The sequence below is a fragment of the Arvicanthis niloticus genome, chromosome 7 (assembly GCF_011762505.2).
Source record: "Arvicanthis niloticus isolate mArvNil1 chromosome 7, mArvNil1.pat.X, whole genome shotgun sequence".
In the NCBI taxonomy this organism is placed as follows: domain Eukaryota; kingdom Metazoa; phylum Chordata; class Mammalia; order Rodentia; family Muridae; genus Arvicanthis; species Arvicanthis niloticus.
Genome location: NC_047664.1, coordinates 6,131,412 through 6,203,500, shown reverse-complemented (window position 1 = coordinate 6,203,500; position 72,089 = coordinate 6,131,412). Strand labels below are relative to the sequence as shown.

The 72,089-nt window shown below is 40.0% G+C and overlaps 1 protein-coding gene across 1 annotated transcript; it reads right to left on the bottom strand.

Annotated features, from left to right (window-relative positions):
• Window positions 1–14,773: 14,773 nt before the first annotated feature.
• Window positions 14,774–70,769, bottom strand: LOC117712543 (uncharacterized). The gene is made up of 4 exons (XM_076937863.1): window positions 70,615–70,769; window positions 26,353–26,479; window positions 26,020–26,080; window positions 14,774–24,568 (listed from the first exon to the last, which is right to left on the bottom strand). Exons 1-4 carry the CDS (start codon window positions 70,642–70,644, stop codon window positions 22,957–22,959), a joined length of 1,830 nt encoding a protein of 609 aa, XP_076793978.1. The 5' UTR covers window positions 70,645–70,769; the 3' UTR covers window positions 14,774–22,956.
• Window positions 70,770–72,089: the final 1,320 nt, after the last annotated feature.

The window sequence follows — 72,089 nt, the reverse complement described above, 5'->3', positions numbered from 1 at the left end:
CTCAGCTTGCAGGGCCTTTTGTCAAAAATTCTGTTCCTGTGTGGACGAGCAGTTTTGACCTTGGATAGCCAACTCTCTCCCCAATAAACCTCTGCTGATTGTATCCAGGTATGGTTTCTTGTGATTTGGGGGTGGCCATGATTTTCCCAAGACTTGAGGAAGGGTCTCTCGAGTTTGGAGGTCTTCAGATGGGTGGGTGGAGGAGTTTCCGCATACATGAAGGGATATGGAGGATAGTATAGTGCATTTTCAGAGGTGAAATAAGATTTGAAATGTAAATAAATAAAACATCCAATTAAAAAAAGACTGAGGAAGAAATGAAAAATAAAATAAAACATTTTTCAGTTAAAAAAGTACAAATTTAAGCAGAGAACTCTCAACAATCTCAAATGGCTGAGAAACATTTAAAAGAAGGTTTGCCATTTAGTCACGATGGAAATGCAAATGAAAACTATTTTGTAATTCCATTAGACATGTCAAAATGCTTAAGATCAATAACATGAGTGACTTTTCATATTAGTGAGACTGTAGAGCATATGTGCTACCCCTCTACTGCTTGTAGAAAATATATATTTCATGTATATGTATATATATGTATATGAATTATATATGTATATAAATAACTGAATAAATAAATAAATAAATAAATAAATAAATAAATAAAGGAAATATATATTGCTTGTAGGCAAACAAATATAGCCAATATGGGAATCAATATCATGATTTTTCAGGAAAATGGGAATCTGTCTACCACAAGACCCAGCTATATCAGATTTGGGCATATATGCCAATGTAATGAAGAGGAACTTTGGGACATTTGTCCCCCTGGATGGGAGAGGCTAATTAATATCCCTTGGTCAGAGGACCCTTGTTGGATTAATAGTCAGAAGAGGAGGGGAGAGGCTGATTAACATTCCTCAGACCACATGGAAGGGAACCCACCTGTGGGTGGGGAAGACCCAGAACACATAGACACATCCCACAGGATGGACCAACCCTTGCCACCTACAAACAAGGGAAGTCCTTGCCACCTCATTCCCTAAAGACCAACCAGTTTAAAAAGTCACATTGTTCTGCTAATCCCATTGTGCCTAATGGCTGATGCCCTAAAGACTGTATAAAAGCTCACTGGATGAGCAGTGTGGGGTTGCCTCTCCTTTTGGGGTACAGGGTGGCCCCAGCATGCTGAAACATTAAAAATTCCTCTTGTATTTTGCAGCGATCTCTTGTGTACACGTGGTTCTCTCAGAAGATCTCTGGTAAACTAAGGCTCTGCTCACTAGAGTCTTACAGTTACACCATCAACAAACCACAAGGACACATTCTCAAATATGTTCATTGAAGATTTTTTTACTACCAGAAGGTAAGAAAAACTTAATGTCCCACTGCTGAAGAATTGATAAACAAAATGTGGTTTGTCTGTACAGCACAGTATCACACAGCTGCTAAAATATGACAATAAATGCAAGACAGGCTGATGATTGGAACTAGAGTAAAATCACTCTACATGAGGTAACCCAGACCTAGAATGATGTGTTACACATTCCCTGTTAAGTGGATCATAGCTCATACAAAAGCTTTATCCAAGCTATCGTCCAGAGACCCAGGCAGGTTATGTAAAGAGGAGGAATATAGAGGGGACACATGTTTCTATATAAAAAGGGCAAATCGATAGACTCTCTGGGTACACTGAGGTGAATGGGAAAAGAAGTGGTAGGTATCATTTGGAGAAGAAATGTAGAAAGAAGGTAAGTTGCAGAGAGAAAGAGCTGGATTTAGAGGGCATTTGCAGAATAGGAAAGGAACTTAAGACACTGGCAACTCTCAAGGAATTCTGAGGGTGACCTTAGGGACCACTGCTATTAATGAGGACTGAGTCAGAAGCAACCACCTCTGTGAACAGCAAAGTTTCAGTACTGGGAACGGGATAAAAGTTTATTATGGCATTAGTCAAGGAGGTCAAACTAACCATGATGATTCCAGGAAAAATATTTTGCTCTCTGTAACCTAACCACAGGGCCACATTGTTTTGGACTATGTCCCCACAACTCACTAAATGTGAAAACCAAAGAGGTGTAGGCTTAGAGCCTTCACCCTATGTTCTAAACTAATTGTGGAGATAAGGTAGTCCACATGCCACGGAAAGATAATCCTGGACTCAACACAAGCTATAACATCCTCCAACTGCCCTATCCTGCCTGGAAAATGTGCAGAGCCAAGATGATAATGAATGTTTTGAGTGGACAACCAGTATTTGGTTTAACCTGAGGAACTGGATATCAGAGGGAACCCAATCCTTACACTGCCTGGGTTTTCAGGAACCTCACAGAGACTTAAATGGCAAAAGGGATGTTTACATGGGTCTCAGACAGGTCCTCAGCTTAAGTGTCATGGCAGTTACCTTGGCGATTTGTGGTAGCCTTAACACTGGGGGGAAGTATAGTTATGATTTCTTTCCTTGATCTTGAAGCTGTTTCTTCCTAGTGGCTTGTCATGTCCAGCCTCAAATGAGGTCTTTCAACATGCCTTTTCTATTTGCTTAGTTCTGCATGGCTTGCCTCTCTCTGCAACCTCCTTTTTTTTTTTTTTTTTTTTTGAAAGAGGAAACAGAGCAGGAGGAAATCTTGGGAAGATGAAGATAGAATAGATGGAGGGCAGGTAACTAGGAGTGTAGGGAGGAAAAACTGGTCCTGATATACTGTATAAGAGAAGAATCAAGTTTCAGTGAAAAAATACTTCAATATTTCTTAAGTGAAAATGCAAGCCCCTCGCCTGGGCCTGCTACCTTCAGCAGACACCCACCTGGTCTGCTCCTGTGTGGACACCAGATCCTGATATATCCTAGAAGGACCTCTGAACCCACAGTGGCAGGTAAGAACACTCATACACTGCCCTATTCCCGTCCCAGACCCATAACTGGGTACAGGCAGCTCAGGTTCCAGCATAAAGATCAAGATCAAGAATTGACAAATGGGACCTCATAAAATTGCAAAGCTTCTGTAAGGCAAAGGACACTGTCAATAAAACAAAACAGCAACCAACAGTTTAGAAAAAGATCTTTACCAATCCTACATCTGATAGAGGGCTAATATCCAATATATACAAAGAACTCAAGAAATTATACTCCAGACAACCAAATAACCCTATTAAAAATGGGGTACAGAGCAAAACAAAGAATTCTCAACTGAAGAAACTTGAATGGCAGAGAAGCACCTTTTTTGTTGTTTTTTTTTCGAGACAGGGTTTTTCTGTGTAGCCCTGGCTGTCCTGGAACTCACTCTGTAGACCAGGCTGGCCTCGAACTCAGAAATCTGCCTGCCTCACCTCCCAAGTGCTGGGATTAAAGGTGTGTGCCACCACCACCCAAGAAGCACCTTAAGCAATGCTCAACATACTTAGTCATCAGGGAAATGCAAATCAAAACAGCCCTGAGATACCACCTCACACCAGTCAGAATAGCTAAGATCAAAAACTCAGGTGATAGTAGATGCTGGCAAGGATGTGGAGAAAGAGGAACACTCCTCCATTGTTGGTGGGATTGCAAGCTGGTATAACCACTCTGGAAATCAGTCTGGCGGTTCTTCAGAAAATTGGACATAGCATTACCTGAGGATCCAGCTATACCACTCCTGGGCATATACCCAGAAAATGTGCCAACATCTAACAAGGACACATGCTCCACTATGTTCATTAGCAGCCTTATTTATAATAGCCAGAAGCTGGAAAGAACCCAGATGTCCTTCAACAGAGGAATGGATAAAAAAATGTGGTATATTTACACAATGGAGAATTACTCAGCTATTACAAATAATGAATTCAAAAAATTCTTAGGTAAATGGATGGAACTAGAAATTATCATCCTGAAGGAGGTAACCCAATCACAAAAGAACACACATGGTATTCATTCACTGATAAGCGGATGTTAGCCCAAAAGCTTGGAATAGCCAAGACTCAACACACAGACCACATAAAGCTCATGAAGAAGAAAGACCTCGTGTGGATGCCTCAGTCCTATGTAGATGGAGTAACAAAAATACTCAAGGGAGCAAATATGGAAACAAATTGTGAGACAGAAACTGAAGGAGGAGCCATCTGGAGACCATTCCACCTGGGTCTCCATCCCAGGTACAGTCACCAAATGTAAACACTGATGTGGATAGCAGGAAATACATGCTGACAAGAGCTTGATATAGATAGCTGTCTCCTTAGAGGTTTGCCAAAGGCTGACACATTCAGAGGCTGATGCTCACAGCTAACCACTTAAGATCAAGGGTTTCCCAATGGAGAAGTTAGAGAGAAGACTGAAGGAGCAGAAAGGGTTTGTGGCCCCATGAGGAGAGCAACAATACCAACCACCCAGAGCTCCCCAAGGTCTAAACCACTAGCCTGGGAGAACATAGGGAGGGACCCATGACTCCATCTGTACACGAAGGGGAGGATGGCCTTGTCTGACATAGGTGGGAGAGGAGATTCTTGGTCCCATGAAGGATGAACACCAATTGGTGGGAAGAATTCGAGGGTGGGGAGGTGGGTGTTGGGGGAGGTAGGTGGGGGCACATCCTCATAGAAGCATGAGGAGGGGGGATGGGATGGAGGTTCCTGGCCGGTGGGGGAAAGGGAAGTTAGGGGATAAAATCTGAAATGTAAATATAATATCCAATAAAAAAAAGAAAAAAAGAAAATGCAAAGAAAAAGGGAAAGAATGATGAACAAAGAAAAGCAAAATAGTGAAGACAAGGAAAGCATGATTTTGACAGACACAGTTCTCATTCTGTTTCTGAAAAGGATGACCATTACACAAGAGTTCATAACAAGCCTATTTATAGGCCCTCTCTAGATGTCTGAAATCAGAGGTTTCACTCTCAGCAATGTGAAATATATGTATATAATACAGGACCATGTTGGTCAACAACTCACATGAATATAACCCATTCCCACCACGGAAGCCCTGCTTATCTACAAGGTCAGCCAATTCAAACTTCATATCTTTCATTATTATGAGTCTCTTCTAGTGTCAAACTAATAAATTCTATGCAGTTGCAAGTGTACTAGGTTTCTACATTAACCCTCAGATTCTCCTTAATTCCAGCAGATTCTCACTGAACTCCTCTTTCCACCTTCAACTGAACCCTCCCATTACTGTCCCCATCAATCCAAGTCCAGCCACAGAATCTATTCTTTTTCCTGTTTTCAGGGATAGCAATGTCATTCCCCCTGCAATGTGCTTTTAAAATTATTTTTTATTTTATTGACTTACATTTTAAGTGGTATCCCTCTTTCTTGTTTCTCCTCTGCAAAACCCCTACCCCATACTCCTCCTACCTGCTTCTATGAAGGGGTTCCCTACCCACCCATCCACTCCCACCTCACCAACCTAGCATTCCCCTATACTGGGGCATCGGGCTCCATAGGACCAAGGTCCTCCACTCCCATTTATTCCAGAAATGTCAGTTCTCTGCTATATATCCAGCTGGAGCCATGGTTCCTTCTATTTGTACTCTTTTGTTTGTGGTTTAGTTCCTGGATGCTCTTAGGAGATCTGGTTGGTTGATATTGTTGTTCTTCCTATGGGGTTGCAAACCTCTTCAGCTCCTTCATTCCTTCCCCTAACTCCTATATTGGGGACCTCATGCTCAGATCATGGTTGACTGTAAACATCTGAATCTGTATTAGTCAAGCTCTGTTAAAACTTCTTAGGATACAGCTGTATCAGGCTCCTGTCAGCAAGCACTTCTTGGCATCTAGAGTAGTGTCTTGGTTTGGTAGTTGCATATGTGCCCCAGCCTGTGAAGGATCAAGGAGGACCTAGGGAGGGTGAAGAAAAATGAAGGGACAAGAGACATGAAGGAGAGCAAATCAAGGGTTCTGATCAAGCTCTCAATTATTAGTTTCAGGCAGCAGGTTATAAAGGCATAGCAAAATGGGAAGCTTAGGCAAGGATCATTGCTTAAGGTCATTGCACTATTGTAACCTCATTGCCTAAGGCCAACCCACTATCATAACCAGTTTCTGGGAAATACCAGATGTTCTTTTAATTCCTGGAACCTGAGATGGCAAACATCCTTTCATAATCTTGTACTTTAACTGACTAGGCTTCCCAGAACAGTGGATAATTTCATCGGTTTGGCTCCCTGCATCTCCTCCCTTTTAACAATTTTTATGAGGCCAGTGAATAGCTAGGGATGATCACATTATGAAGATAAATGGTGGTCATTAACCAGAGTGGGGAAGTATAGACCTGACCCTCCATGTATCTTTTACTGATCACTGGTGTCTTTTTAGGGGGAGAGGTATCTTAATCTTATCAGTTTCTGCAGATCTTTCCGGCAGAACATGATCAAGAGAGGAACCAACACCAACTCCTACGCAATCAGGTTTGCTTCATGGGAGACTCAGAAGCAGACAATTTGGATCCTCCCCCTGCAGTACTTACTCATGCACCCCTTACAGGTACCCATGTCAAGGTAGGCTAGGATAAATCTGAGTTTTATGCAGCTCCTAATGGAGATATATCATCGTAAGGCTCAGCCAGGCTCTATCAGTCTATTAAGTCAGATCAAGTCTATGATAATGAACTTGTAGAGGTTTAGATGCCATGGAGTCAAATTGTTGTTTTATAAAGCCCATGAGTCTATTAAAAAGAAAAAGACCCTAATGATAGCAATACAAACAGACCAACCACTGGTCCAAGAAAAGGGAGAAGATAAGGCAAGATCCCATTCCAAGCGCTCTACATAGGATTGTTAAAAAGCTCTTGAAGCTGCCTCTCTTCCAGTTCCTCCTGATGCTTTCAGATCCGGTCTCAAATGATTCCAGATTTGTTTGTGTAAAAGCTGCACTTTTCCTGTAAATCTAAGCAGATACTTCCTTTATCTGCGGTCAGTAAATCAAGGCCATGTCTGTTTTGGAGGACCACTTCTGCCCGAGAGTCTACCTGATCTTGTAGGTCTCTGACAGACTGACAAGCCATGTTGACATCTTCTATCGATTGTTGGGAACAATTTATTGTAAGTCTCTACAGCCATTCCAATGCCAACCGAGCCGGTGGCAAGTGCCCCAGATATTCCAAGTCCAATTTAGATGGGAGTAAATTGAATGGCTCTTTTATGTCTGAGAGAAAATGTATCAAAACTGGGCAAAGGGATGGGTTGATCCTCAGGAATGATTTCAACATCTGGTGAGAGTACTGCAGGAAAGCAAGACCCAGTCCAATTCACAGAGAGAAAGGATATGCCATATTATTTCTATACACAAAAAACTTTACCTCTGCCCAAACATATAGAATCAGAAATATTAATAAAATAGCTGCAAGAGGCAAATGTTGCCAGACCAAGATCCACATCAAAGGAATTATTTTAAAGGGCTAAAGAAACATGTACACACATTAAAAGTAGCACCTTAAAGGGTCTTAAATAACTTCAATTATCTTGTGAATCGAAAATCATGGAGTCATTGAATAAGGGGACCACCAAGGGCCAGAAGGCTCCCAATGTGAGACACAACCAGCAGTCGCTGGATAGGGAAGGATTGGTAGAATTTAGGGCAGCATGTGTGGCAGCAAGGATTTCAGTGGTTTGGGGGTCTATATCAATGCCTCTAGATTTTGGTAACAAGAGTGGATGATGGTGAGGTGAGGCAGAAGACTATTAATTTGGGCTTGGATTTGTTCTTGTACCTGCAAATCTCTAACTTGGTCATTAGGGCCTCCATCAGACACATGTATAGGGGCAGATTGTGGCCAACAAGCTGGTACACCCAGTGGCACAAAACAAGAGGCTTGTGCATACTTTGGACTTGGACCAAGTACCTGAGTACTGGAGGACCGACCTCCACCAAAAGTGTTTAGCTGAGTTTTATGGGGTCTGGCAGTGAAATAGGACATGCCATATTTAGTGCACTTGGTGAATGAGATATAACAACTGGTGTGCATCTGATCTATAAAGGAGCAAATTCCTGGGACAATGAGCATCTTGTGAAATGAGCAGGGGGTTTTGGTTTGGGCACACAGACCAAACTTTGGTACACTCCTTCCATTTGGGATCTGTGGAGCACCAAAAAGGCAGTCTTATCTCCACAGTCAATGGACTGGGTGTTGTCTGAGGGAAAAAGCCTACTGCCTTCTCTGCAGTCGCAGGGGTTACCATACAGCCCAACCAGAAGTTGATGTCTATCAATCAGCTGATCGAAGCCGCCTTCGGCCGTCATCAACATCAGTAGCAATTTGAAGAGAATAGGTACCTTCATTCTCTTTTGGTGTTTCTGTAAGGGAAAAGGAACAAATCTCAGGGCGACTTTTCCCTGGATTACCAATTATCATCAGCGGTCTTGGTATGGGGATCTATCTTTGAATGAGCATCTATTTGTTTCACTAATCTTTCTGGCAGCCATCTAGCCACACCTTCTTTGGTATCCAACAGACATATCAATCCTCGGCCCCATATGAGAACTGGTTCTGGGCCATTCCATTTAAAGGTAAGAGGTCCTTCCACATAATTGTGGAATAATTTTTATTAGTCTCAGGGTGCCAGAGGCGATCAGCAGCAGATTTGCCATGAAAGTTCAGATTTTAAAAATTGAGAACAAACAAGGCATAATGGAGAATATTTTTAGAGGGCTTTTTCTGGGGGTATAACTCCCCCTTCTTTAACTTATGTAGAATATTTTTGATAGTATGGTGGGCACATTCAACAATGCCTTGTCCCTGGGGATTGTAGAGAATGCCAGTAATATGTCTGATTTGTAACTGGCAGCAAAACTCTTGAATTTTTCCCAGTGTAGTCAGGACCATTATCAGTCTTAATAATTTTAGGCTTACCCATGATGGAGAGACAATTTAAAGCATGGGCTATAACATTTTTGGAAGCCTCTCCAGTGTGTAAAAATAAATACACTAAAGGTGTCTAGGGTCACATGAAGATATTTAAGATTGCCAAAGCCAGGAAGATGTGTGACATCCATTTGCCATATTTCATTTGGAACCAAACCTATGGGATTAACGCCCAGGTGGGGAGTGGGCAAAAGTGTGACACAGGCGGGGAATTACTTAACAATTTGGCATGCCTGTTCACAAGTAATCTTAAAAAGTAGGCAAAGGGTCTGGGCATTTAAATGATGTAGGCCATGACTCTTCTCTGCTACAGAGCCTATCAACACCAGGAATGTCCAGTGGGTGGCAGCATCTGCACAGGCATTTCCTCTAGAAAGGGGTCCAGGCAGATCATAGGCGTGTGGATGTCCAATAAAGAAGGGGTGGCATCTATTTTTGGAGCTGAAGAAAAAGAAGGGTGGTATTTGTGGAGTGTCTAACATTAGGGACCATCTCAAGAATGGGAACAGAATGAGCAATATAGGCACTGTCAGTATACAAATTAAAGAAACGATCTATCAATAATTGAAAAACCTTTATTACTGCAAAAAGTTCTGCAAGTTGGGCCGATTTAAAGGAAGAACAAATAGGAGTAGCCTGTCTATCTCTAACACAAGCCTCCATTCCATTAGAGGAGCCATCATTAAACACCAAGCAAGTGTATGCCTTCAGCATTTAACATTTTAATGTAAGCCCTATTGAAATTTAGTTTGGGGTAGGGACTAAATGGCATCTCTTGTGTAATGTAGAATTATAATATTAAGTTGTAATATAAAAAAGACTAAAACTGATTGTATAAAGTTTTGACTATTCTCAAGGGATAGTGAGTCAAACCAAGCAGAATTAAGTGACTGAACACTGCCTCTATAATACTCCCAAATAAGCAGTATTCCAACAAAACTTATTAGCAGTTAGAGTCCTAGGGCACTCAAGTTTATTCTGCAGGATTGTTTAGAATTTTGATTCCAAACCATGAAAATGAGACAATTCTAATTTGCAACCAGCAACTAGGCCCATTCATCCCCATATCAAAAAGCATGACTCTAAAAATCTGCTGTGTGGGGAATTAAGAGATCACAATCGACATTAATGCCTATTGTGTTATAAAGTCACTTTTCTTCTTGATAATAGTATACGTCTACAATATGGAAAAGTTGACATCAGGTGACACATTTGAAATGAAACTCACTGTTTCGTTATGGTGTGGGCTGATTAAGCAAGGCTTTCACTGATTCCCTTATGTATTGAGAATGAAATAGTCTCATATCAAAAGCAGGATAACGCTTGGCAAGTAACAGTCTGGGGCCTAACCCTTGTGAGCTTTCTCTAAGCACATGAGGTAAACAGAAATAAAACAAAAACAGAAACAACAACTACAACAGAGCCCCTGAGTTCCTTCTTCAAAACCAGGAAAATGGTTGGAATAGTTGGTAATGGTCTAGGACCAGGGTGAGGTGATCGGGGAACTGTTGCTTCAGATCCTGAGACCAAAACACTTCCCACAATGTGGTTCCCATAGTATGGTTCTCAGTCCCAGGTCTACTGTAGGTTTCTTCAGTAATACTCCAGAGTTTCTTGCATTCCACTTGGGCAGCACTGTTTTACTAGACTTCCCCTGAGTTTCTTACATTTTATAATAGTTTCTGATGACTTCATAGGTCTCTCTCATTTCATTCCATTTTTTTTTTTGGACTCAGTTTACAAGATTCTAATTCTCTTTGGAAGCCAAATTTGCATAAGATATAGTTTGTTAAAGACTTCCTCACCTAGCATTCATACTTTCTACATTCAGACTGCAGATCCCTTGCACTTTAGCAGGTTTAAATGATTTGGTGTATTCTGCTTTGACCTCAATGCTGAGTAAGGAGGGAACTGAGGCAAGCTCTGAAGTTGCAACATGATGAAGATATGCTCACTTCCCACAACAGTGAGGAGCACGAGCTGTTGTGATAGGTCCTACTCTGGGCTGGGTGGGAACCAGCATTTTGATGTAGCCACACGTGAGGTTCCTTTTGGTGGTAGCCATTCAGGGACCTAGCTGTAGCATCTGAGTAACTTCAGTCTCTGGGCTGAATATGCACAAAGCATTTGGTGCAGGGCCTTGTGTATAGAAAACGCTGGCAGGGTGCCAATGGCAGACATGCTTCCTTTCTCCAGTACAGTGTACAAGCAATTTTTTTGTATTTAACATTTTGGTTGTGATTCATTTGGAGTTAATTTTGTCTAGGTTGTAAATGGAATCTCATGTGTAGGATGACTGAAACCACATTCTTTCAATATTTCTCTGTATGTCTAACAAACACACAAAAAGCCTGTGCAATAATTTCTGAACCACTGCATGTTTAGCCTTTTGGAAAATTATTTCTGAGACAAACTATGTTGTTACCTGGATCCCAGTCGCACACTCCACAGAGCAATGACCCTGCTTTCCTCTTCATTAAGCTTCCTAAATTCAATTGTTAAAGTATGTTCAAAAAGAACATATTAAAATTACTCTTCTCAGTCATATAATGAAATATCCTTTGCAGTGAAACAAAAGTACTTGCATGTGGAGCATGGCTTCTGCCTTCAGACCAGAACAGAAGGACCAGTTTACTGTGTACACTGTAGGGTGAAACAATGTAGACAAGAGCTAGCTCACAGACTGAAGTGTAAGGGAGTCATCTGCAGGGGCCTCCATTAGGAAGAAGGACCTGATGGGGGAAAATAATTGATTTTGTAATTCTTCAGTATTTATTAATTCATGCATGTGAACAGAAATTATCCAGACTGGTGGGTATACAAGTTTGGGATACACTGTTTAACCAAACTTTGTTTATCTAGTTAAGTCAGCTCAGAAACTTGAATCAGGGGCTATTGGCTATAGCTGTGTCGGGTTACAGATATAGCAGCAGCTAATATTGCACATAATGACAAAATCATATGTTGTCTTTTTCAAGCCATTCCCCTAGCAGCGATGTCCTGCTCTTTTTGAAAGTGACTATAACTATGCATTGTTCCAAATTTATCTATCTTTTAAGAAGTGAGTTGTTAGTAACACCTTTTCAATTTCCTTTTCTTAGGGCAACAGAACTCTGATCAACTACTTGTACGTATTCTCCAATGTCTCTCAGGAATTAAGAATGCTATTTTTTTCTTTGTTTTTTGTTTGTTTGTTTGTTTTTTTCTTTTTTGTTTTTTGAAACAGGGTTTTTTTTTTTCTATATAGCCCCAGAACTCACTCTATAGACCAGGCTGGCCTGGAACTCAGAAATCCTCCTGCCTCTGCCTCCCAAGTGCTGGGATTAAAAGTGTGTGCCACCACTGCTTGGTAAAAATGTTATTTCTTTTTCTCCAGTCTTTGATTACTTTTGTCTTTTTAAGTGAATTTCTTCTGTAGCTCCAGCTTGCCTCTTCTTTGTAGTTTCTTTTTATAACTAATTCTGCCTCTGATGCCAAGTGCCTGAAGTGAGTCTGCAAACCATTCCAGGCTGAGTCCTGAATAGTTATTAAGGGATAAAGAGACAATGGAATGATTATCCTCTGACCTCCCTAACTTTCATAGGGAAAATACAAATAAAGAAGGACTTTAGTAAGAATTGAGTTCACTGACAAACTTTGAAGCTCACAAAGTCACAGCAAAAAAAAGGAAGGGGAAAGGAAGGAGGGAGCTGTCTTCCTTTGAGAGTAGTTTCTGCTGGGCAGTGGTAGATACTTTAAAAACAGACAGGGAAAAGTATAAGAAGACACAGGGAACTCAAAGTGTAGATTAAATGTCATGTCAGCATCATGTACCCATGTCTTTCATGGATGCCATGCAATAAATTCCCAGACAAAATAAAGACATTTTATAATATCTACATTTCCTCAATATTGGGAGATTTAAGCTCAACTCCACAATAACAGCTGTATATTCCAAGTCATTGTACCTAAAAGCTATGAGGAAAGTACCATCAAATTTTATAAAATAGTCTTTGTTTTAAAAAGTGAATGAGAATCTACTGAATTCTTAGTGAAGTTTTCTACTGATGCCAGTGAGAGGTGGAAGGAAATAATAGCAAGCAGGGAACTCTTGACACAGAAGCACTCACTGTAGAGTTTCTGGAATGTGTCTTCTGCTTCCTGCACAGGCTCAATGATAAAAGCTCTCAAGGTCATTACTTCATTTCTTCACTGTGTGGTACTGGATTCTGGAAGTGATTGGAAGCATCAGGACAGCAGAAGGCCACAGAGACAGGACCTGACACACAGTGATCACTTTTGTTTCTTCTGAGTTCATGCTGAGGCTGTTAGGAGGGTCTGTTTCAGAGTTGCTCTCCTGGGGTTTGGTTCTCACACCTGGTCAAGTCATTACCACCCCAAAACAGAGGAGGACAGTTGAGTAGAGAGACAAAACTCAGTAAAGTCTTTGCTGAACATACATGAGCACCTACTCAACACCAGCATGCAGGCAGCCACAACTGTAACTGTAATGCTGGCAAGGTGCAGACTCTTGGAAATCACTGGCCTATTAACCTGGATAATCACTGAGTACAAGAGAGAGACTAGTCTCATAAATAAATACATTTTCTTAGAGTAGGTTTTATAGCTGTGAAGAGGCATTATAACCAAGAACTCTTACAGAGGACAACATTTAATTGGGGCTGGCTTACAAGTTCACAGGTTCAGTCCATTATCAATTAGCAGGAGCATGGTAGTGTCCTTGCAGGTTCTCAGGAGGAGTTGACATTTTTACATCTTGATCTCAAGTGTGTTAGGAGAAATCTACCACTTCTGCACTGATCAGAGAGTCAAAGCCCACCCCAACAGTGATGCACTTCCCTCAACAAGGCCACACCTCCTAATAGTGCTACTCCCTCTGTCAAGCATATGAAACCAAAATAACAATCTTCATAAAATTTCTATATACATAAAATTATTTGAACGTGCAGCCAAATGTAGTGGTATTTTGCTTTAAATCCAGCAGGTGGGATGCAGTCAGAAGAACATGGATTTCAGGCAAGTTTGTCCTGAGGTTATAAGACACTATCCCAGTAAATTAAGAAAAGATAGCTGGGCAGTGGTGGTGCATGCCTTTAATCCCAGCACTTGGGAGGCAGAGACAGGCAAATTTCTGAGTTTGAGGCCAGCATGGTCTACAGAGAGAGTTCCAGGACACCCAGAGCAACACAGAGAAACCATGTCTCAAAACAAACAAACAAACAAACAAACAAAAAAAACCCAAAAACCCCAAAAAAACAAAAACAAGAAAATATAAACTGACTGAGGTGTGGGTGGGTACAAGGCCTGAATAGAGAATATACAGTAGGTGGCAGGCATGAGCTAGGAGTTCTCTGCATCTGTGCCCAAGCCTGAATCCCTAGGGAGTGGAGAATATCAATGGGGTGGGGTGGTTCATGTGAGCAGGAAGCAGCAGAACTGAGGTAAATTGAGACCTAAATGGAAGAGAGGAAGGAGGATGAAGGTTAGCTACCTGAGTACTAGCCTACAGTTCCACCTGTGGGTCTTTGCTGGAGAGATTCTGTGGTCAGCAGAGTCACAGAGGACTGGGAAGGTCTAGAAAAAAAAACTGAAAGGGGAAAACAAGAACACTGAGTCTGTACTAACAGCCAAACTGGATACTTTGTTACATTCTATATCAATGTTTAACATGTTTGAAAACACTCATATTACTGATGACTACTTTTCTTTCATAGAAAAGATTGAAGAAGTTATAACAGTAAATTGTAGAAATGTGGGGACGAATCTCGCGGGCAGGGGGAAGGGAGGGAGTCCGGCGACAGAGTCTCATGGCGGTCCGGCACCGGCGCCGCCAGCGGAGGATCTCACATTCACACAGCTGTCGGTGGGCTGGCCGGCGGCTGCATCGGCAAGGTTCCAGGGTTCCAAAAGCTGGGAATCAGGCAGAGAGACCATGGACACGTGGAGTCCGGTTTTCCAAAGCTTTTATTGTTCATGACATGGTGAATGGATGCAGGTGCTGTGCGCTTCCCCCCTCAAAGGCCAGGGGAGACCAGTCTTATAGGGAAGAGAGAAAGGGGAGGGAATAACTTAATTAGCTACGCCCCTGGCCTTTTGATAATTCATTAATATTTAAATCTCTGGAGGTGGAGACTTGTTAGTCACACACTCTACCTGTCCTACGTGACCAAAGGTAACAGATTAAATGGAGTTACCTCGTCCAAGGCCCAACATAGAAATACAAGAGATAGACCTGTGAAGGTACAGATACAGCAGCTAGTAACAAATAGCCCATAATCTCTAGGACTGCAAAGGATCTTGGGAACTAGTACATCTGGGAGTGGGCAATTATTCCAAGAGGTAGTTTGTACAGATACTAAGCCCAAATATCCTGGAGGTTACATGACTTTTCACATTCAGGGTTTACCTGGAAATGTTACAAGAGCCATTTCATATCACAAGAATCCTGTCTTTTTCATTATAACTATAACCAAAGCCCCCAGTTAAGAGTCCTGACCCATTACATCACCACAGATAAGTATCCATTTGTAGTGGCTAGTTTTATGACAACTTGCCACAAGCTACAGTCACCAGAGGCAGGAAACTCAATTGAGAAAATGCCTCCATAAAATAGATGTAGGACATTTTCTTAACTAGTGGTTGATGGGGGAGGTCCCAGCTCATTGTGGTGGTGTCATCCCTGAGCTGGTGATCCTGGATTCTGTTAGAAAGCAGGGTGAGAAAGCCATGTGAAGCAAGCCAGCATGTAGCACCCTCCATAACCTCTCCATCAGATGCTGCCTCCAGGTTTCTGCCCTGATTTAGATCCTGCCCTGACACCCTTATGTGATAAACAGAGCAATGCTTAAGTGTAATCTCAATAAACGCTTTTCTCCCCAACTTGCTTTTTGGTTACATATTTTTTGTTGAATCAACAAATATTCTGAGACACTCACCATAAATCCTACTTAATGAGCTGATTGAGGATGTTTTTATAGTCACTCTATGTATGGGTTTTCATTTGTGTTTGTTTTGAGGTAGTGTCTTTTGTAGCCCATGTTAGTTTCAAACACATTATACAGCTGAGAATGACTTTGGACCTGGTCTTCCTACCAATAATCAAGAATATATTAGCTATTACTTTTGGAGGATGATAGTTAAAAAATTCTCAATTTAAAGATGAGAAAATTCATACTGATGAATGTAAGATTATCTAGGACAAATTCCCCTTTCACAGGTAAAAAAAATTTGATTAATTATCTTTCATCACTATTATTGATCAGATGATCTAACATGTAATAATTACTAAACTTAGTTTGGGGCTTGGTGTCTATAATTTAGTTTGTTGTTATTTTCTGTTTTTCTTTCTTTTTTTATATCATTGGTTTTACAGGATGAGAGATACCAAATACCAAAATACTTCATTATATACTTTACATAAAAATTTTGTTTCATAATTATAATTTTTATCTTCTAAAAATATACAATTCCATATTTTGATGGTTTATATATGTTTGGCTAAAAAATAGGGACATGTGGTGGAGTTGGAGTACATGTGTCACCGTGGGTGTGGCTTCAACACCCTCATCCTAGATGCATGGAAGCCAGTATTCTGCTAGCAGCCTTCAGATGAAGATGTAGAACTCTTAGCTCCTTCTATATCATGTCTGATGGATGCTGCCATGTTCCTGACTTGATAGTAATGGACTGAACCTCTGATCCTGTAAGGCAGCCCCAATTAAATGTTGGCTTTATAAGAGTAGCCTTGGTCATTATGTCTATTCACAGTAACTAAACCCTGAGTAAGACACATATATACTGCATTTCAGCCATTCCCCCTTTATCCTACCTCTTTCAGCTTCCTTAAAATCCTTTTAAATACAAGTCTCTTTCTCACATTCATATCTTTGGACTTCTCTTGTGACCCACAGAATTTAAACAAAGCTGTCTGTAGGATCCTGGGTTTCAATCTTTCCACTAGAGCCAAGTCAGTTCTAGCCTCTCTCCCATGATCTGCCAGTATCCAGAAGTTCAGTAGAATAAATGATGGGCCCATGGAGTTCCACTCCGTTCTTTCCTGTGCTGGTGAGGAATCCACTCTTGTGCAGTAGCTGTAGAGATGGGAAACAGACCTTGGTTGTCTTGGCTGTGCATGACCACAATATTACATTTCCATTTCTTCTTCTCATCCTCTGGCTCCTGCACTTATTCTCCCCATAATCGACAATGCTATTAGCTGTAGAGGAGGTTCTACAGGTTTCCTGTTTGGAGTTAAGTACTTGGGTGTTCCCTAGCCTTATATTGTGAGCAGACATGAATCTCTGCAGTCACCAAGTTCACAGCATAGGAAACTTCTCTGACTAATGTTGGCTGTAAAACTTATCCATGAATATAATTATAAATAAACAGATGAGAGTTTAAAATCACATCTTTTTAATCACCTGTCAAAAGTTCCTCTCTGGGAATTAAGAAGTTCTAATATCTTAAGCTGTAATAACTGCACATAGGTAATTGTTAAGAGGATAATCATTATACAAGCTAAAGACAGGTGCCTGCCCCCGAAAAAGCCTCACAATGAGAAACCAATACCCTGGATTCCCAAGAACACTTTACCAAGGCTGGAGTGATGGCTCAGCAGTTAAGAACTCTCACTGCTCTTGCAAAGGTCCAGAGTTCAATTCCCAGCAACCACATGGTGGCTCACAACCATCTGTAAGAGAATCTGATGCCCTCTTCTCGTGTGTCTGAAGACAACTACAGTGTACCCATACATAAAATAATTTTAGAAATAGAATTTAAAAATAGCGCATATGTAATTCAACACACACAAAGCTAATATCAAAGTATGTTTAATCACCTTTCTTTCTCTTACAACTCGTGAAACTTCTGTTTATTTAAATGACAGTAGTCATGATGTGATCTATCTATCTATCTATCTATCTATCTATATAATGCAAATCAATTGAAAATAGTTGAATCAGAAGAAGAAGGAAGACCAAAGTGTGGGTGCTTTGGTCCTTTTTAGAAGGAGTATCAAAATACTCTACCAGAGCTCCCAGGGTCTAAGCCTCCAGCCTGAGAACACAAAGGGAGGGACTCATGGCTCCACTTGAATAGGTAATTGAGGGTGGCCTTGTTATGCATCAGTGGAAGTGGAGGGCCATGGTCCCCGAAAGTTTGCATCCCTAGTGATGGGGAATGAGAGAGCAGGGAGGTGGGGTTGGGAGGATTTTGGAAGCATACCCTTTTAAAAATTGGAAGAGTGGGTATGGGATAAGAGTGTTTGGGGGAGAATGGAAGAGTAGATAACAGTGAAAGGTAAATATGTAAAATATCCAATTAAAAAAAAAAGATAATACGTCTGGTAAGAAAAAAAGATAGTTTACTTATTTCAAATGATTTTCAAAAGTTTCCAGGAGATGCTTAATGGCTAAGATCTTATTTTAAGCTCTTCATAAAAGAATTTAAGTCTCTGTTTAATATTCTCAAGAGAGATGTAAATCCTAATTTCCCTCAACAATTAATTGACAAAAGAGGAGTAATTTTACAAAAAGCAAAAAAGCTATCATTAATTGATATATTATATAGATTGATTGTTGGCTGTTTTTTAATAGCCCTTTGATAAAAGAGATTATTAATAAAGATTTATATTTCTTTTAAAAAAAAGAAAATAGTTAAGTCAGGTACCTTAGCTAATGTCAAAAACATTTCAGAGATGTGAAGTTACCATATCCACTTAAAGGAATACAGGACAAAGGCCTAATAAACTTGGAGAGTTTACAGAGTCACACTATGATCCAACTCTGTAGATGTCAAGATCTCATTCATTTTAAATCTATAATGCTGCTCTCTTCAAAAGGCAAAAGCATAGATCAAGTATTGCCACTCCTGAAGTAGAAAATTCCAGCTTCATATTGACACATAGATATTCCAAGGAGATAAAAATTTTGACAGCATTTTCTGACCCAGGAGACAGTCATGCACAAGAACAGAAACATGGAATGATATACCTGGGACCAGAGGAGATCAAGAGTTTCAGGCAGGAGTCTGTGAATTCCTGTCTGATCCTGTACTAAGACTGAAGAGACAATCAATCAAAGTTGCTTAGGTACAGAACATCCCCAGCAGCACAGACTGAGGCTGTGGTAGCAGTGGGCTTGACACAGGTTAGGACAGGAGCTGCTGCTAAGAATTCTGCCTCAGCTACAATTGCTGCCTGTGTCTCTCCATCCCTGTGATTCTCAGTTCCTTTGTATCTCTTAGGATTTAGCAGTTCACAAATCCACAGAAAGAGCAGATTTCTTGCTCTTGAGAGGACAATCTGTGAGAAGGAAGTCTGTGGATTGCCTCCTCATCTTTCTTTTTCCTGTCCATGTTTTCCTGATCAGAAACTGGTGAGAAAGTTGTATGTTGTATTAGAAAGAGGGAAGGCCACAAAAAGGAAGAGAAGTAGTCTCTCCATATATGTTTTCTTATCAGCAATCAAAATGAAAAGCTGCATTATTATATTATTATTATCATCATCATCATATTTTTAAACATCCATAAAAAGATTTAACATATCAGCATATTTTCTTCTAAGCTTTATATCAAAATCATATCAATGAAAACTATAGCAGAAAGTGAAATTATAGCAAGATTAAATCAATGCACATTAATTTTAGTAAAAATTGTGTTTTCATTGTAAAAGCATTAGACTAAAGGGAGATTTCCTATTCAGTGTACTGAAATGTGTTTGTTTCATGGCAGAGAATATATTCTCATAGGACATCTTATACACACACACATACCCACACACACCAAAGAAATACTTTTAATGGGTACAGGCCACTGTCATTCAAATAGTGAATTAATTATGTGCACAATATACTTTGGAGAATTAATAGAAGAGTTAATTTGAAAAATATAAAACATGTATTTCCATGGTCAAGAAATCTGATACATGGGCTGTTCTAATTTTCAATGAATGGCAAATTAAGACTAAATTTGTAAGAGTTTTTTATTGTCATGTAAATAAATAGAGACACTAAGTTAAGTGAACAGGACAAAAAAGTAATATTCTCAATGAGATAGTTGAACCTAATAAAAATAATTTGAAAACCAGCTAATGAGATTTACCAACAAAAACAATAAGATATCTTTTGACAAATATTGAGAGAGAGATTGACATTATTAACATAATAAAACTACTGCAAGAAGAAATCTATGTACAATGACTTCCTTCCTTCTAGGAGCTGCAGCCATACTGCTTACTTCTGCCCTGTTGGACAAGTGGCCATTTCCTTGCCTCCTCCTCCTCAAAGCTACCTGGGCTCAAGTATTACAACCCTGTGCTCCTCATCTCTTGCTACAAATTATCTGCTATGGGTCATTAATTCTCAGTGCCCTCCTATGCTTCTAGGATATGGGAATTGTCACTGGGTTCGAGGTCATTTATTTTTCTACCCTGTTCCCTCTAAGCTCCATTTAGAAGCCCAAGAGATTCCTTAGATGACCCTAAACTTTACTTCTACCCTTACCTCACCCACTTCTCACAGGTGTATTCTTTGTCTCTTCCCCTGTGCCCTTGTGGTTATGGTATGACTATCTCTTCCTCCTTGGAATCAGAAAATCCTAAAACCTCACTTTCTTCAATAAAACACTTGGTTTAATCACAGCTCAATTAAAGGCTCAAGACTCCATACTCAGTTTTCAAATTATGTCATAAGGAAGCCACTCCTGTACTTGCACAAACAAATGATGCTCAAATATCTTATATCTAAACTTTTTCTACTCTAAATTTTAAAGCCTTTTATCTCTAAAGTTTTACCTATTTCCATTCGTTTTATTCTTATCTAATACAATCCATTCTAACTGGAGCTATCCCTCCTTCTAGCACGTCCAGCTCCTGCCCAACTCACCTCTTCCTAAGCATGACTGTCTTATGTCTACCAGAGGAAAAAGCAGGTCTACCAGACACATTAATGAAACACAAGATTAGATAAAAAGAGAACATGCACATTCATTTCAAGCCTTGAAGAGGTCAACTAATAGGAGGGCAGGAGTCCTAAGAGCAGGCAAAAGGGTACAAGAAAATTTCACTCCTACCCTCAGTATTCCTCAACACAGCCCAGAAACAAAACCACCAGCCAACAACCATAGGATACATGCAGTGTACCTAGTATAGACCCATACAGGCTTGAAGATAGTGCTTCAATATTTGGGAGACCCCAGGAATCAAGCTAGATAATTCTGTTGCCTGTGCTCTCATTGTGTCTTTAGACAACTCTGGTTTCCACAATGCCTTCTTCCCCTCTTCTCTGGGGTTCCCCAATCTTTTCAGTAAGAAAAACAATAGACACTGCAAACCTGGCTTCTCTATACCTAGTGTTTAGGTGTGGGTCATTTGTACTACTCCCATGGCCTGCTGAAGGCAGACTTTGTCATGAGAGTTGGTATAACCACCAAACTATGAGTGAGCAGAAAATCACTATGGAAGCTGGGTTTTTGGTTGTCGGAGGGGGCAGTTATGTTTGGTTCTAGTGTATGATTCTGGCTTATCTTGCTTCCAGTTTCTGGTCAAACAGTCAGTGTCAGTTATAGGCTCCTTCTTCTTTCATGTGCCACCAATTAAACCAGTCAATAATTGGCTATGACCAAAAGTGTGCTACTATTGACCCAGCACATCTTGCAAGCAGAAAACATTATAGGCTGAAGGTTTTATTCCAGGGTTGTTTTCCCCTCCCTTCACTTCTCCATACATTTCCCAACCTACCATGGCTACAAGATGACTCCTCTCTCATCTCCTTCAACAAATAGCAGGCCTCTTCTGGATATCAACTGAACAAAACATAGTATGTAAAAATACTAATAGACACAATTACTCATATCAAAGCTAGGTAAGGTAATTAAGTAGGAGGAAAACCATGGGAAGATTAGCCAAAGACACACAGACACACAGACACAGACACAGAAACACACACACACACACACACACACACACACACACACACACACACACACTAATGCCCACAGGGTATCTCTAGTATGATTCCATTCTTGTATTACAAGGAGATGCTGATATGCAAAGGCTTAATCAAGTTGACTGCATTCATAGGGGTTCACTGTAGGAGGAGGTAAGGTGGGAGGAGTAAAAAGAGGAAGAGAAGGAAGAGGAGGAGCTAAGGGAGAGACTGAGGACAGAGGGGTGCATGGAGGCTGATGTTCGCTTGACTGTAGCAGTCAAAGGTAGTTGGTATATCTAGGATGAGTATTGGGTTACACCTCTGATTGTAAAGGTATCTTGTTATTGATCATTACTAAATATATAAGCCTTTGGATAATCTAAGCATTAAAGTCTCATCTATCCTGAACCTGCATAGTTGGCAGGATGGTCTGGGCACTGCCCAGCCTTAGAGAGACAGCATGGAAGATTAGCAAAGCCATCTCCCATGCTGGAGTCTCTGGATGGCTTTTTCTAGCTGCAGTGTCCACGTGGCCTCCGAACAATGAACATGGTGGCTGAGCTAGCCAGAGCCACCACAACTTAGACAGTCGGCTTGTCTGGAGGCCACATTTTAAGTAATTACATCAACAGTTCACTCTAATTTCTGATTTTAATGCCTTTGAAGAACCCCATATGTGCAATAGATTTACAACTTCGGTAATACTCATAGGGTTTTCTCCATGTATGTGATCTTTTATGCCTTTGAAGATGATAGTAGTATGTTAAGTCTTTACAGCACTGGTGAACTTCCTAATGTTTCTCTGCAGTATGTGTTCTTTTACAACCCTGAACATTACTTTTATGTGTAAAGGCTTTACTACACTGATTATATTCACACAGCTTCCCTCCAGTATGTATTTCATCATGTCTTTAAAGACTAGTGTTATGGGCAAAGGCTTTACCACAGTGATTACATGCATTGTTTCTCTCCAATATGTGTCCCTTTATGCCTTTGAGGATCACTATTGTGGGCAAAGGCTTTACCACATTGGTTACATTCATAGGGCTTCTCTCCAGTATGTATTCTTTTATGCCTTTGAAGATGACTGTTCTGTGCAAAAGCTTTACCACATTGTTTACATTCATAGGGCTTCTCTCCAGTATGTATTCTTTTATGACTCTGAAGTTGACTGTTCTGTGCAAAGGCTTTACCACATTGTTTACATTAATAGGGCTTCTCTCCAGTATGTGTTCTTTTATGACTCTGAAGGATACTGTTCCTTGCAAAGGCTTTACCACATTGTTTACATTCATAGGGCTTCTCTCCAGTATGTGTTCTTTTATGACTCTGAAGTTGACTTTTCTGTGCAAAGGCTTTACCACATAGTTTACATTCATAGGGCTTCTCTCCAGTATGTGTTCTTTTATGACTCTGAAGGGTACTGGTCTGTGCAAAGGCTTTACCACATTGGTTACATTCATAGGGCTTCTCTCCAGTATGTATTCTTTTATGCCTTTGAAGAGCACTGTGATGGGCAAAGACTTTACCACATTGTTTACATTCATAGGGCTTCTCTCCAGTATGTGTTCTTTCATGAATCTGAAGATGGCTGTGAGAAGTAAAAGCTTTGCCACATTGGTTACATGCAAAGGGCTTCCCTCCAGTATGTGTCTGTTTATGAATCTGAAGAACACTGTTCTGTGCAAAGGCTTTACCACATTGTTTACATTCATAGGGCTTCTCTCCAGTATGTATTCGTTTATGCCTATGAAGAGTACTGTACCATGAAAAGGCTTTACCACATTGTTTACATTCATGAGGCTTCTCTCCAGTATGTGTTCTTTTATGACTCTGAAGTTGACTTTTCTGTGCAAAGGCTTTACCACATTGTTTACATTCATAGGGCTTCTCTCCAGTATGTGTTCTTTTATGACTCTGAAGTTGACTTTTCTGTGCAAAGGCTTTACCACATTGGTTACATTCATAGGGCTTCTCTCCAGTATGTGTTCTTTTATGACTCTGAAGGATACTGTTCCTTGCAAAGGCTTTACCACATTGTTTACATTCATAGGGCTTCTCTCCAGTATGTGTTCTTTTATGCCTTTGAAGAGCACTGTGAGATGAAAAGGCTTTACCACATTGTTTACATTCATAGGGCTTTTCTCCAGTATGTGTTTTTTTATGAATCTGAAGATGCCTGTGAGAAATAAAAGCTTTGCCACACTGGTTACATGCAAAGGGCTTCCCTCCAGTATGTGTCTGTTTATGAATCTGAAGAACACTGTTCTGTGCAAAGGCTTTACCACATTGTTTACATTCATAGGGCTTCTCTCCAGTATGTGTTCTTTTATGTATTTGAAGATCAATATTTACTGCAAAGGCTTTGCCACATTGGTTACATTCATAGACCTTCCCTCCAGTATGTGTTCTTTTATGACATTGAAGATGACTGCTCTGTTTAAAGGCCTTACCACATAGTATACATTCATAGGGCTTCTCTCCAGTATGTGTTCTGTTATGCCGATGAAGAACACTGTACCACAAAAAGGCTTTACCACATTGTTTACATTCATAGGGTTTCTCTCCAGTATGTGTTTTTTTAGGGCTTTGCAGATGGCTGTGGCATGCAAAGGCTTTACCTCGTGTCTTACAATCACAGGGTTTCTCTCCTATGTGTGTTTCTCTATGCACTTGAAGGCCACTATCATATACAAAGTCTCCAGTAAGTATTCTTTTATGTATCTGAGGATGACTGTGACTTGAAAACACTTCATTACATTGCACACGTCTATAGGATTTCTCTCCAGTGTGAATTCTTTCTTCCATTTGAAGATGCCTGTGACATACAAAATCTTTATCACTTTACATGTATTTAGAAATTTTTTCTACAGTATAAATTCTTTCATGCCTGTGTATGCAATTGGCACTTTTGGAAGTTTTACCCCATGTATTATATCAGTGAATATTTTTATATGTATGAATTATATTTACAGTGCTTTCTAAATATAATGAGAAATCAGATATAACAGGGTTTCATCATTTTGTTTACATCCCTGGTGTTCTCCTTCATTATGGGTTCCATTACATCTTTAAACATACCTGTGATTGTAAAGTCATTTATTTCATGGCTCAAATGCATAACAACCTTTTCTCATATGGTTTTTTAAAACATATTTAAGGAAATGTGAAAGAACTCACAGCTTTTAAAGAATGAGTACAGCCGGGCAGTGGTGGCACACACCTTTAATCCAAGCAATTGGGAGGGAGAGGCAGGCTGATTTCTGTGTTTGAAGCCAGCCTGGTCTACAGAGTGAGTTCCAGGACAGCCAGGGCTACACAGATAAACCCTGTCTCAAACCAGGAAAAAAAAAAAACAAAAAAACAAAAAACAACCACAATGAGTATACCATGTACCATTTGCAAAGTGAACCAGGACAAACAGATAATGTCTACATTACTAATACTCTGAAGAATTTTCTGTACCTTGAGTTTGTTGATTTATTCCCAATGAAGTAGGAAAATCAAGTAACTGAAAAATCATACCAAGTTCGACAAATCTACTCTAAGTGGGAATAACAACATATCCTCTAAATGTTCTGGGAGAGAGAGACATACAGGGTTTCTGTCAATATCTTTAATAATTGGGACCTGCATCCTCTATATAAGATAGAGATAGATAGACAGATCATTAGATAGATAGATGGACATAGATATGCCTGTGCCTTACAATATACCTAGTAAAGGCAGAATAACAAAAAAAGGGTATTTATATTGCATTCACACAGTTTGAATTTTTGTTCTCCAGAGACATATATGGTATTTACATTAAGTTTTCTAAGCAACTTTCTCAACCCTTATGAACTTCCACTATCATGAAACTTAACCACCTTACTACACAGACATGAGTAACATCTGCTTTATTGTGCATTATTTGCTTATGAGAAGCTTTTGGATATATACACATCATACATTCAAAAGGTATACTTTTTGTAATATCACAGAGGTATAAGGCTAAACAGACTGGCAGATCTGCATTTTAGTGTCAATGGGGCTATGCTTGAAATAGTACTATCTGTTAAGGCACTGTTTCCATGTATTCTATATTGAAGAATGCACTGCAAACAGAAATAGAATACCTGTCATAGAGGTACATGCATTTGTTAGAATTAAATACTCAATATCCTTAAAGCTCTGCTTATTTGTACTGTTGTTTTTAAGTAAAACATCAAGAACACATGAAGATTTCATCAGAGGCATATTTGGTTAAACCACGTAAATAAAAATTACCTTCCATGTCTTCTAGAATTTTGAGAATTCTTTTCATAACTGAGGTCTTCCCAATAATAGCCTGAAACATAGTACCAGAAAATGTATATGTATTATTGTATGTATATATGTATGTAAATGTATCATTGGAATTTAGGCAAAATTTAAGATATTATCTCAGTGAACCTTACAACCATGTCTGATTCATTCACCTCATTCTTCCTCCTTCATAATTAGAATTATAGAAGAGAATCAACAATAAAAGTAAGCAAAAAAGGCAAACAAACAAACATACCAACCAAAAAAACAGGTGTCTTCTGATGTTAAAAAGGAAAACAACATTAATCATCTTACCTATAGCAGTGAGGTTGCTGTAGGTCTCCAGCATCACTTCTTTGTAGAAATTCTTCTGGGAAGGATCCAGCAAAGCCCATTCTTCCCAAGTAAAGTTTACATGCACATCCTCATATGTTACTGCATTCTAAAACGTCCCGTACATGTGTAAAAAAGAAAGCATGGTACTCACATATTCAACATATATTTCAATGTATTCCCACTTTTCCTCCAGTTACTTCCTGACACAGAAGTTATAATGTAATCACTAAGCCATTTTAGAAGGAAAGTGAATTAAAAGGTTCACATCTCTCATTTCTTTATCTTTTAAATAGGATATACATTTGCAAGAAAAAGACCAATTAACAGATATAAAGAGGCAAGCAAACAGATCAACAGTTCTAAGCACACATCATAAATACTGTATGAATAATTACTAACTACAAAATGTAAGGAACTATTTGTCAGATGGTTGGTTTTTTTCCTGTGGGAATTCTATCTATACATGAGTATGGAAGATCTTTCCATCTTTTTAAATCTCCAATTTCTTTTTTCAGGATTTGAAGTTCTTTTTATACAGATCATTCACTTGCTTGGTTAAGAGTTATACCAAAATATATTATATAATTCATGGCTATTTAAAGTATGTTTTTCCATAATTACTTCTCAGCCCAATTATCATTTGAATAAGAGAGAGCTACTGACTTCTTTGAGTTTTTTTCCTCTAGCCACTTGGCTGAAGGTGTATATCAAATGCAGAAATCCTCTGGTAGAATTTTTGGGGTCACTTATGTATAGTATCTTTTCATTAAAAAATAGCAATACTTTGACTTCTTACTTTCCAATTTGTATCACTTTGATCTCCTTTATTTGTTTTATTGCTTTTGCTATAATTTAAATGTTTATACTGACTACATAGGGAGAAAGTGGGCAGCTTTGTCTTGTACCTGATTTTAGTGGAATTGCTTTAAGGTTCTCTCCATTTAGATTGATGTTGAAGGACCAGGTACACATAAGATGCAAATTAATGCATACAGGCAAAATACTCATATTTATTCCAACATAAATTCAAAACCTACTCAACAGGTAGAAAGTCTGCCCATGCATCTACAATCCAATGACTCAGGAGGATTAGGCAGTATCACTGTCATCAGGACATGACTTTCTGGAAAACAGCGTGACATTCTCTGTCAAATTTAAAAATGCAAGATATGGGTGAAGCTCAGCATAACAGCTTGACATATACAAAAAAACCTATATTGTCAGCTGATAATACAAAAACAACCCAAAAAGCCAGGTATGTTGGCCCACATGTAAACAATTGTATTACTTTGGAGACAGACTCAGATGGATCTCTAATTTGGAGACGTGTAGGTATCTACCCTACTTGCAGGACAGCCAAAGCTATAGAGACAATCATTGTCTTCTAAAACAAACACAAAAAGAACAAAGCTAAAAATAGAAAAACATTAAGCTAGCAAAATTTTAGGCATAATGTTATTATACACTGTACTAAGGTTATCACTGTGTTATTTAAACACTGGTTTCTGTGCTTCCATTTCTGGTTGAAATATTATTTAATATCTCCTGACTCAATGTTTTATAAATATTGCTCCTCATTTATTCTCCGATTTGTCCATAAAAGAAATAAGCCATTGACTGAGTAGGTGAGAGAATAAGCAGAACTCCCTCTCAGGCATTGGATGGGGAAAGAAAATCAGAGTGTGGATTCAGTATAAGGAGGGTCCATAAGACCTCATCAGAAAACACTTCAAGTCTAAGAGTCAGATCAGTAGTAAAATGCAAGCATCACTAGGATTATGACTAGGAAGTAGCCAGATTAGTTTAGAGAATGAAAATTTAAAAAAAAATATAGTTCATTTATTGCACTCTCAAAACTTGATAAATAAAAATATTCCAGTTTAAATTATTCATGAGATAGTTGTATTGAGCAAAACTGCAGCATTACTAAAAAGCCAAAAATATTTGGCATAACAATCGGTGGCAAGAACTCCCTTAAAATATCAACATTTCTAATTAAGTTTTTCCGGCTCCTTGAATAGATCTTCAGAGCTGATCCGAAACCAGCTACAGTTAAAAAAAGAAAGAAAGAAAGAAAGGAAGGAAGGAAGGAAGGAAGGAAGGAAGGAAGGAAGGAAGGGAGAAAGAAAAAGAGAGAGGAAATGCAGGGGCAGTTCTTTTAAGAAATCCCTGCTGAGTCAAAAAGAAGTGACCCTTCAACACTAGCAAGCTTCGCAGAATAGACAGTTTCCTAGCTAGGCATGAGGATAAATTGGACAGAAAAGCAAACATCTGTGATACCATCAACTTCCCAGAGAAGGGCAGAGTCAGGATCTATTGAAGCATCTATGGGTTATATATGCTTTAAGGTAATGAGAGGCAAAACAATACTCCATTGAAGTGGACCTAAAAAAAAAAAAAAAAAAAAAAAAAAAAACAAAGCTGGTATAGCTATTTTATTATGTAACAAAATTAATTTAAAGCAATGGAGGACATTACATGTTCATCAAGAAAAAAAATCAAAAAGGAGGATGTTTTAATCCCTACATGTATATAGAAAACATACGAGCACCATTGCTAGAAACATGAATTGACCCTCATGCATTGATAATGGGAGATTTCAATATCTCACTAGCACCAAAGGACAGGCCCTCCAGACTAAAACTAAACAGAGAAATGCCACAGCTAATTGATGTGAAAAAAAAAAAAAAACAAGGAAACCTCACAGATATTTATAGAACATACCATCCCAAAATGAAAGAATATACATTTTTTCTCAGCACCTCATGAATGATTCTCCAAAACTGACCAAATAACTGAATATAAAACAAGTCTCAATAGATACAAGAAAATCTACAAAACCACCCTGCATTATCAGCCCATCATGATAAAGCTGCATATCAACAATACAAACAATCAAAGGCCTATAGACTCTTTAAAACTGAACAACTTTCTACTATAAAAAGATAAGTCAATGGCCCAAGCCTTTAATCCCAGCACTTCAGAGGCAGAGTCAGGTGGATTTCTGAGTTCAAGGCCAGCCTGGTCTACAGAATGAGTTCCAGGACAGCCAGGACTACACAGAAAAACCCTGTCTCGAAACAAACAAAAAAAAAGTAAAGATAGAAATAAAGAAATTAAAGACTTTCTACAATTCAATCAAATGGAAGACACACCAAAAACAAACTGATAGGAAACAAGTCATAATAAGAGGATAGTTTATAATACTAAGTGTCACATAAATAACTGGAGAGATCTCATGCTAGTAAGATAACGGCACTCCTGAAAGCTCTAGAAAAAGTAGTCAGTACATACAAAGGACAAGACAGCAAAAAACTATACAACTCTAAGGAGAGAGAGAGAGAGAGAGAGAGAGAGAGAGAGAGAGAGAGAGAGAGAGAGAGAGGTTTACAAAAAAAATCAACAAAATGAATACACCCTTAATTGAGGGAGATATTATCTAAAATAATCAATTCAGAAATGGGAAGGACACATAACAAAATGCAATGGGGAAATCTTAATAACCAGAAAGATATATTTTAAAATTCTGTACTCCACCAAATCTGAATACAAAAAGAAAGAAATTGAAGAACAAAATAAATACATAATTGTTTCAATCAATTTCAATATCCTATATTAAATCCATATAATATAATTTAATTAGATAAATAACTCTAGTGAAATAAAAGCTGTCATTATAGAATTTGAACTAAACATGACACAATTGGATAGCTAAGTTGGCAGAACTCAACAAGATTTTGAAAAAAGACTTAAGGCCAATGCTTAACACAGTAATCTACAAAAGAGAAACAGAAGGAATGTTACTCAATTTCTTTTATGAAGCCACAGTCACAGTTACATTAAACTACCTACAGTCTCAAAATAGAAAGATAAATATACTTCATGAACAAATATATTTGACTGAATACTTGCAAACTGTCTTTATAAACACATCAAAAATACCCTGCACACTGATCAACTAGGATTCATCCAGAGATGTAATGATGGCTCAACACAGGAAAATCAGGAAATGTAATCCACCATATAAATAAACTCTCAGAAATAAACCACAGCATCATCTCGAGAGACACCAAACAAGTCTTCAACAAAATACAAAACCACTTCATGAAAAGAGGCTTGGGGAGCATGGGGATAGAAGGGATATATCTAAACATAACACAGGAAGTTTACAAAAATTCTATAGTCAACACCAAATTAAACGTGGAGAAACTAAAAGAAATTCCACTGGAACTAGAAACAAAATAAGGCTGTCTACTTTCTCCATATCTATTCAATATAGAAATTCAAGTTTTAGGAGACAAACATGACAACTGAAGGAGATCAAGAAGATATAACTTGGAAATGAAAAATTCCAAGTATACAAACTGATGATATGGTAGTGTATATAAATGAACTGAAAAATTCCATAAGAAAACATTTATAGCTCACAAACACTTTCAGGATTGTGGCTGAATCCTAGATCATATCAAACAACATCAATGACCCTCCTATATTCCTCTTATATGAAAAGGTAAATGGCATGAGAAAGAGATCAGGGAAGCAACACCCTTCATAGTAGCCACTCATAACATAAAATATGTTAGAAAGACTTGTATAATTAAAATTACAAACCTTTGAAGAAAGAAATGGAGGAATATATCAGAAGATGGAAAGATCGCTCAAGCTCATAATCAGTAGGATTAACAGAGTAAAAATGGTGATCTTATCAAAAGCAAACTACAGATTCAACACAATCTCCATCAAAATCCTAAACAGTTTACAGACCTTGAAAGGACAGTTCATGTGGAAGAACAAAATCCCAGGAGATCTAAAACAATTCTGAACAACAAGAGAACTGCATGGCATTTGGATAAAAACAGACACAATGATCAATGGAATAGAATTGAAGGTGCAGACATAATCCCAACAACATACGAGCACCTAGATGTTAATAAGGAATACAACATACACAATGGGAGTAAAGATAGCAGCTTTAATAAGTGACGCTTGTTACACCTGATTTTTAAATAAATTTTCAATGAACAAATTTAAACTATTTTAATTATTTTTATTTAAGGCTTTATTTTCAATATACCAAAGCCCTCCTCTGATGACACATGGGTAGCCATATGAAATTTTATTGTGGGGAAAGTTTTATTTATCATATTAATATTATGTAGCTTTGTAAATGATTATAAAGTAAAGCATCAGTTTCCCTGGAGGCAAGGTCATGTTGGTGACCCCATCTCAAAGGATGATTTCTTACCCATTTTCTTTACTTAAGATCCTGGCATAGGCCATCAGGAACATGTTGTAAATAAGAAAAAGAATAATGAAAACTACAAGGATCTGCTACCCTCTAAAAACTGAGTCCAGAGGCACCCTAGGGAGGGCACGGACCACAGAGCAGCAGATAGGAGAACCCGCACACCACCCTAGCTAGGCTTTAGAAGCACAATGGGCAGTGGGGAGCCCCCAGAGCACACCTGGCATCCAGACCCTGCCCCTGTGGAAAACCACTCCCCTTCCACCCCTGGCCCAGATACCGGTGGCTGGAGCAGTCTCCCAGCCGATCTGCTCCCATCTGGAAACTGAGTCCGGAGGCACCCTAGGGAGGGCACAAACCATAGAGCTGCAGAAGTACCCAAGAGAGGTCAAGGACCACAGAGCTGCAGGTATCCTTGAGAGGACATGGCCCACAGAGCTGCAGAGCAGGGGGCACCATATCCTGAAGCATCATAGAGGAGCAACTACATTCAGAGCAACAAACACCTAGCTGGTCGACTACCGTGCAGACACCATATCCTGAAATATTTTAGAGGAGCCACTGTACCCAGAGCAGCTGAAGCTCAGGATCATAGAGTCATCCAGACCCCGATGAGTTCTGACACAACCAAGATAAATGGAAAGGCAGACTCCAGTCAGAACCAGTGAGTGCGAGTAGCACTACAGCTAACCAAATGGCGAAAGGCAAGAATAAGAATGTAAACAACAGAAACCAAAGTTACTTAGCATCACCAGAACCCAGTTCCCCCACCATAGCAAGTCCTGAACACCACATCACACCAGAAAAGCAGGACTCAGAATTAAAATCACTTCTCATGATAATGATGGAGGACTTTAAAAAGGACATAAACAACACTCTCAAAGAATTTGAGGAGAATGCAGGTAAACAGGTAGAAGCCCTTAAAGAAATGCAAGAAACCACAACCAAACAGGTGAAGGATTTACACAAAACCATCCAGGATCTAAAAAATGAAGTAGAAACAATGAAGAAATCTCAAAGGGAGACTATGCTGGAGATAGGAAACCTAGGAAAAAGATCAGGAGTCATAGACTCAAGCATCACCAACAGAATACAAGAGATAGAAGAGAGAATCTCATGTGCAGAAGATACCATGGAAAACATAGACACAACAGTCAAAGAAAATGTGAAATGCAAAAAGCTCCTAACACAAAACATCCAGGAAATCCAGGACACAATGAGAAGACCAAACCTAAGGATAATAGGAATAGATGAAGGTGAAGACTCCCAACTTAAAGGGCCAGTAAATATCTTCAACAAAATTATAGAGGAAAACTTCCCTAACCTAAAGAAAGAGATGTCCTTAAATATACAAGAAGCCTACAGAACCCCAAATAGACTAGACCAAAAAAGAAATACCTCCTGTCACATAATAATCAAAACATTAAATATACAAAACAAACAGAAGATACTAAAAGTAGTAAGGGGAAAAGACAAAGTAACATATAAAGGCAGACCTATAAGAATTACACCAGATTTCTTACCAGAGACTATAAAAGCCAGAAGATCCTGGACTGATATCATATAGGCCGTAAGAGAACACAAATGTCAACCCAGACTACTATACCCAGCAAAACTCTCAATCAATATTGATGGAGAAACCGAAATATTCCATGACAAATCCAAATTTACACAATATCTTACCACAAATCCAGCATTTCAAAGGATAATTGGTGGAAAACTCCAACACAAGGAGGGAAACTACAACCTAGAAAAAGCAAGAAAGTAATCTTCCAACAACCCTAAAAGAAAGTAGCTATACAAATATAACTCCACTGCCAATAACAAAAATAACAGGAAACAACATTCATTTTTCCTTAATATCTCTTAATATCAATGGACTCAATTCTCCAATAAAAAAGACATAAACTATCTGATGGGATGAACAGGACCCAACATTTTGCTGCATACAGGAGACGCACCTTCATGAAAAGACAGACACTACCTCAGAGTAAAAGGTTGGAAAATCAACTTCCAAGCAAATGGCCCCAAGAAACAAGCTGGAGTAGCGATTCTAATGTCAAATATAATCATTTTTCAACCAAAAGTAATTAAAAAAGATAAAGAAGGACACTTCATATTCATCAAAGAAAAAATGTACCAAGAGGAACTTGCAATTCTGAACATTTATGCTCCAAATGCAAGAGCACCCACATACATAAAAGAAATTTTACTAAAGCTTAAAGCATACTATTGCACCTCACACAATAATAGTGGGAGATTTCAACATCCCACTCTCAGCTATGGACAGATGGTGGAAACAGAAACTAAATCGAGACACAATGAAACTAACAGAAGTTATGACCCAATTGGACTTAACTGACATCTATAGAACATTTCATCCTAAAACAAAAGAATATACCTTTTTCTCAGCACCTCATAGTACCTTCTCCAAAATAGACCATATAATTGGTCACAAAACAGGCCTCAACAGATTGGGCATCAAAAAGATTGAAATAATCCCTTGTACCGTATCAGACCACCATGGACTAAAACTCATCTTTGACTTGGACAAAAACAAGGGAAAGCCCACATACACGTGGAAACTGAAAAATGTTCTATTCAATGATAACTTGGTCAAGGAAGAAATAAAGAAAGAAATTAAAGACTTTTTAGATTTAAATGAAAATGAGGACACATCATATCAAAATTTTTGGGACTCCATGAAAGCAGTACTAAGAGGAAAAATCATAGCTCTAAGTGCCCACAAAAAGAAAATGGAAAGAGCACACATTAATAACTTGACAGCAAACCTGAAAGCATTAGAACAAAAAAAACCTAATATACCCAAGAGGAGTAGACAGCAGGAAATAATCAAACTCAGGGCTGAAATCAACCAAGTTGAAACAGAAAGAACTATACAAAATATCAACAAAACCAGGAGCTGGTTCTTTGAGAAAATCAACACACAGACAAACCCTTAGCCAGCCTAACAAGAGACAGTACTCAAATTAATAAAATTAGAACTGAAAAAAGAGACATAACAACAGAAAATGGGGAAATTAAAAAAATCATCAGATCCTACTACAAAGGCTTATACTCAACAAAATTGGAAAATCTGGATGAAATGGACAATTTTCTAGATAGATACGAGGTACCAAAGTTAAACGAGGAGCAGATAAACCATCTAAACAGTCGCATAACCCCTAAAGAAATAGAAGCAGTCATTAAAAATCTCCCCACCAAAAAAAGTCCAGGACCAGATGGTTTTAGTGCAGAATTCTATCAGACCTTCCAGGAAGACCTAATCCCAATTCTCTTCAAACTATTCCACAGAATAGAAACAGAAGGAAAAATATCCAATTCGTTCTATGAAGCTACAATTACGCTCATACCTAAGCCTCACAAAGACCCAACAAAGAAAGAGAACTACAGACCAATCTCTCTTATGAATATTGATGCAAAAATACTCAATAAAATTCTCGCAAACCAAATCCAACAACACATCAAAACAATTATCCATCAAGATCAAGTAGGCTTTATCCCAGGAATGCAGGGATGGTTCAATATTCAGAAATCCATCAATGTAATCCACTACATAAATAAACTCAAAGAAAAAAACCACATGGTCATCTCACTAGACGCTGAGAAAGCATTTGACAAAATTCAACATCCTTTCATGTTAAAAGTCCTGGAAAGATTAGGAATTCAAGGCCCATACCTAAACATAGTAAAAGCAATATACACCAAGCCAGTAGCCAACATCAAACTAAATAAAGAGAAACTTGAAGCAATCCCACTAAGATCAGGGACCAGACAAGGCTGCCCACTCTCTCCCTACCTATTCAATATAGTACTAGAAGTCCTAGCTAGAGCAATTAGACAACAAAAGGAAGTCAAAGGGATACAAATAGGAAAGGAAGAAGTCAAAATCTCACTATGTGCAGATGATATGATAGTATACTTAAGTGACCCTAAAACTTCCACCAGAGAACTCCTAAACCTGATAAACAACTTCAGTAAAGTGGCTGGATATAAAATCAACTCAAACAAATCAGTAGCTTTCCTATACTCAAAAGATAAACAGGCTGAGAAACGAATTAGGGAAATGACACCCTTCACAATAGTTACAAATAATATAAAATATCTTGGAGTGAATCTAACCAAGCAAGTGAAAGATCTGTATGACAAGAACTTCAAGTCTCTGAAGAAAGAAATTGAAGAAGATCTCAGAAGATGGAAAGATCTCCCATGCTCCTGGATTGGCAGGATTAATTTAGTAAAAATGGCCATCCTGCCAAAAGCAATCTATAGATTCAATGCAATCCCCATCAAAATTCCAAATCAATTCTTCATAGAGATAGAAAGAGTGATTTGCAAATTTATTTGGAACAACAAAAAACCCAGGATAGCGAGAACTATTCTCAACAATAAAAGAACTTCTGGGGGAATCACCATCCCTGACCTCAAAATATACTACAAGGCAATAGTAATAAAAACTGCATGGTATTGGTGCAGAGAAAGACAGGAAGATCAATGGAATAGAATTAAAGATCCAGAAATAAGCCCACATACCTATGGTCACTTGATCTTTGACAAAGGAGCTAAAACCATCCAGTGGAAAAAGGACAGCATTTTCAGCAAATGGTGCTGGCTCAACTGGAGGTCAACATGTAGAAGGATGCAAATCGATCCATTCTTATCTCCTTGTACAAAGCTCAAATCCAAGTGGATAAAAGACCTTCACTTAAAACCAGATACACTGAAACTAATAGAAGAGCAGGTGGGGAAGACCCTTGAATACCTAGGCACAGGAGAAAAGTTCCTGAACAGAACACCAATGGCTTATGTCTAAGATCAAGAATTGACAAATGGGACCTCATAAAATTGCAAACCTTCTGTAAGGCAAAGGACATTGTCAATAAGACAAAACAGCAACCAACAGATTGGGAAAAGATCTTAACCAATCCTACATCCGATAGAGGACTAATATCCAAGATATACAAAGAACTCAAGAAATTATACTCCAGACACCCATATAACCCTATTAAAAATGGGGTACAGACCTAAACAAAGAATTCTCAACAGAGGAAACTTGAATGGCTGAGAAGCACCTTAAGAAATGCTCAACATCCTTAGTCATCAGGGAAATGCAAATCAAAACAACCCTGAGATACCACCTCACACCAATCAGAATGGATAAGATCAAAAACTCAGGTGATAGTAGATGCTGGCGAGGATGTAGAGAAAGAGGAACACTCCTCCATTGTTGGTGGGATTGCAAGCTAGTGCAACCACTCTGGAAATCAGTCTGGCAGTTCCTCAGAAAACTGGACTTAGCATTACCTGAGGATCCAGCTATACCATTCCTGGGCATATACCCAGAAGATGCTCCAACATATAATAAGGACATATGCTCCACTATGTTCATAGCAGCCTTATTTATAATAGCCAGAAGCTGGAAAGAACCAAGATGTCCCTCAATAGAGGAATGGATACAAAAAATGTGGTACATCTACACAATGGACTATTACTCAGCTATTAAAAATAATGAATCCAAGAAATTTTTAGGTAAATGGATGGATCTAGAAATTATCATCCTGAGTGAGTTAACCCAATCACAAAAGAACACACATGGTATTTACTCACTGTTAAGAGGATGTTAGCCCAAAAGCTTGGAATAGTGAAGACTCAACCTGCAGACCACATGAAACTCATGAAGAAGAAGACCAAGAGGGGATGCCTCAGTTCTACTTAGAACGAGTAACAAAAATACTCAAGGGAACAAATATAAAAACAAAATATGGGACAGAAACTGAAGGAGGGGCCACCAGGAGACCATTCCACCTGGGTATTCATCCCATGTACAGTCAGTCACCTAAGCTAGACACTGATGGGGATGGCTGCAAGGGCATGCTGTCAAGAACATGATATAGCTGTCTCCTTAGAGGTCTGCCAAAGTCTAACACATTCAGAGGATGATGCTCACAGTTAACCACTGTTATGATCAAGGGTTTCCCAATGGAGAATTCAGAGAGAAGACTGAAGGAGCAGAAAGGGTTTGTGACCCCAGGAGAAAAGCAACAATACCATACAACCAGAGCCCGCCAGGGTCTAAACGACCAGCTTGGGAGCACATAGGGAGGGACCCATGACTCCAGCAGTATACGAAGGGGAGGATGGCCTTGTCAGGCATAGGTGAAAGAGGAGTTTCTTGGTCTCATAAAAAATGAACACAGAGTGTGGGGGGTGGGGGAGAATGTGAGGGTGTGGAGGGGTTGGTTGGGGGGTAGTTGTGGGTACTGCCTCATAGAAGCATGAGGAGGGGGGATGGGATAGGAGGTTTCTGAGTCGTGGGAGGAAGTAGGGTAAGGGGATAAAATCTGAAAGGTAAATATAATACCCAATTTTAAAAAGATATGAAAAAAAGGGAAAAAAGGCGAAAAAAAGAAAAGTAAAAAAGAAAGAAAAAAAGAAAAATAAGAGATTTAATAACACAAAGAAAAGGATTTAGAAATTTAGGAGGCAATTTATGTTAATGGAAACAGCATCATAGAAACTGGAAAATCACACCCTCATAGAAGCACAAGGAGAGGGGATGGGAAAAGGGGTTCCTGGGTGGTGGGGGGAATGGGATAAGAGGATAAAATTTGAAATGTGAATATTACAACCAATTTTAAAAAGGGGAAAAAAAGAAAAGTTGTTAGAACCAACATCTTTAAAAAAAGTCAGCCCCGTAGGGAAAAAAAATTTTTTTCTTGATACTAAAACTTGTTCTGAGAATTGTATATTGCAGACTGCACAGCCTTGGTGTATCTACTCATCAAGCATACTGAGCAGACCTGCCCAAACCTCCGATGTCCTGGAATTCCATCTGGATGCAGTGAAGACACAGCGTCAGAGGCTTATCAATTTACTCTTCCCCCCACCCCTCTTTTAATATCTCAACGCCTGTAATGAGCTTGAAGAAGTTAAGGAAGAGTCAGCGCCCCTATTCCCTGGGCTAGGGGACTAAGGTGGTTACTATTTGCTGGGAGCCAAGACCCCCTTCTGCCTGAGAGCAAGTGTCAGTTAAGTAAACAGCCTGAGTTAAGGAATACTTTATTTATTGCCCTTTTGCCAGGAAGAAAATATCAGATAAACAACTCTAGCTGAGAAATGTTTTAATTGCCTTCTTGCTTGTGAGAAAATATTTAGATAAGTAATTTGGGCTAGGAATTCTTGTGGGCTTGGAGAACTCTACAATTATGGGATGACCCTGGACCCTGGCTGTCAGATGACCCTCCTGCCTGCTGGCCTTTATAACGGCAGCCTGAACAATAAAATTTAAGCACTAGATTAGACATTCAGACTGGTGCTTCTTCCTTGTGTCTCTTGTCTCTTTCATTCTTTCGCCCCCTTCCCTAGGGTCTCATCGAATCCCCGTGGGCAAATATTGGTCTGTCTTTCTAGGAAAAAGTAGTGGTTTGGTTGGAACAGGGAAGAATACCTAGGACTTATTGCATAGCCATAACCTATTGGTAGAACTCTGTATAATTAATATCAAGATGAAGTTATAATTTGTTAAATGGTACAAAATTTACTTTGATTTCAAATTTAAGGTTTTCATTGGTACGAGCTTCTTATTGATATAAAAGTGAGATGAATATTGATACTCTCAAGGGCATTGTGCCTGCATAACACAGAATACAAGGCTTAGACTCAGTCCTTCTTTAACTTTTTTAACTGATTTAGGACAAGTATCCTATGAGTTAAGGGACTATAGCAAATTCATGGCTTTGACTTTATTGTTAGGGTGTTTTCCATATTTTATTTAGAAATAACAGAGAGGAGTTAACAGACAACAGTCCAGGTTACCTTACATGGATAGTTGGTTTTCAAAATGTCAGAAGTCCATAAAATTGACATTACAAATATGTATATATTAATGTTCATTTTGATTAGAGACCTGTCTGCTCCTGACAGCTTCCTGTTGTGGATTCTAAGAAGAAATTGAGCATCTTTGGAGTTACTCAAGTTTTGCAGTGACAGGCAATAGGCAAGAATTGCCTCTTTCCATCTACAGACAAATTACTGTCCAGAAAAGGACACACTTGCAGAATAGTCAACTGATTATATCTGCCTAGACAGAGTAAATCAGCCCTTAATAATTCTGCATCACTAAGGTCTGTCAGATGATTCTGGGCCAGAGGCTGAATATTTGATGTTCCAATGTTCGGTAGTATAGGGACTTTCCAGGTGTTCAGTGGTCTGTATAAATTGGCTAAGTTTTAGAAGCTATGCTTAGTGCTTCCCATAATTTCAGTTAACTCAGTCATTCTGGATTTCTGACGGGGCTGAAGACCTATAGTCTCATAGCCAATCCTGGCTATTTACTTTGAGAGAAAAGATATAAGTGGATGGTTTTCAGCTAACATTCATTCTAAAGCCAAGAAAAAAGCCAGGTTCAAAACTAAGTGTTTTAGTTAGGAGAGATGACAGAGGTTCTGGTTAGTCAACAAAATGATGGACTGGGTATTAGGACTACCTTGTACCTCACTGATACAATTAGGAATAATTATGCTCTAATTGTATTTTGAGAGAAAAGTTTTATTTTAACAGGAAGGGTGATATGTAGGAGGAGCTAAGTGGGAAGGAGTACCGAGAGGAAGAGATGGAGTAAGGAAAGAAGATGAAGGAGAGGAGAAGCTAGGTGATGAGAGAGAGAGAGAAAGAGAGAGAAAGAGAGGGAGGCATGGAGGCGGATGTTTACATGTCTCCACCAGTCAAAGATAGTTTGTATATCTAGGTTGGGTATTGGGTTACACTTCTGATTGAGCATTACCAAACTTATAAAGCCTTTGATTAACATTTTAAAAAATTGTATAAAAGCAAAAAGGAAAAAGGGGTATGGAATAGGGGTTCTCTAGGGAGGGGAAATGGGGAAACGAGATGGCATCTGAAGTGTAAAATAATAAATAAAATAATAAATAAAAAAATAAAAAATAAAAATAAAAAAAAGAAAGAAAACTACAACAAATAAGTTGCCATGAGAACTACGGGGAGGAAAAAAGGGTGGCTGGATTAGGTATGGGAGAAATGGGATAGAAGCAGAGAGGGGCAGGAAATTGAACAAGAGAGGTGTGTAGCAGTGGGGGGTGCTACTGGGTACAGCCACTAGAATGTCTTAAATGCAAGGGATTCAAGAGTTCCTAGGACCCAATGGGGATGAGATTAACCAAATAGCCAACAAAGGGGGATTGATTAAGTAGAGACCATATCCATTGGTTAGGCATGGCACCCAAGAATTACTCCTGTCTAAAGGAACTGCAGGTACAAAACGTGGAGTAGAAACTGAAGAAAAGACCATCCAGAGTCTGCCCCAACTAGAGATCCATCCCTTATGCAACAACCAAACCAAGACACTATTGTTCATGCCAAAAAGTGCTTGCTGACAGGAGCCTGACATAGCTGTCCCTAGAGAAGTTGTAACAAGGCTTGACCAATAAAGATGTGGATGTTCACAGTCAACCATGGTATGAGCATGGCGACCCCAATGGAGGAGTTAGGGGAAGAATGAAGGAGCTGAAGGGGTTTGAACCCCATAGGAAGAACAACAATATCAACTAATCAGACCTCCCTAAGACCTCCCAGGGACTAAACCACTAACCAAAAAGTACACATGGAAGGTCCCATGGCTCCAGTATAGCAGAGAACTGACATTTCTGGAATGAATGAGAGTGAAGGACTTTGGTCCAATGGAGGCCCAATGGCCCAGTATAGGGGAAGGTGAGGGCAGTGAGGTGGGAGTGGATGAGTGGGGAGCACCTTCATTAGAAGCATGCATGAGGTGTATGGGATACAGGGTGTGCAGAGGGGAAACCAGAAATAAAGATAACACTTAAAATGTAAATCAATAAAATAAACAAAAACAAAAGAATATTGCAGGGGGAATGACATTGATCTCCCTGAAAAGAAAAAAAAAAGAACAGATTCTGTGGCTGGAATTGGGTTGATGGGGACAGTAATGGGAGGGATCAGTTGAAGGTGGAGAGACGGAGTTCAGGGAGAATCTCCTGGAATTAAGGTGAATCCAGAGGTTAATGTAGAAAGCAACTTCATAGAATTTATTAGGGTGACACTAATGGAGACTCATAATAATGGAAGATATGGAGTCTGAATTGACTGTCCTTGTAGAGGAGGAGGGCTTCCATGATGAGACTGAGTTATATTCATGTGAGTTGTAGGCCAACGTGGTCCTGTGGAGTTTCCTAAGATAACCCATGCTGACACTAGGACATATTTAGAATCCATGAAAATGGACAGCAGGGCCTCTTTGCTGAGAACAACGTCCACACAGCTCACTAAATATAGAGAGATCTAGGAGGTACAAGCTTAGACCTTCACCCTTATGTTTCAGTCTCACACAGGGAAGTACTCCACACGCTACAAAAAGAGAAACCAGGATATTAACACAGCTACAAATCCATCATTCTACAAGCCATCCCTCATACAAGAGGTGCAGGTTCATGGTACAATAAAAGTATTTTGAGTTCCCAATCAATGCTTGGTTTAACTTGGAGCACAAAATATGGGAGGAAAGATGCCTTACACTACCTGAGTGGCCAGCAACCTCACAGAGACTTAAACAAGAAGCAGAGATCCTGCATGAGTCAATAACAGGTTCTCTACTTATATGTTATGTCTTTAGGCTCCTGCTTTAGTTGGATTCCCAACAGTGGGAGAGGTGTAGCTCTGCCTACTCTTGACACACTTCCCTCCATTTGGATGGACTTATCCAGCCTCTATGAGGTCTTTGTGACTTAAATCTATCTTGCTCTTTGCTGTTTGGCTGTACTCTGTTGGCTCACACTCTGTTCTGAAGAGGAAGCAGAGGAGGTGGAGTAGATTTAGGGAAGAGGAAGATAAAGGAAGTGTGGGAGTATGGAGGAACTGGATGAGGTGGAAACAGTGGGTAGTATGTATCATATGATAGGAGAATCTATTTGCAATTGCAAACATTAATTCAATATTTCCGAATGAAAATGTAAAAACAGAATGACAAAGAAAGAGAAGCAAAATGGTAAAGACAGGAACAGTATAATTTTGACAGATACAATTCTCATCCGATCCTTCCGGTCTGGGCCAGGGCACTGAGCAGATCTGGGGTGGCAGCTCTGCCCCCCAACCTTCAAGAACCCAGAGGAAGCGGGGATCCCAGGCGCTCTAACTCGGGCAGTATCTTAGGTAAGCAGACAGCAGGGCCCACCCTAAACAGGGAGTAACCGGGACCCACCGAGGACTCAGGAAGTCACTCCCGGCCCGGAACACTGGTTCCTTCCGGTCTGGGCCAGGGCACTGAGCAGATCTTGGGTGGCAGCTCTGCCCCCAACCTTCAAGAACCCAGAGGAAGCAGGGATCCCAGGCACCCTAACTCAGGCAGTATCTTAGGTAAGCAGACAGCAGGGCCCACCCTAAACAGGGAGTAACGAGGACTCAGGAAGTCACTCCCGGCCCGGAACACTGGTTCCCTCAGGTCTGGGCCAGGGCACTGAGCAGATCTGGGGTGGCAGCTCTGCCCCCAACCTTCAAGAACCCAGAGGAAGTGGGGATCCCGGTCGCTCTAACTGGGACAGTGTCTTAGAAACTAGTTCTTGGATCTGAGGCCTGGACCAGATCTGCCAGGTCTGCTGTTGGGTGGACCCTGGATTCCACCTGAGACATACTGGAAGGTCCACTCAACCCAGAGCCACAGAGGAACAACTGAACTCAGAGCATCAGACAACATATCCTGAGATATTCTAGAAGAGACACTGCACCCAGAACAGCAGACACCTAGCTGGACTGCTACCTTGGAGACACCATATCCTGAGGCATCCTAGAGATACCACTGTAATCAGGGCAGCTGGAAAAGATCACAGAGACATCTGGACCCCTAGAAGATCAGACACAAGCTAGATAACTAGAAAGACAGGCTTCAGTCAAAGACAGCAAGTACAGGCAGCACTAGAGTTAACCAGATGGCAAAAGGCAAGCGCAAGAACATAAGCAACAGAAACCAAAGTTACATGGCATCATCAGAACCCAGCTCCCCCATCAGAGCAAGCCCTGAACACCCCCATCACACCAGAAAAGCAGGATTCAGAATTAAAATCACTTCTCATGATGATGATAGAGGACTTTAAGAAAGACATAAATAACACTCTCAAAGAAATTAAGGAGAGCACGAGTAGACAGATAGAAACCCTTAAAGAGGAAACACAAAAATCCCTTAAGGGATTGCAAGAAAATGCAACCAAACGGGTGAAGGAATTAAACAAAACCATGCAGGATCTAAAAATGGAAGTAGAAACAATAAAGAAATCACAAAGGGACAATACCATGGAGATAGAAAACCTAAAAAAAACATCAGGAGTCATAGACACAAGTGTCACCAACAGAATACAAGAGATGGAAGAGAGAATCTCATGTGCAGAAGATACCATGGAAAACATTGACACAACTGTCAAAGAAAATACAAAATACAAAAAGCTACTAACCCGAAGTATACAAGAAATCCAAGACACAATGAGAAGGCCAAATCTAAGGATAATAGGTATAGATGAGGGGGAAGACTCCCAACTTAAAGGACCAGTAAATATCCTCAACAAAATTATAGAGGAAAACTTCCCTAACCTAAAGAAAGAGATGTCCATAAATATACAAGAAGCCTACAGAACTCCAAATAGTTTAGACCAGAAAAGAAATACTCCCCGCCATATAATACATCAAAACATCAAATGTACAAAACAAAGAAAAAAATACTAAAAGCAGTAAGGGAAAAAGGCAAAGTAACATATAATGGCAGACCTATAAGAATTACACCAGACTTCTCACCAAAGACCATAAAAGCCAGAAGATCCTGGACCGATATCATAACAACCCTAAGAGAACACAAATGCCAGCCCAGACTACTATACCCAGCAAAACTGTCAATCATTATTGATGGAGAAACCAAAATTTTCCATGACAAATCCAAATTCACACAGTATCTCAACACAAATCCAGTACTTCAAAGAATAATTGGTGGAAAAAATCCAACACAGGGAGGGAAACTACAACCTAGAAAAAACAAGAAGGTAATCTTCCAAAAGCCTTAAAAAGAAGGTAGCTACACAAACATATCTCCACGGCCAATAACAAAAATAACAGGAAAAAACATTCATTTCTCCTTAATATCTCTTAATATCAATGGACTCAATTCTCCAATAAAAATAAACTGGATATGTAAGCAGGACCCAACATTTTGCTGCATTCAGGAAACTCACCTTTGTGAAAAACACAGGCACTACCTCAGAGTAAAAGGTTGGAAAACAATCTTCCAAGCAAATGGTCCCAAGAAACAAGCTGGAGTAGCAATTCTAATATCAAATAAAATCATTTTTCAACCAGAAGTAATCAAAAATGATAAAGAAGGACACTTCATATTCATCAAAGGAAAAATGTACCAAGAGGAACTAGCAATTCTGAACATCAATGCCCCAAATGCAAGGGCACCCACATACATAAAAGAAACTTTACTAAAGCTTAAAGAATACATTGCACCCTACACAATAATAGTGGGAGATTTCAACACCCCACTCTCAGCTATGGACAGATCATGGAAACAGAAACTAAACCGAGACACAATGAAACTAACAGAAGTTATGAACCAATTGGACTTAAGTGACATCTATAGAACATTTCATCCTAAAACAAAAGAATATACTTTCTTCTCAGCACCCCATGGTACCTTCTCGAAAATAGACCATATAATTGGTCTCAAAACAGGCCTCAACAGATACAAAAAGATTGAAATAATCCCTAGTACCTTATCAGACCACCATGGACTAAGACTCATCTTTGACATGGACAAAAACAACAGAAAGCCCACATATACTTGGAAACTGAACAATGCTCTACTCAATGATAACTTGGTCAAGGAAGAAATAAAGAAAGAAATAAAAGACTTCTTAGATTTAAATGAAAATGAGGACACATCATATCAAAACTTGTGGGACTCACTGAAAGCAGTACTAAGAGGAAAAATCATACCTCTAAGTGCTCACAAAAAGAAATTGGAAAGAGTATACATTAACAACTTGACAGCACACCTGAAAGAGAACAAAAAGAAGCTAATATACCCAAGAGGAGTAGACGGCAGGAAATAATCAAACTCAGGGCTGAAATCAACCAAGCTGAAACAAAAAGAACTATACAAAATATCAACAAAACCAGGAGCTGGTTCTTTGAGAAAATCAACAAGATAGACAAACCCTTAACCAGACTAACCAAAGGGCGCAGAGACAGTATTCAAATTAATAAGATCAGGACTGAAAAGGGAGACATAACAACAGAAACAGAGGAAATTAAAAATATCATCAGATCCTACTACAAAGGCCTATACTCAACAAAATTGGAAAATCTGGATGAAATGGACAATTTTCTAGATAGATACCAGGTACCAAAGTTAAACGAGGAGCAGATAAATCATCTAAACAGTCGCATAACCCCTAAAGAAATAGAAGCAGTCATTAAAAACTTCCCCACCAAAAAAAGTCCGGGACCAGATGGTTTTAGTGCAGAATTCTACCAGACCTTCCAGGAAGAACTAATACCAATTCTCTTCAAACTATTCCACAGAATAGAAACAGAAGGAAAAATACCCAATTCGTTCTATGAAGCTACAATTACGCTCATACCTAAGCCTCACAAAGACCCAACAAAGAAGGAGAACTACAGACCACTCTCTCTTATGAATATCGATGCAAAAATACTCAATAAAATTCTTGCAAACCGAATCCAACAACACATCAAAGCAATCATCCATCATGATCAAGTAGGCTTTATCCCAGGAATGCAGGGATGGTTCAATATTCAGAAATCCATCAATGTAATCCACTACATAAATAAACTCAAAGAAAAAAACCACATGATCATCTCACTAGATGCTGAGAAAGCATTTGACAAAATACAACATCCCTTCATGTTAAAAGTCTTGGAAAGATTAGGAATTCAAGGTTCATACCTAAACATAGTAAAAGCAATATACAGCAAGCCAGTAGCCAACATTAAACTAAATGGAGAGAAACTTGAAACAATCCCACTAAGATCAGGGACCAGACAAGGCTGCCCACTCTCACCCTACCTATTCAATATAGTACTGGGAGTCCTAGCTAGAGCAATTAGACAACAAAAGGAAGTCAAAGGGATACAAATAGGAAAGGAAGAAGTCAAAATTTCACTATTTGCGGATGATATGATAGTATACTTAAGCGACCCTAAAACTTCCACCAGAGAACTCCTAAACCTGATAAACAACTTCAGTAAAGTGGCTGGATATAAAATCAACTCAAACAAATCAGTAGCCTTCCTATACTCAAAAGATAAACAGGCTGAGAAAGAAATTAGGGAAATGACACCCTTCACAATAGCCACAAATAATATAAAATATCTTGGAGTGAATCTAACTAAGCAAGTGAAAGATCTGTATGACAAGAACTTCAAGTCTCTGAAGAAAGAAATTGAAGAAGATCTCAGAAGATGGAAAGACCTCCCATGCTCCTGGATTGGCAGGATTAATATAGTAAAAATGGCCATCCTGCCAAAAGCAATCTATAGATTCAATGCAATCCCCATCAAAATTCCAAATCAATTCTTCATAGAGATAGAAAGAGTGATTTGCAAATTTATTTGAAACAACAAAAAACCCAGGATAGCGAGAACTATTCTCAACAACAAAAGAACTTCTGGGAGAATCACCATCCCTGACCTCAAACTATACTACAGGGCAATAGTAATAAAAACTGCATGGTATTGGTACAGAGACAGACATGAAGATCAATAGAATAAAACTGAGGATCCAGAAATGAGCCCACATACCTATGGTCACTTGATCTTTGACAAAGGAGCTAAAACCATCCAGTGGAAAAAGGACAGCATTTTCAGCAAATGGTGTTGGTTCATCTGGAGGTCAACATGTAAAAGGATGCAAATCGATCCATTCATATCTCCTTGTACAAAGCTCAAATCCAAGTGGATAAAAGACCTTCACTTAAAACCAGATACACTGAAACTAATAGAAGAGAAGGTGGGAAAGACCCTTGAATACCTAGGCACAGGGGAAAAGTTCCTGAACAGAACACCAATGGCTTATGCTCTAAGGTCAAGAATTGACAAATGGGACCTCATCAAATTGCAAAGCTTCTGTAGGGCAAAGGACATTGTCAATAAGACAAATCGGCAACCAACAGATTGGGGAAAAATCCTAACCAATCCTACATCCGATAGAGGGCTAATATCCAAGATATACAAAGAACTCAAGAAATTATACTCCAGACAACCATATAACCCTATTAAAAATGGGGTACAGACCTAAACAAAGAATTCTCAACAGAGGAAACTCAAATGGCTGAGAAACACCTTAAGAAATGCTCCACATGCCGGGCGGTGGTGGCACACACCTTTAATCCCAGCACTTGGGAGGCAGAGGCAGGCGGATTTCTGAGTTCGAGGCCAGCCTGGTCTACAGAGTGAGTTCCAGGACAGCCAGGACTACGCGGAAAAACTCTGTCTCGAAAAAAAAAAAAAAAAAAAAAAGAAAAGAAAGAAATGCTCCACATCCTTAGTCATCAGGGAAATGCAAATCAAAACAACCCTGAGATACCACCTCACACCAATCAGAATGGATAAGATCAAAAACTCAAGTGATATTAGATGCTGGAGAGGATGCGGAGAAAGAGGAACACTCCTCCATTGTTGGTGGGATTGCAAGCTGGTACAACCACTCTGGAAATCAGTCTGGCGGTTCCTCAGAAAGCTGGACATAGCATTACCTGAGGATCCAGCTATACCATTCCTGGGCATATACCCAGAAGATGCTCCAACATATAATAAAGACACATGCTCCACTATGTTCATAGCAGCCTTATTTATAATAGCCAGAAGCTGGAAAGAACCAAGATGTCCCTCAACAGAGGAATGGATACAAAAAATGTGGTACATCTACACAATGGAGTATTACTCAGCTATTAAAAATAATAAATTCGAGAAATTTTTAGGTAAATGGATGGATCTAGAAATTATCATCTTGAGTGAGTTAACCCAATCCCAAAAGAACACACAGGGTATTTACTCACTGTTAAGCGGATGTTAGCCCCAAAGCTAGGATTAGCGAAGACCCAACCAGCAGACCACATGAATCTCATGAAGAAGTAAGACCAAGAGGGGATGCCTCAGTACTACTTAGAACGAGAACAAAAATGCTCAAGGGAGCAAATACGGAAAGAAAACATGGGACAGAAACTGAAGGAGGGGCTATCAGGAGACCACTCCACCTCAGTATTCATCCCATGTACAGCCACCTAAGCTAAACACTGTTGTGGATGGCTGGAAGTGCATAATCTAAGGAACATGATATAGCTGTCTCCTTAGAGGTCTGCCAAATACTAACACACTCAGAGGACAATGCTCACAGTTAACCACTGATATGATCAGGGGTTTCCCAATAGAGAACTTAGAGAGAGGACTGAAGGAGCGGAAAGGGTTCGAGACCCCAGGAGGAAAGCAACAATACCAAAAATCAGAGCCCCTCAGGGTCTAAACCACCAGCCAGGGAACACATAGGGAGGGACCCAAGACTCCAGAGGTATATGTAGGGGAGGATGGCCTTGTCGGGCATAGGTGGAATAATTGGTCCCATTAAAAAATAAACACAGAGTGAGGGGGAATGTGAGGGTGGGGAGGGGATAGTTGGGGGGGTAGGTGCGGTCACTGCCTCATAGAAACATGAGGAGGGGGATGGGATGGGGGGTTTCTGGGTGGTGGGAGGAAATGGGGTTAGGGGATAAAACCTGAAATGTAAATATTACAACCAATTTTAAAAAGGGGGGGGGGAGAAAAGTTGTTAGAACCAACATCTTTAAAAAAAAATGTCAGCCCCCTGGGGGGGGGGAATTTTTTATTTTTTTTCCCTGATACTAAAATTTGTTCTGAGAATTGTATATTGCAGAATACACAGCCTTGGTGTATCTACTCATCAAGTATACAGAGCAGACCTGCCCAAACCTCCAATGTCCTGGAATTCCATCTGGATTCAGTGAAGACACAGCATCAGAGGATTATCAACTTACTCTTCCCCCCACCCCTCTTCTAATATCTCAACGCCCGTAATCAGCCTGAAGAAGTTACAGAAGAGTCAGCGCCCCTATTCCCTGGGCTTGGGGACTAATGTGGTTAATAATGGTCTGTCTTTCTAGGGAAAAGTAGTGGTTTTGTTGGAACAGGGAGGATTAGCTAGGACTTATTGCACAGCCATAACCTATTGGTAGAAATCTGTATAATTATTATCAAGATGAAGTTATAATTTCTTAAATGGTACAAAATTCACTTTGATTTCAAATTTAAGGTTTTCATTGGTACGAGCTCCTTATTAATATAAAAGTGAGATGAATATTGATACTCTCATGGGCAATGTGCTTGTATAACACATTTAGGAATACAAGGCCTAGACCCAGTCCTTCCTTAACTTTTTTAACTGATTTGGGATGGTTAACCTATGAGTTAAGGGACTATAGCAAATTTATGGCTTTGAGTTAATTGTTAGGAGGTTAACCATATTTTATTTAGAAATAGCCAAGAGGAGTGAACAGACAACAGTCCAGGTGACCTTACATGGATAGTTGGTTTTCAAAACATCAGAAGTCCATAGAATTGATGCTACAAAAATTTATATAAATGTCCATTCTGATTAGAGACCTGTCTGCTCCTGACAGCTTCCTGTTGTGGATTCTAAGAAGAAACTGAGCATCCTTGGAGTTATGCCAATTGTGTGGTGACAGCCACTAGGCAAGAATTGCCTCTTTCCATCTACAGACTAACTACTGTCCTGAAGAGGACACACATGCAGAATAGTCGACTGATTATATCTGCCCAGACAGAGTAATCAGCCCTTAATAATCCTGCATCACTAAGGTCTGTCAGATGACTCTGGGCCAGAAGGCTGAAGATTTGATGCTCGAACATTCGGTAGTATAGGGGCTTCTCAGGTGTTCAGAGGTCTCTATAAATTGGCTAAGTTTTAGAAGCTATGTTTAGTGCTTCCCATAACTTCAGTTAACTTAGTCATTCTGGATTTCTGACGGGGTTGAAGACCCATAATCTCATAGCCAATCCTGGCTATTTACTTTGAGAGAAAAGATCTTAGTTTTCAGCTGACATTCATTATAAAGCCAAAATAAATAAATAAATAAATAAATAAATAAATAAATAAATAAAGCCAGGATCAAAAGTAAGTGTTTTAGTTAGAAGAGATGACAGAGGTTCTGGTTAGTCAACAAAATGATGGACTAGGTATTAGAACTATCTTATACCTCACTGGTACAATTAGGAATAAGTATGCTCTAACTGTATTTTGAGAGAAAAGTTTTACTTTAACAGGAAGAGTGATATGTAGGAGGAGCTAAGTGGGAAGGAGTACTGAGAGGAAGAGATGGAGTAAGGAGAGAAGATGAAGGAGAGGAGAAGCTAGGTGATGAGAGAGAGAAAGAGAGAGGGGGCATGGAGGCAGATGTTCACAGGTCTCCACCAGTCAAAGATAGTCTTTATATCTAGGTTGGGTATTGGATTACCCTTCTGATTGAGCATTACCAAACTTATAAATCCTTTGATTAACATTTAAAAAAAATTGTATAAAAGCAAAAAGGAAAGGGGGAAATGGGACAGGGGTTTTCTAGGGAGGGGAAATGGGGAAAGGGGATGGCATCTTAAATGTAAATAAAATAAAATGAAAAAAAAAAACAATTCTCATCCGATGTTTGTATAGGGTGAGCATCACAAGGGAGTCTATGAGAAGCCCATTCTTGAATCCTGGTATGGACTGAATAGGCTTGGACCAATACACTTTATAAGTATTTGAATGCTTATCCCATGGGGAGTGCCACATTTAGGTGGTGTAGCCTTTTGGGATAAAGTGTGGCCTTGTTGGAGGAAGTGTGTAACTGTCTCTAGTGCTCAAGCTCCATGCAATGTGCAAGAGTCTCCTCTTGGCTCCCTTCAGATGAAGATGGGGAACTCTTGGCTCCTCCAGCATCATGTGTGCCATACATACACTTCCATGTTTCATGCAATGATGAAAATTAACTACACCTCTGAAACTGTAAGCCAGATCCAATTCAATGCTTGCCTTTATGAAAGCTTCCTTTTTAAGATGTCTCATCACAGGAATAAAATACAAACTAAGAAAGACACAGTCTGGATAGGCAAAAACAGAAGTTTTGCTCTCAGCAATAAGAAATACATATGATGTGGGAAAGAAAGGAAGGGTATTCTCTTATGTTATCTCACTTTAGTTTGGGTTATGAAATGACAGATACCTGTTCATTTAATTCCAAACAAGGAAAGCATGTTCACTAGCCTGGGCAGGAAGAGGCCAGCCCCCTGATTCAGCATAGTTTATCTCAGAAATATTTTGCTAAAATGCTGAAGTTCCAGGTGTTCTAGAATCCATATGTCTTGCCTATGAGAAATCACTCCACACACAATCAAATAATTAACTAACAGAAACAATTCTTCAAAACTAGGGTGAATGTAGCACTGGATAATGCTCCAGAGGCACCAATAAGAACAGGTTCTTCATTCAACATATGCCGTCATCCTCACATCTATTTTAGGTTTACACCCCAGGTTATAATTTTGAACAAATTAAGGAGGGACAGGAGAATTTAAATCCAGCTACTTAGAATGATGGGAGATTTTTAAAAGCAATGGTTTTCTCAGCGTTTTTCTTGAGTACAACAGTGCTCCATACCACTTTCACCAATGACTTGGTCCTACAAAAATGGTCTCAGGCAGCAAAGGAGAGAAATGGTATAATGTAGACTGTATAAGAGCTGTGGTGAGGACGCCTTTAACAAGCTATGGAGTTATCAAGAAAAAAAAACCTAAACTTTGATGGCACTATAGGCTTTAATGTCCATTATGATCTCACAATTCCCCATTACCAGCTTTTTAGAGCATGCTCTTTGATATGGGAAATGGCCTGAGTTGCTGGTTGTAAATCAACATTGTCTCATATTTATGGTTTGCAGCCATCATTTCTGAACAATCCTGAAGAATGAACTTGTGTATCCTAGAATTCTAATTGCTAATAGGACTTGTTCCAAAACTACTTGTTTGTGAAAATTATACAGGCAGTTTTCAATATCTAAATTCTACCTGGTTTGACTTACTATCGCCTGAGAACTGATAAAAATGTTATAGCATCACTTTTAGTTTTGGATATCATAGCTAAATGTGGTAGTGCTAAGATACACATGAGATGCGATGCTGTCTAACTCCCCTCCCTAAAATAAATTCAAATGGATCTTACACATAAATGTTAAATTCTATATGGAGAACTTGTAGAAGATGTCAAAAAACACTAGGCCTTGTCAATTTGCACCCTTTCAATGATGTTTCTGTACATAAGCTTGGCACCAAATGTTTTCTGCAGATTCAGACCCACAATTAAATTATTCAGAAGACAACACTGTGTCTTGGGAATAGCTAACACCACTAGTAACCTGACAGTTGAATGCATCTAGTTGCTAGTTCCCACCCATCCCTCTGTTGAGCCTACCATTCCAGCTCACTCCTCCTGATGGAGGGCACTGAACATGGGAAGGATAAGATCTGCAGAGATTTGTGTTTCAGTAGCACATGTGCCTGTCTCCCAGTAGCCTAGAAGTCTGTCAGCCCAAGCAGCCCTTGGGTGGTCCCTCCACTGAAGCTCAAGTTTGATTAGTGGCCAGGACTTCCCCTTTATAGGAAGAGACCCTGTGCTCACCAGGTCACAACTTCCCAGCTTGCCTGTGCTCCCCTCACAGTACTCAGTAGGCATTTCCCCTTATCCATCCTGGAATTGAGGTGGAAACTACACAGCACAACTCAACTTGCAGTGGAGTGAAATGTCTGTCCTGCATGTGGAATGGTTCCCACAGTACTGCCACTGCAGCAGACACTGCACTTTTGGCACTTCGTGGTGGATAAGGGTAAATTGTAGCTCCCTCTTACCAGGAATCTATGAGACAATCTTGGAAGAAAAACAGAAGGCTGATGACAAAAACTGTGGAGCAGTTTTTAGTCAGCACAGCTTTCTAATTGGAAATTTAAAAACAAACAAACAAACAGGGCTGGAGAGAGGGCTCAGCAGTTAAGAGCACTGATTGCTCTTCCAGAGGCCCTGAGTTCAATTCCCAGAAACCACATGGTGGTTCACAACCATCTGTAATGTGATCCTATGCCCTCTTCCGGTTTCTCTGAAGACAGCAACAGTGTACTCATAAATAAAATCTTTTAAAAACAAAGAAACACACAAACAAAACAACAAAGAAATCCCCATTACTGTTCCTGTCTAGATCAACAGAACTGACAAAAGAAATGAATTATGGAGAAATTGGATGTATTAGAATGGCTCCGAGGCAGTGGTCTAACTAGTGTAAGAACTGCTGCCTAACAACAGAAAGTTGAAGAAGACAGTAGTGTCTAAGTCTGTGTGGCTGAAAGTCTCACCTGATCTTCAGCAAATATGAGAATTCCAAATAAATAGGCTCTAATGACACTAAAACTTAAAACTCAACTTTATAGCCACTATTTATAAAAAATTGACAATTAATTCAAATAAATTAGGTCAGTTTTCCCCTGAGTTTTCTCTATATTGCTTTCAAAATTTTCCCCAGGTGATTTTCCTTGTTAAGAATGTGTGATTATGTGATTAAGTATGCACAAATATATGGATAAAATTTTCTAAGTACATTCTGTTGTGTGCATGTATAATGACTTCAGGACTGGCCATGTTTCACTGAATAGTCAAATAGGGAGGTCACCTTTCCCTCAGGCTAATTCTTCTAGGTGCTGAAGAGTTCCACTCTTTAATGAGCAAGAGATTGTACTTTTAAAGAGTCGTTGTGGGGGCAAAGTTCTTTACACCCACAGTGTACTAGGGAATCCAGGAATAGTAAGCATACATAAGACACTTCTCAGTGAAGGAAATAAAATACCTTCATTCAATTCAAAAGGCTCAGAGTGTATTTTCTTAAGGACCTCTTAAACTCTTTGCTACTTGCAGCAAACCTTACCTACCTTTAGCTATACAGGCAGTCCTTATCCACCTTCTCCAGAATAACTATCCCAGGCTCTTTCTTCCTAAGCATGTTAACCATCCTTAGGGGAACTGTCCAATGTACTCTATGACTTCTATGCCATTGGTCAGGGACCACACTGAATTCTAAGTCTTTTAAAAATCGAAACCATTTTTGTGGTGACATGTACTTTATAAAATGATGTCTATGTAGTCAAAACTTAATCTCTACACCTAAAAATGGACTGATTGGACTGTTTCTTTCCTGGAAATCTTTCCCAAAATTGTACTGCATTTTAAATATACAGGCAATAAATTGGCTGGCAATAGACACCCCCATGTCTGTGCCAGAAAGACAGAGTCAATCTACATGAGGTTTTCATTATCTCCTTGCTTCCCTGATACCTAAAGGGTATTAACAAAATTAGATTCCCAAGTGACCTAGAATGCCTTGGATAGAAAACATCAAGAATAAAAAATTTGGGGTGAAACATACCTCAAAAGCTAAGAAGAGAGAAGTTTTAAAAAGAGCATCCTTATTTCAGTCCCAGTAAACAAACCAGCTTATTACTCCATATAACTCAAGTTTCAGGGATTTTAACACAATCCCCTTGCCTTTCTGCCCCACAGGCATGAAAAGGGCACAAAACCATGCATGCAGACAAACCATTCCTACAAATAAAATAAAGATTAAAATTCTTTTGGTAGGAGAGAGGCAGGGAGGCAGAAAGAGGGGGAGGCACAGAAACAGAGAAAGAAAGGAAGAGAAAGAGGGGGAAAGGGGATAAAGAGAGAGAGGGGAGAGAAACTAGCATCATAGAACTTGTAGTCAAGCTGGGGATGTTAGTGTATTTCTTCAGTCCTAGTGAAGACCACCAAACTCAGGAGACCCTTCCTCAAGTCTGGGGAAATCACGGCCACCCAAAAATCACAAGAAACCATACCTGGATGTAATCAGCAGAAGTTTATTGGGGAGAGAGTTGGCTAGCCAAGGTCGATTCGGTTTACTGGAGCAGGAGTTGACTTGACTTTGGCTAGCCAACTCTCTCCCCAATAATCCTCTGCTGATTGCATCCAGGCAGGGTTTCTTGTGATTTTTGGGTGGGCATGACTTCCCGAGACTTGAGGAAGGGTCTCCCAAATTTGGGGATTTGGGGACTTGTCTGGAATTTTGCGACCACCCAAATTGAAGAATCCCACTGGGAGGTGAGGGCACGCCATGGTTTTCTGTCTGGTTGTTATGTGACCTTTTGGTCTAAATTGCCTGGTTTCTGGTTTCTCGTGTGCTGGGTTCTCTGAATCGTCTGTTTTCTTGTGTGCTGCTTTGTCTGAGCTATTTGGTTTTCTAAGTTGGTTGTACCCATCTGTCTGAACTATTTGGTTTCTGAAAAGTGCACTTTCGGTTTGGACTGGCAGCTGTTTCTGTCTCGTGAGTGGCAGTAAGCCCTTTCTGTTTCGAGAAGAGATAAACGAGTGACTGGCAGACGAGTGCTGTGAGGTCACTAGCTGCTGCACCCCCAGAGACGTCTGGGGGTTCATCTAGGTGCCAGAAGGATGTGGAATCCCTCTCGGCTGGTAGTGGGTTCATCAAGGTGCCAGAGAGGATGTGGAATCCCTCTCGGCTGGCACTGGTGATTAAGATGGGCTTTTGTTAGTCTCTTTTTGTGTTAACAATGGGGCGGAGAGGAAAGGTCAGAAATGGCCACCGCAGCCTAGGGCAGCAGTTGTTGTGCTCTCCCTTATTGTGCTCTCATGGCAGTGTGTCTATTTTTGGGTTGTTCATTGCTGGTGTGTTAGAAGCCTGTTAGACTTGGTCCACCATAGGCTGGCCAAGTCATCTGAATTTGTTAAATCTGAATCTGTGAAGACTGACCGCATTGTCTAGTTATTGGAGTCTTACTTGAGAGGCAGAGGCAGGCGGATTTCTGACTGTCTTTCTATGCCCTTATTGTGTAACTTGGTCTCTGCACCCATGGCAGGGGCAAGAACTGTCTGTATCACCTGGTTTATGTGCTGCCCATGAGAGGGGTGATCTATCTGTGTTGTTTTTCTTTGTGTGTGTGTGTTTTCCTGGCAAATTGTCTGTGTGTTAGCCGTTAATCTGTGTTAAACATCCTGAGTTAAAAAGAAATAACATGATCACCAGCAGAGAAAGAGATGAACCCGCTGGTACAAGAGTGCTGCTGCAGAGCAGAGAGGCGGGCAGGTCTTTTAATAAGGGGCACCAACCACGGTTCGGATTTGGACAGCCCACCTACCAGATGTAGGGTGCTCTCTAGATAACACCACATGGAGGGCGCCCTCGTCCAGCCTGCACTTGACGGGAGACAGCTCGTGGTTCCCCAGCACAGCCCCCTTGAACCACCCAGCCATGCAAGTTGGCCAACACCTAATTTGGTATGTGTGACTGAACTGGGGACCTCCGGGTCACTGCTGTAATAAATCAGTGGCTTTCCACCTGCCACCTATGAAGATAGATAGGGCCCAGGTGGTTAAAATCCTGGCAGTAGAGCCAGGGCAGTTGGACAAACAGCCCCCGCAAGATTATTCACCTGAGTTATAATTATATACATATATATTTTATTTAAAAATAGTGTATGAATAGCGCTGAGATTTTGAAAAGAGAAAAAGTGAATAAGTAATGCTGAGACAAGTCACGTGACATGACTCCAGCTTAACAGTGAACTAACAAAGCTGCCTGCAGACAGGTCAGACAGGTCAGGCAGGTTGCCTACTACAAAAAGTTACAGGCTGTCCTGAGTCAGAGAGCCAAAAGAATAGGCCTCCATTTTGGTACAGATACAAATTTATAATAAAAAGTAAGTTAGTTATCAGAGCAATAGATAGGTCAGGATCCCTCAGACACCTAGATCTAGTGTCCAATATAGTCACCTAGATAAATCTAGTGGAGGAATACCCCTCCCCCCATAAAAGCCTTTCTTCCACAAGACCCTTGTAAGTTCTGCTCTTCAGGAGTGAAGAAAAAGAGAAGACACCAGAAAAAGAATGTTCCCCCAGACATGGGGACACCATCAATTGATCAGGCCATGGTCAACAGCGGGTTGCAGAAGGTAAGGGACACCCAAAGGCCCACACCAGATCCCATTGATAGATCTTGAGAAGAGAGCTATATGAGACCCCACGAATTTTCACCAAGGCACATGAGGTTAAGCAGGGATCAGATGAGTTGCCCACAGCCTTTCTAGACATTCTGTCAGTATAGGCAAGGCTTCAGAGGCTACAGAGACTACAAGATAAGTCATTAAAAGGTTTAGTGTAAGTTGCTGAGACTAGAGAAAGGTGAAGAAAAAGAAAGATGACAGGAAAAGAATTTACAGAAACCGGAGAAGAGGGACTCCAATCAAAGTGAGATAAGAAACCCCTTGAAAAAGACCAGTGTGCACATTGCAAGTGAAGGAGCCAGCTTCAGGGTCCAAGAGGGCCCCAACAAATAGAAGCCAGGGTCAGGAAATCCCAGGCCTTGAAAAACACCTCAAATGGCGAAGATATTAGCTCTGTGTGAAGACAGCGATTAAGATAGACAGGGTCCTCCTCCAGGCCAATGGGCCAAAATGTATTCATGGACTACCCGAAAATGGTGGACTAACAGATGGGCTGGGTATCCCATTCATTTATGGTCATCCTAGACTGTCTCTACCCTCTGTTGGGTCGAGACTTACTCCCCCAGATGGGAGCCCAGATACACTTCCTACCTGACGGGCTGCAACTAGCTGACAAGAACTCATGGGTAGAGGAAAGGCTTCTCCTACTGACTCCAGCCGGGAGCCAAGGTAACCTGCTTTACAGAAGGGAGCAGTTTTCTCCATGCTGGTCAGAGACAAGTCAGCACTATGGTGGTGGACACAAATGTCATCTGGGCTGACTCCCTACCCCTGGGATTGTCAGTGCAGAGAGCAACCTTGGAACTTGGGGCCAAAAAAAAAAAAAAATCAACATCTGCATGGACAGCAGGTATGCTTTTGCCACAGCCCATGTCTGCAGGGCTATATACCAAGAGAGAAACCCTGATGAAGCCAGCAGCTGTAAATATTCATTGCCCAGGACACCAAAAAGGAGGAGACTCAGTGGCCTGAGGCAATAACTGGACAGATCAAGTGGCTTGATACATGAGCCCTTCCCGGTTTTGGGCCTAAGAGATGGCCTCACTTAAAACACAGAGTAAGGGAAAGAACTCACATTGCTAGCCATCCTGCCAGATACTATCGAGAGGAAAAGAGGCAATGGTGCGCACAAGAAGGGAGAACTATACTCCCCAGAAAACAAAAGACTTACCAGGCTAAATACACAGATAGACTCTTAAGATATGAGTGCAACCAAGCAGCCAAGAGATTTAAAGCAATTAATGTTTTAAATCATTTTTTAATGATTTAAAACCCTCAGGTTTTGGGGGTTGTCACTAGCATTCAGAACACAAAGGATAAAAGACCACTGTGAATTTGAGAAAAGCTTTAGCTATACAAGGGATATAGAAAATAAAAAAACATACTAAGGAACATCTACTGTCAGCATACAGCCAACAAAAAATTAAATGAAGATAAACTCAAGAGAAATTCCTTAAAATAAGGAACAAGACAAGGCTGACCAGTCTCTATATCTGTAATTTGGAGACTAAAATTCAGATTATCCCAATTGGGAGATGAAATGACCTTAGTGATCCAAAAAATTCTACTACAGCTTATAAACACTTTCAGAAAAGTGGCTGGATACAAGATTAACTGAAGACTGAAAAATAAATCAATAGCCCTCCTATATGCCTCCTATATCAAAAGGACAAAAGAGACTGAGGAAAACAATTAGAGAAACAATGTAATAAATAACAAATAAAATATGTTAGAGGAACATTAAAAAAGCAAGTCACTTTAGAAAAGCAAATGAAAGATTACTGTGATTTCAATTATTTGAAAAAATTGAAGTAGATATAAGATGGGAAAATCTCTCACAGTCATGAATTGGTAGGATTAATGCAGTAAAAATACCCATCTTCACAAAAATAATCTACAAATCCAACAATTCCTGACAAAATGCCCATAAAAGAGTTTACAGACCTTGAAATGACAATTTCCAGCTCCCAGGACAAAATCCCAGGAGACCTAAAGCAATCTGGAAGAAAAACAATATTAACTGCATGGTATTAGCATACAAAAAACCAAGTTTGCCAATGGAATAGAGTTGAAGCCCCGGAGATAATTCCAACCACATATGGACACCTGGTGTTTGCTAAGGACTCCACCTAGACACACTGAGAACAACAGGACATTAAACAAGCTGTGCTAAGGAACAGCCTTGGCTCTGAGAGGGGCTCTGAGACATGGGGTCCCTGGGAACAGCAAAAAGAATGATTAGAAGTCAAAGTGTGGATTCAAGCTGATGGCCTGTGTTCTGCTTGATACGGTTTCTTCAGTCCTCTAATCTCTATGATCTGCTTTCTCCTGTGAGATCTCTCTGTGTATATTCTCCTTTCTGGCTATACTAAGAGATCTCTCTGTCCATGTCCTGTATTCCTGTTATTCTAAGAGATTTCTGACCATGTTCTCTGTATGTGTGTCTGTCTGTGTGTGTGTGTGTGTGTGTGTGTGTGTGTGTGTATTCTGCAAATACTTCTGTTTTTATCTTCCCAATGAAATTTTCTAGATACCTCATCTCTAGAAGAACACAGGTCCAACCTTTATGTTATATATCAATCCAATGTCAATTTACTCAAGGATTTCTTTGAAGTATCTCAGGAATCACCATCCTATAACCCAAGTCCCTCCATTCTTAAGAGATGGCAAACATAGATTTTTTTATTAACATTGCAAAAGAATTCAGAGATCTGACCTTCTTTGTTAACCACAGGAGAAGCTAGTAGAATGGGACCCTACCATGAAATTAACATTTTACCACTCCTGGGCCTGGACTTGCTGTGTCCCAAACTGACCTTGAACTCAGGAATGTGCCTGCCTTTTTATCTTTCTCACTCACTAGCTCAGAGTGTATCTGCTTTTGTTGTTTTTAGATTCATTAAGGAGACCCTCATATAATTTATATTGCAACTGTATTTTTTGCATAGTTGAAAAATTATATATTTTTAAATTCATGTATTTTGAGCTTTTCCCCATAGCCTTAAAGGCTGTCCTGAAATCACAGTTTTTAACACTCTGCAGAGCCATAGCCACACCCTCCTGCTGTTTCTCACCATCATGGAGTCATTGACATTCACAGGGAGGACATTCCTCTGAAGGAAAGAGTCCTACACTGCTAGTGGGCCAGAAAAGATGCACATTATTATACAAACAAGGCTTATTTATGGCCAGAGCAGCCATCAACATTCCTTGAGGCTGACACCAGGACCCTGTCCCAGGGGCAGCACTTAGCAAAGTGGTGCTTGTTAAACTCTAGCTCTGAACAGAAAACAATGCAAATAGACCTATCTTCTTCACCATGCACAAAACTCATAAATAATTGGATGAACGGCTTAAAATTAGACCAGATACAGTAAACCTGAGAGAAGAGTAAAAGTAGAACTTCCCTGAATTCATTGTCACAGGAGACAGGCTTCTGAACAGGACACTAATAGTGCAGGCACTAAGATCAACAATTCATACATTGGATCTCATGAAACAGTGATGTTTCTGGAAAGCAAATAGATACTCTAAGGAATGAGAAAAGTACTTGTACCATATCCACATCTGATAAAGTTGTAATATACAAAATATATACAGACCCCACAAAACTAGGTGTTCTAAAATCAAAAATTCCAGAAAAAAATAGGATACAGTTTTAAACCACGAACTCTATACAGACAATCTGAAATGACTCAGAAACACTCAAAGAAATGTTCACTGTCTTAGCCATTATGGAACTGCAAGGGAAAATACTTTGTGATTCTAAATGACACATGTCAGAGTGGTTATGATCAATAACACAAATGACCTTTCCGTATTAGTTAGAATATAAAACAAGTGTTCCACCCTCTACTGCTTGTAGGAGTGGAAACTAATATAGCCAATCTAAAAATCAGTATCATGGCTCCTCAGGAAACTAGGAATCTGTCTTCCTCCACACCCAACTGTATCAGTCTTGTGCACATATGAAAAAGGTACTCCATCCAGCAACCCAGAAGGACACATGGTCACCTATGTTCATACCAGCTTTATGTGTACTAGCCAGAATGTAAAAACAATGAAGACTAGGACTGGCTGCAGGTATAGAGACAGGTGCCTCTGCATTGATACAGACTCCTCATTATTTTCATCAGTTGAGAGCTGCCATTGATGTAGATTTGAGAGCCCTGGAACAGTCAGTAACAAAGTTAGAAGTGTCACTGACTTCCCTCTCAGAAGTTGTTCTACAAAATAGAGGACTAGACTTGCTGTTTCTTAAAGATGGAGGTTTGTGTGCTGCTCTAAGAGTAGAATGTTGCTTCTATGTAGACCATTCAGGAATGATAAGAGACTCTATGAGTAAACTCAGAGAAAGGTTAGACCAGAGACAGAAATATAGAGAGGCGCAGCAAAGTTGGTTCGAAAGTTGGTTCAATAAGGCCCTTGGTTGACAACCCTATTATCCTCCCTTGCTGGACCTCTTGTGATTTTACTCTTGCTTTTAACCATAGGCCCTTGCATTTTAAATAGATTAGTAACTTTTCTTAAAGAAAGGATAAGTGCTTTTTTAAACTTTTTGTGTTGTGCCATCAATACCGAGCTTTAGGTCAAGAAAATGAAGATTATGATGATACTGAGGTCTAAGTTTTTATGATTAAAAACCCAACCTAATCAGAAAATGGGAAATGTAGAGTGAAAAATTATAAAGACCATTTTGTGAAAAATATGCAGGCCTTTTCTTTGCCCTTAGACCTGAGCAGAAAGAGTGCAAGTTCCAGAACTCAGAACTGGATGCAAGATTTCAGGCCTTTACTTTCACTACCCCAGGACACATTCCGGGTGGAGGGCATTATCCCTGAATCAGAGGACACTTGCTGTATTAATATTCCTCAAGCCTCAGGGTGGGGCTATGGAAAGTGAGAAATAGTTAACCTGAAATAGTTGGTAATGACAGGGTAGGGCACAGTGACATGGTAAAACTACATTTTTGAGAATGAGTGTGCAGAGTGATTTTCACATGGCTCTAAATCATTTGGGGTGGTTTCCTCTGAAATGTTCCACTATTTTTATGTTATGTATCCTTGACAACCCTTCACCCCCCTTCCCACTCCCCTGGTTTGTGGTTTTTCCCTTTAAAAACCCTCCTCAGACTGACTGGCTTTGTCAAACTCTACTCCTGCACGAGTGTGCAGTTTGACCACCAGCTGCCAGCTTTCTTCCCTAATAAACCTCTGCTGATTGCATCCAGGCACAGTGTCTTGGAGTTTGTGGGTGGTCGAGACTTCCCGAGACTTGGGTAAGGGTGGGTCTCCCAAGTTTGGGGGTCTTCAGTCAGAACGTAAAAAGAACAAAGATGACCTACAGCTATAGAATAGATTTTTTAAAAATGTGGTATGTTTATACAATAGAGTACCACTCAGCAGCTAAACATATGACAACATAAAATAATACATGACAACAGGCTAATGATTGCAACTAGAGTAAAATCACCCTACATGAGGTAACCCAGACCTAGAATGAGAGAAATGTCAGCCAATCCCTGATAAGTGGATATGACCCCTTAGGTAAGTTTTAATCCAGCTATCACTCTACCTACCCAGAGAGGTTATATAAAGAGAAGAGATGTAGAAGAGACACAGACATCTTTCTGGAAAGCAGAAGTAGAATAGACTCTCTGGGTAGACTGAGGTAAATGGGAAAAGAAGTGGTAGGTATCATTTGGAGGGGGATGTAAGAAGAGAGTAATGTAAAGGGAGAAAGAGCTGGAATTTGGGGGCATTTGAGGGTTAGTGAAGGAACAAAGTGCTCTGGGAAGTATCAGAGAACTCTGAGGGTGACCCTAGTCACCACTCCTAATGGAGGACAGAGTCTGAACTGGCCATTTTTAATAGGCAGCATGGATTCAGTGTTGGGAACAGGTTACATTCCATTGAGGTGGTAGCCAAGAAGGTCTCAAAACAATCCCTACTGATTCCATGAAAAACATTTTGCCCTCTGCAACCTTATCACGGGGACACATGGTTTAGAATAACTTCCACACAACTCACTAAATGTAAAAATGAAATTTGTGCAGGCTTGGAGCCTTCCCTCTATGTTCAGATCTCTATGTGGAGAAATAGAACTCCACAGGCCACAGAAAGAAAATCCTGGACACAATGCAAGCTATAACATCCTCCTCCTACTCTCTCCGGCCTGGAAAATGTGCTGAGCCAAAGTAATAATGAACTTTTTGAGTGGACAATTAGTATTTAGTTTAAGTTGAGAAGCTAGACATCAGAGGGAACCCAATCCTTACACTGCCTGGGTTGTCAGAAACCCTGAAGAGACTTAAATGTTAAAAGTGGGCTTGCATGGTTCTCAGTCAGATCTCTGCTTATGTGTTATTGCAATTACCTTGGTGATTTGTGGTAACCCCAAGTCTGGAAGAAGTATGGCTCTGATTCCTTTGTTTGATCTTGTTGCTCTTTGATTCCTAGTGGCTTCCCATGTCCAGCCTCAAAATGAGGACTTACAACATGCCTTTTCTGTCTTGTTTTATTCTGTTTGAATCTCCTCTCTTGGAAACCTGCTATTTCTAAAGAGAAAACAGATGGAGAAGGGATCTTGGGGAGATGAAGTTAGGAGATATTGGTGGAGGTAACTGGAACGAGTGGAGGGAGGAGAAACTGGTTCTGATATACTGTATTAGAGAAGAATCTAGTTTCCACAGAGAAATTAATTCAATATTTCTTAAATGAAAATGCAAAGAAAAAGGAAAAGAATAATGAGCAATGAAAAGCAAAATAGTGAAAACAAGAAAAGCATGAGTTTGACAGATACAGTTCTCATTGTGTTTTTGAAGAGGATGACCATTACACAGGAGTTCATAACAAGCCCATTCCTAGGCCCTGTCTAGATCTCTAAAATCAGAAGTTTTACTCTCAGCAATGTGAAATATATGTATATATTACAGAAAACAAACACAAATCATTTTCTTGTGTTATCTTTCACTAAATTGCATTAGGAAGTAAAAAGAAAATTACATGTTTAATTTTTTTAAAAAATCTTGCTTCTCATAAAAAAAAAAAACAATTTTTATTGGAAATTTTATGTACATTTCAGATGCCATCCCCTTTCCCCATCCCACCCACAGAAAACCCCTATCCCATGCCCCCTTTTCCTTTTTGCATTTATACAATTTTTTTAAAATGTTAATCAAAGGCTTTATAAGTTTAGTAATGCTCAATCAGAAGCATAACCTAATACCCAGCCTGGATATATCAACTATATTTAACTGTTGAAGACACGTGAACAACTGCCTCCATATCCCCCCTCTTTTTCTCTCTTTCTCTCTCTCTCATCACCTAGCTTCTCCTCTCCTTCCCTCTTCTCCTTACTCCTTCTCTTCCTCTTTGTACCCCTCTCACCTTAGCTCCTCCTACATATCACTCTTCCTATTAAAATAAAACTTTTCTCTCAAAATACAATTAGAAAATAATTATGCCAATTTGTACCAGTGAGGTACAAGATAGTCCTAATACCCACTCCATCATTTTGTTGACTAACCAAAACCTCTGTCATCTCTCCTAACTAAAACACTTAGTTCTGGACCTGGCTTTTTTCTTGGCTTTAGAAAGAATGTCAGCTGAAAACCATCCACTCAAATATTTTCTCTCAAAGTAAATAGCCAGGATTGGCTATGGGACTATAAGTTTTCACCCCTGTCATAAATCCAGAGTGACTGAGTTAACTAAAATTATGGGAAACACAAAGCATAGCTTCTAAAACTTAGCCAATTTATAGAGACCTCTGAACACCTGAACACTCCATATACTACAAAACGTTGGAGCATCTGATCCTCAGCCTTCTGGCCCAGGGTCATCTGACAAAACTAGTGATGCAGAATTATTAAGAGCTGATTACTCTGTCTAGGCAGATATAATGAGTTGACTATTCTGCAAGTGTGTCCTTTTCTGGACAGTAATTTGTCTGTAGATGAAAAGAGGCAATTCTTGCCTAGTGGCTGTCTCACCACAACTGGAGTAACTCCAAAGATGCTCAATTTCTTCTTAGAAACCAATACAGGAAGCTGTCAGGAGCAGACAGGTCTCTAATCAAAATGAACATTAATACAGAAATGTTTGTAACGTCAATTCTTTGGACTTCTGACGAAAAACGTAATGTTTGAAAAGCCATTTGAATAATAATCCAAATGTCATGTTATAGGTTATTGATACTGTATATATAATGCATTAAACATAAATAAACTGCTGTGTAAATATCTTAAGTGTTTAAACACATTCTCCACAACAACAATCAATGTGTAACTCTGGTTATTTACTCAGAAGAAAGGAGATGAGTCACTTATCTAAAGCTATTACATTTCTGTTCAACTATCATTTATTGGTATTAAATTCAAAGAAAAACAATTCAGTCTCTTTTTAACCTCATTTTTACTATTTATTTAAATTTATTTATTTATTTTATCTATGTGAGTACAATTATGTCTTCAGACACACCAGAAGAGGCATCAGATCCCATTACAGATGGTTGTGAGTCACCATGTGGTTGCTGGAAATGGAACTCGGGACCTCTGGAAGAGCAGTCAGTGCTCTTAAATGCTGAAACATTTTTACTTTTTCATACAATCTGACTCATGGGAAGAAAGTTCTGTTTCTATCCAAATGAGATCACTTTCTGGATTTTACAGTATAGTAATAATAGCTATTTCCTTCTCAATGATCTAAGAACTCTGGTGGTAAAATGTTTCATATTTACTTTTTTCTTCTCCACATACCAACTACAAGAACATTATGAAAACCCTTTGAAAGTGAATGCTTCAGCAACATTCTATGCTTTCTCCCTGTTGTTTTCTATTTCAACCTGTAATGTAGACAAGAAGGCTAAAAATCTCATACACAAAACAAGGTTGAAGAACATTTTAAGGTCTGCTTCCTGTCAAGTACCATGAATGTTGGGAGCCGACTTTTAGCAGAAAGCAGCTATCAACTTTGCTGCCATCAAGCCATATACCCTGATAAGAGACTTGTTTTTCAACAGCCTACAACAGCTGAGCACACTCTGATAAACATCTTGTTTATCCCGAATATCTTATTTTGCTGTTTAGTGACCCCAACTGCATGGTGCACCTGGTAAAGTATCTTCAGCTGTGTCCCCCTGCTTGTGCTTATAAATACCAGGATTTCCTTGCAATAGGAGGAGACAATAAGAGAGATAATAAGAGGGAGACAATAAACGAGAAACGAGACTTGGAATCACACTCTGGTTTGTCCCATTCTTCGAATCTCTTCCCCTTCCATCCCCCACTCTCTCTCTTGACCACAGCACATAGTGGACCCAAAGTGTGGGTCAAAACATAGAGGCCCCAAAGCATGGGGCAGGGCAGCCTTCAACACATGAACACCTGAAAAACTACTGCAACTCAAAACTACTTTTGCACCCTGAAATTTAATTTCAATAAAACATGCAATGGGGGTTGGTGGTACAGGAAATGGAAAAGGATTCTAAGCAAATGGAGCTGAGGGATGATACTCATCACCTTCTTTCTAACAGTTTCCAAATTCTTAGTAAATTTTATCATGTAAAACTGAGCATGGGATGCAATATCAGGAAGTATTAGAAACCAGATCTACAGTTTTCAAATATCTCTTCCCACTGCACAACAAATGTAATGCCTGTTGTGCACAATGGACAGTGGTATTCTACGGAACACAGCTTCCTGTGCCCAGATTGGTAGCACTTTCTCCTCTCCACAGAATCCAAATTGAGGGAGGCTCAAAGGCCAAGGGCCTCTACCCAGGCTATCACATGTACCAACACTGTCACAGTCTGGTTCACAGTCCACCCCAGTCCCAGCAGATTGGTCTCTGATACCTTAGCCATCCTGTTCATCCTGTTGCCTCACACCCCATCCCCATACACACATAATGGCACAGCTTAAGGCCTCCCTCACAGCTTCCTAGAATTGTATCAGAGGACAATCCAAGAAAGAACCTGCAAGCTACCTTCCACAGGTGCTCCTAATTTCTAGACCTGCCCAGGATCCTTCATTTGTGTGACCTCATAGCCTGAACACAAGACAATCTCACCTTCCCTTCTGGAGGACTAAAGCTCACACCAGTCAGAAAGAACAGGCCTTCCCTGATCTGCGCTTCCACACCAGGGGCAAACACAAACCTAGTCTTGTAAATTCTTAATCTTCTTAGAATCTTCCACTTTCTAGGGACAACTGTTCATCATCCAGGGCACAGGGTCCTTTGCATCCACATCTCATCACATACTCAATGTCCAGTGCATCATCTCTCCCTCAAACCTTTGGATGTCCAGCAGCCAAACCTCAGTCAAATTCAAGGAGTAACAACAATTGAAGCAAGAAGAGGCCAGGAATGTGAAATCAAGGACTGGTTAATGGGAGGTAAAAGAAAAAATAAATAAAAAGGAAGGGGCATGGCTGCTCCTGAATATGGTGGAGTAGAAAGTTTATTGTAGATATAGGGGAGAGGAGTTAGAGCAGGGACATCTGAGAGAGACCAGAGTGGACATGAACCTGAACCATGTGAAGAGAGGATGGAGAGAAGTAGAAAGCCAGAACAAGAAATGATGTGGGTAAATGATAGATGAAAAAGACCATGCAACAAATTTGGGTGGATTGCATAAGGTAAAGCAGCTGGGAGATGTGCAGCCCAACCCCTGGGCTCCAAGATGATTTTGCCAGTCATATACTGTAACAAGTACGAACTGAAGGATTCTTGGAGAAGATGAGAGCCAGGCCTGCTCTGATCTGTTACATTGGGACTTCAGTTATTTATCCCAGTGTTTGAGATTTAGAAAAAAGGAAGATAGAGGAAGCTTAAATGATTTAATTATCATTTCCAAAATTATTTTAAAAAGGTAAAATAGGCTTTATGGACAAAATTCTCCATGAACTAGACATATGTACTAAATCAAACCAGGTGATACATCTTTTCTCTCTGTTTGTACGCTTTAAAATTGGAATACTAATATTCCTATTAAACACAGCCACGCCAGTTTGTCAAGACTTTCTCTGTTGGTTGAGATTGTGTAAATACAGAAATTTCTTTAATTAATACATTTCTTAACTAGATACTTAACTGCCTTGTTCTATGGACTCCTAAGTTTTCCAGATTGGGTATTTATTGATGATTTAACATTAATAACATCTGTCCCTACTGATAATGCAAACTACAGTGGAAGCAAGAAAGCTCTCTCCTTGCTGCCTCTTCCTCCTTTTCTTTGCTGTGACTACATCAGCCTCAATGTTGATCAGTCAACTCAATTACAAAAAAAGTCTCGTCATATTTATATTTTCCCCAAGAACGTCAGGGAGGGAGGAGGACATTCATTCACTTCTCTCTCTCTCCATCTCCCCTAACTTTACCTCTGCCTCTCCCCTCTCTTCTTTTCTCATTGACTAGTCAGGACTCACTAGGAAAGAATTTGTAAGACTCTCTTCAAGCACTGGGCAGCTGAGGCAGGATTAGGTGTTCAGAGACATTACATAGTAAGAGGGAAGCCTGAGCACAGAAGAAATTCCTGTAAAGAGATACAAATAATCAAAGCACTGAGAGAAAAAATGAATAAAATTCTTAAATCTCCAGAGACATTGGAGAATAGAAACAAATAGTTGATCAGAGCTGTGAGGTTCTAAGAATATGAAATTTTAAAGGTGTTATTTACAACTCACTTCTTAAAAAGATAGATCAAATTGGAATAATGCGTAGGTATAGTGACTTTCAAGAAGAGCGGACCATTCCCTTTTAGGGGAAATGGCATCAATAAGATAATGTATAGTCTTGTCATTATATGGAATATTAGCTGTTGAAATCCTTAACATTATATACACAGCTATAGCCAATAACCCCTGATTCAAATTTCTGAGCTGACTTAACTAGATAAACACAGTTTGATTCAATAGTACCTCCCCAAGTCGTGTACCCACCAATCTGGACACTTTTTATTTACATGCATGAATCAATAAATGTCGGGAAATTATGAAATCACTCACGTTGCTCCATCAGGTTCTGCTTCCTTATGGTGACCCCTGAGGGGACTCCTTAAACTTCAGTCTGTAAGCAAGCTCTTGTCTATATGGTTTCACCCTACAGTGTACACAGTAAACTGTTCCTCCTGTTCTGGTCTGAAGGCAGAAGCCATGCTCCACATGCAAGTACTTTCCTTTCACTGCATAAGTCAGTTCATTTCATGACTGATCATTTTAAAGGTCTCTTGTGGTACAGCACTTTAACTAAAGAATTTAGAAAGTTTAATGAAAAGGAAATCAGGGTCATTGCCCTGAAGAGCATGAGACGGGGAGCCAGGTGACAAGATAGCTTGTCTCAAACATTTTTCTAAAAGGCTACAGATTCAGCTGTTCTAAAATCAACTCGCCTTTTTTTTTGTTTCTTTTAAAAAATGGAGAAATACTGAAAGAGTATGCTTTCAGTCACCCAATACATGAGATGCCTTTTACAACCTTGACGAAATTAACTCGAAATGAATCGCAACCAAAATGTTAAATGTGAAGAGAAGAGCTTGTAGACCCTACTAGAGAAAGTGAGCCCGTCTGCCATTGGTATCCCGCCAAGGGAGTTTCTATACACAAGCCCCTGCTTCCGGTGCTTTGTGCAGATTCCTCACAGAGAGTGAAGTTGTGCAGGTAGCACCGCTGGGTCCAGAAGTGACTAATACCATGGCGGAGGGAATGTACAGGTGGCCGCATCTAACTTCTGGTTCCCACGCAGCCCTGGGTAGGACCCACCTCAACAGCTCCCGCTCCTTACCATTGTGGGACGTGACCATATCCTCTCCATGCCGCAACTTCAGAGCCGGTCTGAGCTTTCTCACAGTACCCAGCAGCAACAGTCAGAGCCTGGCGCCCAGAATCACTTAAGCCCGCCCCACTGCAGGGAACAGGAAGCAGGAATCCCGGTAAACCCTCCCCTGATCTTCTGACTGGCAGGTAATTCCCGAGGCCCTGATTGGTCAGTCACTCTTGAGTGACATGTGCTCCTCCTTTACCGTTAGAGTGTGCTAAAGGAACTCAGCATAGTGATTCCCGGCACCGGCTTTCTGTCTGGATGCACACCTTTCCGAGATCGGCAGAGATGTGTATTTTTATAGCAATTGTTTCTGAATTCCAGGAGCGTACACGTTTCTCTTTCGGACCGGCCCTTGGCAGGACCTACCACCCCAGCTCACCTCTGATTAACGTCTTGCTCCTCCCCTTTGTGGGCAGTGACGCTGTGCTCACTGAGTCAGAACTTCCCTTCTTCTCTGAGCTCTGCAGGCAGCACTCAGCAGGCACTCTCCTGATTCCTACTGGAGCCCAGTTGGATAATTTCACAGAATAGTACTAAACAAGAAGTCAAGTGAACAGTCTATTCTACATGGAAGTGTACCCATAATATTGCCAATTAAATAAAGACTTTAGGGAACAAGTTTTTTTGATTGCTTGGTTGGTTGGTTGCTTGGTTGCTTGGTTTTGTTTTGTTTTTTGGCTTCATACTGAAATTAGGTGTCACAGGCCCAGCATGTTATCTATTGTGAGCAGGTCCTGATAAGGTTTTAGGGTTCCCATGGGGAGAGGAATGACAGGTCCTCTCCACTCAGGAATCATATACAGGATTGACTGTAAGATGGTCAGTTCCCCGAGAGGGGAGAGAGTACTGTAAGACCCCAAAAGGGTCTAGTGGTTAGGATTCGGCGCTCTCACCGCCGCGGCCCGGGTTCGATTCCCAGTCAGGGAACCAAATGTAAGACCCCAAAAGGGGACTCTCACCCAAGTCCGGACCTGTACGAACCCAAGGACACACGAGAAACCTTCTTGATGCAATTGCAGAGGAGGTTTAATGACGAGGGCCCTCGGGCCGGAATATATCTCACGCAGGAGATAGGGATTCCGACGCTCTAGCCCAGGAAACTTGGGATATTTATGGGTAGGGGTTGGGGAGAGCGGGAAAGTTTGGCGCGGTTACATATGATTGGATATCTCAAACATCCGTTCCCAAGCCTGGTTTCCATCTAGCCCCCATCCCAATTATCCTAATTTACATCTGTATCTTGCTCCTGGGAGAATTCCTTTCAAGTGACTTCCGTTTACTCAGGTATTTTATTGCCTCTATCTTGGGTCTTTTGTGCCTTTGAAATGTTTATTTAAGCCCTTGGAATGCACCCCAGCGGCAGCTAACACTTGAGTGTAAATTGAAACTCTGAACCTAAGAAACCTATGTAAATTGAAACTCTGAACCTAAGAAAC

What these genes read in the sequence shown, in the direction of transcription:
- LOC117712543 (XM_076937863.1), bottom strand. Translation starts at nt 70,644, where the DNA reads ATGGAGAGGATATGGTCACGTCCCACAATG. An exon ending in CAGCAACCTCACTGCTATAG is followed by an intron (nt 26,081 to 26,352) that starts GTAAGATGATTA and finishes ACTATGTTTCAG; the next exon opens with GCTATTATTGGGAAGACCTC. An exon ending in AATTCTAGAAGACATGGAAG is followed by an intron (nt 24,569 to 26,019) that starts GTAATTTTTATT and finishes TGTATGTCACAG; the next exon opens with GCATCTTCAAATGGAAGAAA.